General features: G+C 41.1%; 3 protein-coding genes across 7 annotated transcripts; all 3 read right to left on the reverse strand.

Annotated features, from left to right (window-relative positions):
* Window positions 1–2,432: 2,432 nt before the first annotated feature.
* LRIT3 (leucine rich repeat, Ig-like and transmembrane domains 3) lies at window positions 2,433–22,113 on the reverse strand. The gene is made up of 4 exons (XM_036343266.1): window positions 20,895–22,113; window positions 17,221–17,693; window positions 5,723–6,028; window positions 2,433–4,357 (listed from the first exon to the last, which is right to left on the reverse strand). Exons 1-4 carry the CDS (start codon window positions 21,008–21,010, stop codon window positions 3,234–3,236), a joined length of 2,019 nt encoding a protein of 672 aa, XP_036199159.1. The 5' UTR covers window positions 21,011–22,113; the 3' UTR covers window positions 2,433–3,233.
* A 370-nt stretch (window positions 22,114–22,483) lies between these two features.
* RRH (retinal pigment epithelium-derived rhodopsin homolog) lies at window positions 22,484–35,820 on the reverse strand. The gene is made up of 7 exons (XM_036343334.1): window positions 32,884–35,820; window positions 32,137–32,327; window positions 30,525–30,624; window positions 29,901–30,054; window positions 28,591–28,759; window positions 25,072–25,250; window positions 22,484–23,499 (listed from the first exon to the last, which is right to left on the reverse strand). Exons 1-7 carry the CDS (start codon window positions 32,987–32,989, stop codon window positions 23,403–23,405), a joined length of 996 nt encoding a protein of 331 aa, XP_036199227.1. The 5' UTR covers window positions 32,990–35,820; the 3' UTR covers window positions 22,484–23,402.
* A 134-nt stretch (window positions 35,821–35,954) lies between these two features.
* On the reverse strand, window positions 35,955–49,334 carry GAR1 (GAR1 ribonucleoprotein). 5 transcript variants are annotated; one of them, XM_036343281.1, is made up of 7 exons: window positions 49,216–49,334; window positions 48,470–48,698; window positions 46,599–46,753; window positions 45,995–46,054; window positions 43,325–43,466; window positions 36,882–36,956; window positions 35,955–36,263 (listed from the first exon to the last, which is right to left on the reverse strand). In XM_036343281.1, the coding sequence occupies exons 2-7, from the start codon at window positions 48,684–48,686 to the stop codon at window positions 36,250–36,252; spliced, it is 663 nt and encodes a 220-aa protein (XP_036199174.1). In that variant the 5' UTR covers window positions 48,687–48,698; window positions 49,216–49,334; the 3' UTR covers window positions 35,955–36,249. The 5 variants fall into 5 exon arrangements, with proteins under 5 accessions (XP_036199174.1, XP_036199194.1, XP_036199203.1 ...); XM_036343301.1 differs by lacking the exon at window positions 49,216–49,334 and adding an exon at window positions 49,055–49,144; XM_036343310.1 differs by lacking the exon at window positions 49,216–49,334 and adding an exon at window positions 49,028–49,067.
* Between the last annotated feature and the right edge of the window lie 3,709 nt (window positions 49,335–53,043).

The raw sequence follows: 53,043 nt of genomic DNA on the forward strand, positions 1-53,043 counted from the left end.
GCTTTCTGTTATCATCTCTAAGCAGTACACTTATTATTTCCTTCTTTTTGACTAAAAAACAAAACAAACATGCCTTACAGTTCCTTGTCAACTTTATTGTTTTCTTTATCCTCCATTTATTGAGAGGCTTAATTTGACACTTTTATAATAGATTTCTACATTCATCCTTGGTTACTCTCCCTTCTTTGTATTTTTTATACATACATATGAAATTTTAGATTACTAGACAGCCATTCAACTTTCCTGAGCTGCCTCCCATTTCATTTGAATTATTTCTCAATTATTCAACTAGAAGTTTTGTGGTGGTTGTTTTTTAATCTCCCTTTGGTAGCCATAATCCCTTTTTGAGACTCAAGTCATGGGTCAAGAACTGTTTTCCTTGAACTTTTTATAAAACTTTCTCGAGGTCCAAGGCACTAGTCTGACTCTGAAGCCCAGGGTGCACTCCTCCGGCCATCATAAACTATTAGCGTGGGGTTCTCAACAATTTTTTACATCACAGCACTTCACTGATGATAGTCTCCCATGTGACAATCATCACCCTCACATGTATCCCAAGTTTTACAAAACCTCAAGAATATTTTTGCCTAAAAGTAAAATCATATTTAATTGCCACCTATATTGGCTAGTTTTGATTGCTCTCCACAGTCATTTGGTGACATTGATAAACAAGCTGCAGATTATGTAGCATTCCATGCCACTTCTTATACTATACTAGGGGCCAGGTGCACGGAATTCATGCAGGGGGGGTGTCCCTCAGCCTGACCTGCACCCTCTCCTATCTGGGAGCCCTCAGGGGATATCCTACTGATGGCTTAGGCCCGCTCCCATGGTTCTCTGCTCTCTGCAGGGCCTGCCTGCTCCACACCACAGTGACTGCCAAACAAGCCGTGCTGGGTGCTGCCTGCAGGCCACATTTGCCTGCTCCCCGGTCGCCACAGTAATGGCCAAGCCAGCTGTGCTGGAGCTGCCTGCGGGCCACACTTCCCTGCTCCCGGGTTGGTCGCTGCGATGGCCAAGCGGGTGGGGCTGGAAGTTGTCTGTGGGCCATGCTTCCCTGCTCCTGGGTTGCCACGGCAGCGGCCAAGCAGGCCGTGCTAGGAGCTGCCTCCTACCTGCTGTCAGTCTCCATGGAGGCGATGAGCTTAATTTGCATACTCACTCTGATTGGCTGGTGAGTGTAGCAGAGGGACGGTTAATTTACATGTTTCTCTTTTATTATATAGGATAATAAAAGGCTAATATGCAAATGGTCCCCTCAACTGGGAGTTTGACTGGGAGTTTGACCAGGGGGCGGGGCCTGCCGGACCCCACCCGTGCACAAATTCATGCACCGGGCGTCTAGTAAGAACGTAAGAGCCATGATGTCATCAGTATAACCTTGATGCCATTCAAATGTGTATATTTTTTATGATTTATACTCCAAAACCTTCGATGAAAAAGGAATATAACTTTTAGTAAAGGTGATGAACACTTTAAAAAAAAACTAAATTTTATTTTTAAAGCCCTTTTTCTTTCTAGTCATGTAACCCACTCCAATTCAATTTCCCGTATGTTTTTAACATAGAAAGTTTGACCAAATAAATCCACTGAAGCTGCTCTTTCATAATCCTAATACATATTTTATTGGTTCTAAAAAAAAGACTTTCAAAGTTTTTCTTTTATCAAAGAGGTCAAAATATAACATAGCATAATTAAAACAGCTTAGATATAGTCCTTTGACTACCTGAATGTCTCCTGACAAAGCAGAAGGGGCGAAAAGAAGGAGGAGCAGGGAGAGAAGAGGAGAGGGAGGGAAAAAAGAAGAGTAAATATCAAAATACTAAAGAAGTTGTTTTAAAATGAGCTCTTAAAAAGACCCACACAGTCTGCTAGCAAATGTATAAGAATGCAGCAGTAACTATTTTTTTAAATGGCCTTACTAGTTATCATGTCCTCTTTGTAAACATGTATTTGCTAATACCTGTATTTCTAAGGACAAGGGAAATAGTTTCACTTGGGATATGGATACAACCATACAATATAGTAATGCACAATGGTACAAAGAGCTGGAGCCCTCCCTCTCCATTGGGTTGAACTCAGCCTTAGTCAATGCAAAATTCTGTACTATTCCACTCTGGCCCGCTAGGCAATGGCATCAAATGTCCACAGCAAGAGCCACTGGCTGGCTATACTAATCTTTCCTCACTGCCCCCAAATCTATCTTTTAAAAATTCAGACTTTAGTTTTTTGCAACTATTTTTTCATGAAATTATTTTTAACAACTAAAACATTACCCTAAAACCGTGGTCGGCAAACCACGGCTTCCGAGCCACATGCGGCTCTTTGGCCCCTTGAGTGTCGCTCTTCCACAAAATACCACGTGCGGGCACACCCGTACAGTGCAGTTGAAACTTCATGGCCCATGTGCAGAAGTCGGTATTGTGGAAGAGCCGGTATTTTGTGGGCGAGCCACACTCAAGGGGCCAAAGAGCCGCGTGTGGCTCACGAGCTGCGGTTTGCCGAGCCGCAGTTTGCCGACCACTGCCCTAAAACATATGTCTAACTTAACACATTACGGACTAGTAATTTTATTGCTTGCTTTACCCAGTGGTCCCATAAGTTTCTATTGAACAAGTACAAAAAACGTTTCACATAAATGTTAAAGGCACTCTAAAATTAAATACCCATTGCATTTTGAAGTTATTTATTATATGTTCTTACAAGATAATATCTTTTTAAAGTGTGATTGACCACAAGCCTTAGAACAGAAAACACAAGAATTCTCGTGATCCGTCTGCAATGTGTTAATACGCACTGTTCCAAAGATTATTTCCATGTACACCTTTCATACAAAAAAAATCAAGATTGTCTGCTCATTGTATGCATATATACATAACTCATGGACACAGACAAAAGGGTGGTGAAGGTCTGAGGTGGGGGGTGGGGGGTACAGGCTAGAAGGGGTCAATGGGGGGAAAAGGGGAACATAAGTAATACTTTCAACAATAAAGATTTGATTGAAAAAACAAAAAGAATAAAAAGCTTGTTCAGTTCAGAGGTCTGATGGTAGTTTTTTAAAACACAAAATCACTCCATTTGTGATTTTTATGGAAGATGTGAACGTCTGTCTAAAAGTCATCCAAACAAAGAGGCAAATACACCCTCAAATTCTTCTTTTTTTTTTTTTTTGGAAGATATTTTGTGCGTTTTTGTGTGCCTGAGCTATATAATCTTAGCAATAATAATCTGGTCTAGATCTCTTCAGTTTTAAAAGTCATCTGAGATTCCACACTTGACCCAGAACAAAGCAGCAATTTTTCGGGATCATCTCTGTGCCTTCGTGTCCAAAGTTCCCCTATACTTTGAGACCTTGTGGACAGGGTTTCAAATTGGATGTAAGTCTCTTTCTCCAAATCTTCTTCCCAGAAGGATTCTGACTTACATTGCAGTTTGCAAACTTTATACAACAGGAAAAAAATCAATGGCAAGACAACCACACAGGCAGCGCCGCTCACCGCAATAAGGAAGGGCTCCTGAGAATGACCTTCTCCAACACTGTCAGTAGAAAAGGTGATACATTGGTCTTTCTGGGGCGGCGCTCCTTTTGGACAGACACATGCTATGTACTGCCTTCCAGGCTCCAGGCCATCTATGGCTACTTGGTTCTTGCTGAAGTCTGCATTCAGCAGCATCAGGTCCTCTTCCCCATGCTTGGAATACAACACGGTCACCTCAGAGCTATGCGTGGTGTTGATGGTGTTCCACATCAAGGTCACACTCTCTTTGGTCTTGCTGACTGCCCTGAGGTTTTGTACTGTGGTTCGATCCAATAATGCCAGCTCTTCTTTTCTACTTGCACTAGCTGGGGGACGCTTACTTCCACCCATCTCCACCTTTAAATTTCTTTCCCCATCTGGATGGAGCTGGAGTGACTGTCGGCTGGCCATGGGGGTGCTTGTTGAAATTTTAGTGCTTGGAGTTGTGGTGGGAGAAACAACGGAGGAGAAGAAAGGGTATAAGGAGAAGGAAGCAGCAGAAGCAGGAAATGAAGTAGAAGTAGAAAGAAAAGTGGAAGAAGAGGGAGAGAAAGGAGAGGAGGAAGAAGGCCAGGGAGATGGCGATGAACCAGGTATGGATATAGATCTTCTAGGTCCTGGCTGGACTTCTAGCCCAGGGTGATCTCCATTCCTTCTTTCAGAACTGTCTGGTGCTATGGTGGTCGTGACAACACCAACCACTGTCACAGTAACCAAGGCTTCTGACATCCCAGCCAAATTTTTGGCCTTACACTTGTAATCCCCAGCATCCTTGTAAGAAATGTCTGTCAAGCTGATTACCGACCATCTAACTCCTTCCCCTGGAGATTCCTGAATTACTGGAAGAAAAAACATATATGTACTTCTGTGAGGAGGGAAAAGGCAACATGCCCACTGAAAAAGAAGCAACTATTTGGTTCTACATGCGTCCCTTTTCCATACGCCAAGAGGGAAGTGGCATACAGTAAGTCCCTAAGGGAATGATGGTTCAATAAATTGCCTACATGAAGGCCTAGGTCATGCCAGGTGCCATGAGTCTATACAGAAAATAGTATTTTTAAGAGACATGGGACTGTGAATTGGGAGACTTGATTTTAGTAAACTTTTGTCCACAAAGTAGTATGTAATTTCAGACTTGTCAATTAGCGTCTTTAGGCCTCTGTTTCTGTATTTTTAAAATAAGGGGATAAGACAAAGTGATCTCAAAAATCCCTTCTAATTTTAATTCACTATTGTCCTATAAAATGTTTATCACAAGGCCTTAATTTAATATTTCCACAAATATTTCTTCATTGAAATAAAATGCTATCTATCTACAGAGGGCACAGCAGATCATTTTCTGGCATGAAGGGGTCATAATTTGTATTCTCAATCTTTTATTTTATATTTAGTTTACATAAACTAGTAAACCACGGGTTCTTTTATTTGCAGAATAATATATAGTTTTCGAAAAATTGGAATTTTACTTTCCTAAACACTTAAATCTGACACATTTCCATTCTGTCTTGATTTTTGAAGCTTTCTGAAAACTAATACACTAAGCAGTATCCCAAGAGCCCCAAATTTAACTCACACCTCAAGGTATGGACCATTTACTATCTATATGTAAGGATAGTAAGCCTTGACTTTTTTTTTATCAGGTTTCATTATTTGAACCTTGATTTAATTTAACTTTCAGGAATTTTAAGAACAGATTGCTTTAGTCATCAGAATATCACTATAGAAACTAAGGCCAAAGCATTGGCTTAGACATAGTAGGATCTGAAAAGTCTATGAAAACAATATCTCCAAAAATTATACTTTTTGATTCACAATAATGTTTGCATGTAATTACTTAAATCATCATTTAAAATGAGAAACTGATATTAAAATACTTTCTGAGGAAATTGTAATCATTATATATTTTAAAGTGAGTCATACCCAAGATGACATAGCAAGACAAAGGCCTTCTCTGTAGTCATTCATGCACTGGATCATGTTTTCTAAGAAAAAAATCAGATTTTCTAATTTCATCCATGTAGTTAGTCAGATACCAACTGAGGAAAATATTAACTAAGAAAATGAACTTTCAAATCCCTTTTACCTAACACTCTTGGCATATTTTATTAGAATTAATGAGCAAATTGCAACTATTCCCCAAACCTGAGATTAAATACAGATCTTTGAAAACTTTGTTTCAACATAGGCCCAAATTTAAAAAATACCTGTGTAATTAACAGGTGAGCTGTCAGATCTGGCCCATGTGAGTTGCGGGGTGGGGTAGCCAGTGGCATCACACCGTAGCAGGACATTACTGCCCAGAGCAGACGTGATTCGGGTGGCCGAGATCATCACCGATGGCTTCAGACACTGATCCAGCTCAGCCCGCTGAAATAAAATCCCTGTCAGGTGCTCGGGCTCCCTGCAGACCATCAGTGGATCAACAAGTACTATGGCAGGATCAGCAACTTTGGATATCTCGATCATTTGGTAAATGTGACAGTCACAGAACCACGGGTTGTCCTGCAGACCTAAACCAGAAGGAGGAAACGGCTGATAAAGGTCATTCTGATGGCTTTAGTTTACATCACAGCCTCTTGGAGAAGCAGGTGTCTGCACTGTCTCCCTAAAAACAGAAGTACACTTCTGATGAAATGGAGTCAACTTTCTATCAGTTTTTCCCTAGATCCAGTCACATGAATGAACAAAGCCTCTCAGTTCAGATCATTAAGGTTCATAGTTAATAGTCATTGAGCACTTACTCTGTACTTTGTTCTAAGCACTTACTAGTATTTTCTCATTTAATCCCAACAATCTCATTTATAAAGGAGAGTATTGTTATTCCCCCTGTAAAGATGAAAAAGCTAAGACACAGAGAAACCAAATAATTTGACCAAGGTCACATAGATAATTAGTGTCAGAGGCAAGATTTGAATCCTAGTAACACAGAATGTCATAAACAAAGTGATAGAGATATTTCTAGGGTGCTATAAAAGTATTTATATTATTACTAGAGGCCCAATGCATGAAAATTCAAACACTCTGGAGGTGGAGGGAGGTCCCTCAGCCCGGCCTGTGCCCTCTCGCAGTCTGGGACCCCTCAGGGGATGTCCACCTGCCAGCTTAGGCCCACTCCCCGTGGCAGTCAGACATCCTTACCGCTACAGAAAAGGCAGGAGAGGCTCCCGCCACCACTGCTGCACTTGCAGCTGTCAGCCCGACTTGTGGCTGAGTGTAGCTCCCCTGTGGGAGTGCACTGACCACCAGGGGGCAGTTCCTGCACTGAGCATCTGCCCCTGGTGGTCAGTGCACGTCATAGCGACCAGTCATTCCCAGTCATTCTGCTGTTAGGGTCAATTTGCATATTACCCTTTTATTATACAGACAGTCCTTGGGTTATGTCATTTTGTGGTTACGTTTCCATCTCCCATTTATTTATAGAAAAAAAAGTTTCATCATTTCGATATATGTACATATGTGCTTTATGTTTTTTATTTATTTACCACAAGTAAAGGTCAGGAATTGTTATCTTTCTTTTAAATTTTTTTTACTGTTTCACTTCATTACTGCTGTGTATGTGCTCCATGTGAGTGACGTAGGTGCTTACATAGGTGGGTTCCGACTTATGGCAAAAATCGCGTTATGTCATGCCATAGGAACAGATCTCTGATATAACCCGAGGACCTACTGTATAGGATAAGTATTATAGGATGCTGAGAGGCACCTAACTCAGCCTGCACTGCGTCATGATTGTGTGTGATCTGCAGACATATTGAGGTAGTGCAACTTCTGTGCAGCAAAAGCATTGATTGAGATGCAGACAGTGTCAGGAGATAAGACTGGAAAGATTGGTAGAGGTTAGAACATGGCTTGGCATGAATTTCATATGTGGTAGTCATAAAGATATATTGCCCAAATTCCCCTTCAGGAGAGAACCAGCAGCCAGGAACACAGTTGGTTGACAACCTCCTATCCTGTTGCAAGTGCCTTCAGGATCTGCCTCAGCTATCAGAGTTATTAGCCAAAATGTGTTGGAATTCAAGGAGGCTGTCAGTGTGAGCTTAAAGGAAAGTGAGGAAAATGCTACTAGAAACTAGAGGGAAGGGGACCCTTGTTGTGGAGTGACAAAAAGTTTAGCAACACTGTCACCTGTGGTTAACAGGAAAAGTAGGAAACATATTCAATAAATAAATGTTCTAGCTAAGGATATTTCCACACAGAGATACTGCCTAGTATCTTCTTGCCGCTCATAATAAAATGTAAAGAGACATCAGCTAAAAGAAGATATGAAGTATAAATATAAAATATTTTTATATATAAAAGCTAATATAAATATATAAGAACCAAACCCTGTTGGGTCCAATAATAAAACTGTTTCAGTATGGAGGTTCCTCAAAAAATTAAAAATAGAACTGCCTTATGACCCAGGGATTCCACTTCTGGGTATATATCTGAATTAACCTAAAACACTAATTGAAAAGAATATATGCACCCCATTATTTACAATAGCCAAGGTAAGGAAGCAACCCAAGTGTCCATCAATAGACCATTGGATAAAAAGGCTGTGGTATCTTTATACATTAGAATATTACCCAACAATAAAAAGAATGAAATCTAATATATGCGACAGCATGGATGGACCTAGAGGGTACTATGCAAGTGACATAAGTCGGACAGAGAAAAACAAATACCATATGATTTCACTTATATGTGAGATCTAAAGAGCAAAATAAACAAAATAAAAGCAGACTCGTAGATACAGAGATCAGACTGACAGCTGCCAGATTGGAAGGGAATTGGGGGGCTGGGTGAAGACTGTGAAGGCATTACGAAGTACAAATTAGTAGTTACAGAATAGTTATGGGTATGTAAAGTACAGCATAGGGAATATAGTCAATAATATAATAACTACATATGGTGCCAGGTGGGTACTTGAAATATTGGGGGATTACGTTGTAAAGTATAGAATTGTCTAAGCCTTATGCTGTACACCTGAATCTAATACAAAATAATATTGAATGGAAACTATAATTGAAAAATAAAAAATAATAAAACTGTTTTTTCATACTGAGCCTCTCCAAAATTTTCAAATTAAGAAAGAGCTTCAGAGTGAAAATTAATCCAGTGTGGGTGAGATTACAATAGCATTTGCTAAGATCTCAGAGGGATCTAAGATGGTGCTTCAGAGACTGCAGTCAGACAAAGTCTCTCTAAGGATCTTAAGGGTGATGTCCCGTAGCGGCCTCCAAGCCCAAGGTTGAAAGGATTTACCTCAGGAAGATTTGTGGTTGTGACTTTTTACTAATGGAGTGGATTATACAATGATTCCTAAGGAGAAACGACAGAATTGCAATTTTAAAAAATTCTAACCATGGTGGAAGATTTAACTGTTCACTATAAATTCTAGATTTCTATTTATGCCTATCTATAATAATAAAAGCATAATATTCTAATTAGACTGGACATCCTTCTGGATGACCTTCTGGACTAAGCCGGGGCTGCGAGGGAAGCCCAGGTCTCAGGTGCCAGGGGGAAGCCAGTGCTGGCAGCCGGGGGAAGGAAGGCCTACTCTTGCATGAATTTCATGCATCAGGCCTCTAGTTTTTATTATAATAGCACTTCATGACTGATTGATATTTTCTGCCAGTATTGGTAAGCGTTTACTGTGTGTGTGTTTTCAGCTATCCTAGAAATTCCTTTTTTCTCATGGTCAATTACCTTAGACTTCTTCTTCTTATAATTAGTCCTGTGAATCTATGACCAGTTCCCTAATATTGATTTGAATTCTATTCAACCTGCCAACAAACATCAAATTCATCCTATCATGTAATAATTAATATGTGTAGAATACTTTATACTTTCAAAACACCTGCTATCCAAGATTTTTTCTTTATAAGATAACAATACAAGTTGACAGTGATTGATTGCCTCCTATGTTGCAAAGACTGTATTTGTCAAGAATTGTAAAAGGTCTGAGTTTTACCCTACTCAAGAGTTACCAACTCATCCCAGTTCACCAATTTCTTAGATGTTGGAAGAAGGCACAAGACTCCTGGTCAGAGATGAAGGACAGTTTATTACTCACAGCTCTGAAGGGAGAGATTATCTTTATTGCACTGGGCAGTAACCATGCCTACCCTTTGCTCTGGAGGGGGGCATCCTCTACTTTTCAAAGCAGCTCTCTACACAAATATTCTTGAAAAGATCGTTCAGAACAAAAGGCAGCCAGTGCCTGCCTCTGCTCAGCAGACATGCAGAGATGTGAGGGACAATGGGACACTGTCTCCCAACAGTGCTCAGCATGCCCAAGGATCTGTCTGACAACAGCATGAGGTGGATGATAATAGTATGATCCTCACTTTAAGGAGGAGAAAACCGATGCTCTGGAGGGTTAAGGGGTCTGCCCAACTGGAATGCAGTCAGGATTTGAACCTCACGATCCTGATCTTCAAGCTCTCATTCTCCACCACCGTGTATATGTCTTACAGGGACCTCAGGAAGCTAGTATGATTTTTCCAATTTCACACCAAAGGACATTAAAGCACCAAGATCACTTTCATGGTTTCTTAAGTAGTCCTAATCCTACATGCTGTAGCCTCCTAATCTAATACTCCTTCTACCATAACTCATTTCTTCATCACCTAAAAACAGCTAAAGCCACAGGTGGCCGTTAGAAGTGCTGTTATCTACAAATTACTAATGTCAAAGCAGTGATATCTGGAGTACTAACGTCTACATAGGGAAAGATCAAAGAGCTGTAACTTTAGCAGTTTCATTCGAGCTTTGAAACTGTTATAAAAATGTGTTAACAATGAAATAAAATTCTTTTAAAAATTAATCCAACTTGCTATATCTAAAAGTTATGTAAACCAGGGAAATATCTTCAAATCCCTTAAGAACAAAACGTACATTTATTCCAGCTCTGGAATATCTAAGGTCAAAGGTACAACTTTAAAAACCTGAATAACAGCCATCTAAGTGCTGAACACATTCATCAAGTGTTTTTTCTTCTGGGGACAAAGGTACAAGAGCCCTCTGAAGTTAAAGTGTTACTTGTACTGCATTCCTTCAAAGCAACGTGCCAACCGCAGTCACAGTAATTTGCATTAATTAATTTATTTTATATTGCTATTCTTGGCCAGGGCCAGATGGACTTTGCCTTACCTTTTTTCTAAAGGGGTAATGCTTTCCATGCATCACAGTAATTGGATTAAATGGGCTAACAAAAAAATAAAAAATAAAAACAGACTGATAGTTACAGAGAACAGACTGACAGCCGACAGAGTGGAGAGGAGTTGGAGAGCTGGGTGAAAAAGGTGAAAGGATTAAGCAAAGAACAAAAAACACCTCACAGACACAGACAATAGTATGGTGCTTACCAGGGGAAAAGGGAGGTGGGAAAAGGTAGCAGAGGGTAAAGAGGAGATAAATGGAATGGAAGAAGAGTTGGCTTAGGGTGGTGAACACACAATACAATACACAGATGATGTATTATAGAATTGTATACTTGAAACCTATATAATTCTATTAAAAAATGTCACTCCAATAAATTCAACAAAAAGTAAAAACAAACAAATAAATAATAAATAAATAAATAAATAAAAGTTTAAAGAATAAAAAAAGATATCTCAGGAGAGGGACTGTGATTAGAAGCTTGACTCCACCTTTTTGTCAGCTGGTAAAGAGGATGGTGTTGATTACCGACCCAACTCATGTGGTTTTTCCAAAAGCTAAGGTACCCCTGGAGTCCTCAGAAGGGCACCTGGCAAGGGGTAAGCCTTAGCCATGTGGAACTTGCTAGCAAAGGAGAGGCACACCACAGGGATTGAGGAGTGTTTGCTGAATTAAGTAAATGCCATTCCGAAAATTCTGTGGAAGTACTGGGGTCGCCACAGCCCTTCAGGTGAACTCCATTCTGATTACAGAAAAGCCCGTGTTTACAGTGTAGCAATTTGGGTACCAGGGAAAAACACCCAAAAAGGCATTGTATGACCTCTCCTACTGCAGGCTTTTTCCTCCAAGATAAACAGTGTAAGACCTATGGAGCCTGCCTATATAAATATTTGCTTATTCCTGAGAAAGAAGCCATGGAAATTTACCTGTCCTGCAAATCAAAAATCTAATCTAGTTTCATAGTTATTTAAATGCTTACTTGCAGGACACTAGTTTATGTTTTATGGATACACTAAAGGACAGTTTTATTAAGTTGGTATTTTTACTCATGTGGAAGAGAGAGGGAGTAATGGAAACGCCTCTGCCTAAATTTTCATTAACTAAATACAGGATATAAAGAGCTCAGTAAAGTAATGCATTTGGGAGGAACGTGAATCTGGTACTATTACACACCATTCCCCAAATTACAAAGGAGTGAGGAAGAGCAGGGGTTCAGGTGCCAAACAGATTGCACTCATAACCCAGCTCCACTGCTACGTGGTGAGTGAATTTGGTCAAGTGGCTTACCTTGCACCTCATTTCCTCATCTATAAAATGGGGATGAAATGGTACTTACTACAGGGTTACTATGAGACTAGAAGAAGATATACCTGTAAAATATAAGAACTAGGCATGGCCCTGAGTAAGCACTCCATCAATGTTCACCATTTCTATTTTTATTACAATTAGAACCTCCATCTGCTGACAGTAATAAACACCGGACAATAAAAATGAAATAGAAGCAGACTGCATCCCACTCTAATAGTACACAAGTAAATTCTCCAGGGCGCCTAGAAAGATATAACTGCTACAGTTAAACACTGAGTTCTAGAAAATCTAGGATTGGTTCTCATCACCTTAGTTTAATGGTGAAATTTGAAGACTCAAATATAATTAGGCTAACAAACAAGCCAAAGTAGAGAGGCCTTTCTGTATAAGACGCTGCCATCTTGGTCCCAGCTGCTGAGGTTTATTGTTGATCTAAAATCGTAACCTCAGAGGCTCTCCACCTCAGCTAACGAACTATCACAGAAAATGTCTCATTATGTGCTCATTACAGTCCTATGAGCAAGACGGGTCAGTCCTCCCCTTCTTTCCCCTTCTGTTCCCTAGACTTTGTGAAGGCCAGCGGCTGCCATGGCTTGACATGTTTCAAAATATATTTTATTATTCATTATCATGATATTATCATTATTTTAAAAGTAATGCATGATCATTACAGAACAATTTAAAAATATAAGAAAGTGAAAAAGTGGCCCTTCACCCAAAAAGGACAGTTCACCAACTAGTATATCTTTTCAGTCGTTTTCTTCACCCATTCTAAAAGAGTCACAATGGTGCTTCATGTACAATTACATATCCTGCTTCTGAAACTTAATGTTATATCAAAAGTATTTTCATGTTACTACCTTTAAAGAACCTGCTTTTGAAGAATCTGAACCTTAAAATGTGACGGTAAAATTTCATAACCCTTGATCCCTAAGTTCTCAAGCAGATTTAACTCACAGGTGAAAAATACTGATGTCCTATAAATTACTTCTTCATAGTAATATTAGTAACTAATCCTTAGAGAGCTATTAATAGTAATTTGTTAATTTGTTTTTATTTTCTACTTCATGTCTCCACTGGCTAATTCTATTAGAACCAAGAATTGCTTCCAAAGGAACATAGAAAAACTATAAAGAAATAGAATCAAAATGTTTAAATTAAGACAATTTCTAGCTATTAGCCTTACTCATAAGGAGTACAGATTAGTAGCTAAAATAAATACCACAGTATAGGTTTACATGGTGCCTCATAGTATACATAATAAATATTCCAAAGCTATTATTAAATTAATGTCTTTTTTCCTCTAACCCACCCTATGATATTTCTTTTATTCTCTAATAAAAATGATTCAATGACTATATAAACAATGGGCAAAACGTGAAATAGCAATATAAGAAAAGCTTATGTGATTTTTTCATCTTTGTATCTTGTTCTTACCAGAGGCCTGGTGCATGAAATTCATGCATGGGGTGGGGGGGTGTCCCTCAGCCCAGCCTGCACCCTCTCCAATCTGGGATTCCTCTCATAATCCGGGATTGCTGGCTCCCAGCTGCTCGCCTGCCTGCCTGTCTGATTGCCCCTAACTGCTTCTGCCTGCCAGTCTGATCACCCCCTAACCACTCCCCTGCCAGCCTAATAGATGCCTAACTGCTCCCCTGCTGGCCCAATTGCCCCTAACTGTCCTCCCCTGTCAGCCTGGTTGGCCCTAACTGCCCTCCCCTGCCAGCCTGGTTACTCCCAACTGCCCTCCCCTGCAGGCCTGGTTACCCCCAACTGCCCTCCCCTGCAGGCCTGGTCACCCCAAACTGCCCTCCCCTGCAGGCCTGGTATCCCCCAACTGCCTTCCCTTACAGGCCTGGTCGCCCCAACTGCCCTCCCCTGCAGGCCTGGTCCCCCCCAACTGCCTTCCCTTGCAGGCCTGGTCACCCCCAACTGCCCTTCTCTGCCGGCCCAGTCACCCCTAACTGCCCTCCCCTGCTTGCCATCTTGTGGTGGCCATCTTTGATCACATGGGGTCGGCCATCTTGTGTTGGAGTGATGGTCAATTTGCACATTACCTCTTTATTAGATAGGATTACTCATGGTTTTAGTTTCATAAGCACCAAAAAGCATTTACATTTCAAGAAAAGCAATGCTAAATCCATTTATAAGCTGTCACAGCATTTTCTTTTTTATTAAAAAAAATCTCAAATTATCTTTTCTTCATACTTGACTTCAGCCAATATTTGATATGGTCAATAGGGATTCCTGGCACAAATTTAGCCTCTAGTTGCTTCTCACTCCAAAAGGGTTATAAGTCACCTCACTAGCCAAAGGCTCACTAGTTATTTAGAAGTACAGCCTCATCTTCAGCCCTGATGGACACACTTTGTGAACTGACAACACAGCCTTACTGTGAGGGCGTATACATTTTAAGAACCCAAGATAGAAAGACCGGGTCAAGATAGCGGTGTAGGTAGATGCAGTACTCGCATCCTCCAACCACATCAAAATTACAACTAATCCACAGAACAACCATCATTCAGAACTGCCTGAAATCTGGATGAATGGTACTAGAGAATCCTATCTAATAAAAGATAATATGCAAATTGACCATCACTCCAACACACAAGATGGCCGGCACCATGTGGACACAAGATGACTGGCAGGGGAGGGCAGTTGTGGGCAATCAGGCCAGCAGGGGAGGGCAGTTGGCCTGCAGGGGAGGGCAGTTAGGGGGGACCAGGCCTGCAGGGGAGGGCAATTGGGAGGAGAACCAGGCCTGCAGGGGAGGGCAGTTGGCAGAGACCAGGCCTGAAGGGAAGGGCAGTTGGGGGGAACCAGGCCTGCAGGGGAGGGCAGTTAGGGGCAACCAGACTGGCAGGGGAAAGCAGTTTGGGGTGACCAGGCTGTCAGGGGAGGGAAGTTGGGGGTGACCAAGCCTGCAGAGGAGGGCAGTTAGGGGCAATCAGGCCAGCAGGGGAGCAGTTAGGTGTTGATCAGGTGGCAGGGTAGTGGTTACGGGCAATCAGGCAGGCAAGCAGGCAAGAAGTTGGGAGCCAGCAGTCCTGGATTGTGAGATGGATGTCCGACTGCCCGTTTAGGCCAAATCCCACCAGGATCAGGCCTAAACGGGCAGTCGGACATCCTTCAAGGGGTCCCAGATTGGAGAGGGTGCAGGCTTTGCTGAGGGACACAAACCCCCGGTGCACAAATTTTGTCCACTGGGCCTCTAGTTAAAGAATAAAGCACATTGAGTCTGGTAAGAGGAGCAGAGGCATGTAAAAGTCTGGTCCCACACCCAAGCGTGGCTTTTTTTTTTTAATCGAGAGGGCTATTTTGGCTGTGGAGATGTCTCATGAGAAGCAAAGGGTCCCAGCCTCACACCAGACCCCTCAGCCCAGGGTTTCAATGCCAGGAAGAGAAGTCCCCATAACTTTGGGCTATAAAAACCAGCAGGAATTGTGGCTGAGTGACAGAGGCTGCTGGAGAACCAAGCATTCCTCTTAAAGGGCCAGAGCACAGATTTACTTGGACTCACTCCCTCTGAGCCCCATCAGCTCTTAAAGGATCCAGGGACATATAGGGAGGAACTAATTTGTCTGGCATCAGGTCAAAAACTAGGGGGCAGCTTTCTCCCAGACAAAGGTGCTAGAAGAAGTCATTGTTCCTTTGCTGAGACTTCCCCACCACAGTGCTGACAGGCTGTCACCATATCTGAGTCTCTGGCCCACACTGTTCACCCAGACATGGTGATTCCCTGAGACCCCACCTCACCCAAGCTGTTTGCAGTGGTTTTTCCTTATGAATGGCCTGTCCTTGCTCAGGCTTCAGACTTTCCTAAAATCTCTCAAACAAGCAGCAGCTGGCATCAGCATGTCCCATACCTCTTAATAAGTGGCCCCAGGCCCAGCACTAGCAGCAGAGCACTAGCAGCAACCTGCCTTGGTTCATAGCTTGGCCTCTCTGGGGCACCTCCAAGCCCGACACAAGTAGTAACTATCTGCAGATCACTCTGTAGCTCATGCCAGGTGGCCCCATGCAGACCACAAGCAATAGCTGATTTTGTATCTCCCGAAAGGCCCCAGAGCCAGTACACCCAGTGGTCAGCTTCAGACTATGCCAGATTACAACCCTACCACATCCACGTATGACCCACTCAAGGGGCAGACTTGGAGAGCACCAAAGCTCCACTGAAGCAAATCCTGTTCCATAGCGGTGTCTCCTGCACAGCAGCTCTTGCACTATAATCATAGCTGGTCCTCATAGATAATTGGCCTGGGGGTCAATCCCTCCCAGTGACCAAACAGCAATCAAGGTTCAACTACAACACAACAGTGCACACAGCCACACATGGGTGCACCTAGATGGCCCAGCTCAGGTGACTAGGAAGGCTGAGCCACTGGGCTCTATAGGATGCCTACTACATAAGGCCATTCTACCAATTCCAGGATACATAGCAGCTCTACCTAATATATAGAAACAAACATGGAAGCAACCAGAATGCAGAGACAAAGAAACATGTCACAAATTAAAAAAAAAAAATGGAAGCAAGCAAAATACTGGATACAGAGTTCAAAACAAGGTTATAAGGTTACTCAAGGATCTTAATGAGAGCTTCAAGGGACTTAGTGAGACTTTCAAGGATCTTGGTGAGAATTTCAAAGGCAAGAAAGGACCAGTCAGAAATTAAGCATAAACTAACTGAAATAAAGAATAATTTACAGGGATTCAATAGGGGATTCTGAGAACGAAATCAATGATTTGGAAATATAGGAAGCATTAAAAAACCCCACTCAGAAGAGCAAAAAGAAAGAAGAATCCAAAAATATGAAGATAGTGTAAGGAGAGTCTGGGGCAACTTCAAGTATATCAACATCCACATCATGAGGGTACCAGAAAGAGAAGAGAGGGAGCAAGAAATTGAAAATCTACTTGAAAAAATAATAAGAGAAAACTTCCCTTACCTGATGAATGAAATAGACATACAAGGCCAGGAAGCACAGAGTCCTAAAAAAGAGGAATCCAAAGAGGCTCATACCAAGACATGTCATAATTAAAATGCCAAAGGTTAAAGACAAAGAGAGAATCTTAAAAGCAGCAAGAGAAAAGCAGTTAGTTATCAACTGATGCAGTGCTATTCCATGCAAAGTGCAAGTACAGAGTAAGAAACCAAACTCAAAAACATGAAAAGATTGCACAACTGAGCAATATGCTGAGCAAATTATCTGGACCTGAGAGGAGCAGAGGCTTGTGAGCTTACCAAGAATAATTCTTGTTGTTGAAAGCTTCCGGCTTCTGGACGGTGTTGTAAGTACATGGGACCAGCTCTCCAGGAATTCTGGTGGCAGTGTGGTTAGTCTGTTGCTTGATAAATCCAAGTAGGTGAGGTTCTTCAGGTACCTGGCTGCCCCGTTTGGCACACTCGTTATTTGGTTGTTGTGCAAATCCAGGATCCTTAGATGGGGCATGTACAGCAGAGATGCCCAAGGGAAGGCAGCTAGAGAATTCCCATCCAAGCGCAACTCATGCAGCCGCCCCAGGTTGTAAAAGCTGCTGGCCTCAAGGCTGGAGACAGAATTGTAAGTCACCCAGAGGTACTGGAGCTCCACCAGGTAGTAGAAGGCATCGGCGGGGATCGTGTGGATGACTGTCTTCTCAATGCGAAGCTTCACAGTGTCCACGGGGAAGTTCAGGGGGAGCTCATTCATATCCTGGTCATTACACAGCACCGACCTAGTGTCACAACAAGAGCAGTGGGAGGAAACCTGCGTTCCGAGACTCATTTGAAAAAACAATGCTTATTTGAAACATGCATCATTTGAAAATTCCTTAATGGTTTTCACAAAATATTTGTGGAGCCTGGCTGACCTGTTCATTAATAATTTGTCATCATTATCTTCTTCTATGTTAAACCATATGAAATGGCCATTTCTATAGGTTAAAAATGATCAAATATAAGAATTTTCATATGGTTCACCTAATATTGATGAAGTTCTTTATAAGTCAAGCTGTCAAACACACACCATATTCATGACCTTATTTAGTTGTCGGACAGCCCTATGAGGCAGATGCTGGGGAAGAGGTAAAGGCACCAGCTCTGGAGTTGGTCTAATCTTGGCTCAGATCTAAGCTCATGCCATTCTTTTTTGGCAAAGCCCATCCTCACCAATTGCCCCACTTCATTTTCCCATGTAGCTTCGTTAGGGTGGTTCATTGAAATGCATGTGAAGTTTTATACCTTCCCGACACGTAATAGGCATTCGGTGGGTGTCTGCTATTTTTACCATCAATCTTCTTTTTACAGTAAAATAACTGAGGCCTATCCACGTTAGGTAACTTTCCAAGGTTACATAGCTAGTGGGCCACACAGCCACCTTCCAACCCACATTGGTCCAACTCTAAAGTGCACACTTAACCTCTTTACAAAATGGCCCATTTTTAAAGAATCCCCTGTTGAAGTTATAAATTGATCTCTTTTAAGGAAGGAAGGAGCAAGTGTTCACACTGGATGCTTAAAGCTGAGCTCTATTTCAACAACGTGACTTGTGCATTGCTTCCATCCCAAGGAATAAACCAGAAACTGCAAGTTTATTCCGTTCACCATTCACTAACGTAAGTGACCTTGAGCAGGTCACATTGGGACCTTGCTTAGTGGTACATGTAAAATAGGCATAGAAAAACAAGCCTGCCCCATGTGTGAGTGTAAAGTATGAAGAATCAGAGAATTTAGATGCATTGTAACTTGAAAAAAGATTTATCTCCCATTGTACACTCATTTCCACTGGATTGCTGAAATGAACAATGAAACATAAATTATAATGCATTATACATGTAGTCAACAAATCAGCCATTCAGTGAAATACATCACATTAAGTGGGTGAACTTTAAAAGCAGCCCACAAGGCAAAGAGGGGTAAATGCAGCATAAAGCTGCGATGTCCTGCTAGCTAGCATCTCCTGTTTGTAATAGCATCTCCTGTCTGTAACTTCAGGGGAAGACCATACAGAAGCATTGGAATTCTATAAGGACACTTCCCATTCTTTTTAAAAAAAAATACATTTTATTGATTTTTTTACAGAGAGGAAGGGAGCAAGATAGAGTTAGAAACATCCATGAGAGAGAAACATTGATCAGCTGCCTCCTGCACACTCCCCATGTGCCTTTATATAAAGTCCAATCATCCATCCACTCAACCAACATTAGGCCAGACACTGTGCAAGACACTGGAGATATTGAAATGGCTTTATGAATTCACCATCCTTTAGGAACAGATCAATCTGTAGATGTCAAACAGCAATGCGAAAAGTGCTAGTGGAGGTAGATAAACAGGGACGAGGGGGCCAAGGAAGGCCTTGTCAATGAGCAGGGGTTTTTTGTTTTTTAAAAATATATATATTTTATTGATTTTTTAGAGAGTAAGGGAGAGGGATAGAGAGTCAGAAACATCGATCAGCTGCCTCCTGCACACTCTCCACTGGGGATGTGCCCGCAACCAAGGTACATGCCCTTGACCGGAATCGAACCTGGGACCCTTCAGTCCGCAGGCCAACGCTCTATCCACTGAGCCAAACCGGTTAGGGCGACACTTCCTATTCTTCATCTCTACTCTCTATCACAAATTTCAGTGCTACTTTAGATCAGAATGATCCAATTTCTACTCATTAAGTTAACAGTCCAGTGTAATGGAGAAAAGCCTGCATTGGAAGCTGAAAGACCGAGTGTCTTTATCAACCAGTCACTGTATCAACTCCGTGCTGTGACCTTGCACAAGTCCTTTAGCCTCTGTGTGGCTTCGTTTCTTCATTTACAAAATAACAGCAGAACTAAATTCTTTCTAGAGCTCTTGCCAAGAATAATACACTATGGTTTTCATAAAATCCATCAATAATGGGGCCACCAGGGGGAAGGAAACACTTCTGTGTTGTTTCTCAAGTACCCTGGCGTGAGTTGTTAACTGCTACCTAGCTTTTGCCAAGTAGGGCTTTTTAATTTGTTATGTTCTTCTCACTGTCTTACATCACCTAGTAAATCTTTCAAAAAAATACCAAGTTACTTAAGTAAAGTTTATAGAATAACAAGACAAATTACTCAATAATATGTTTTAATTTTTATTAATTTGTTTAAAGGTGTAGAACATAACTTGAGTGACTCTTAACAAATTACTTTAAGAGGCTCACTATTCAAATAACCTCAAAAGTCCATCAACCAAGTCACACAAAAAATCTGATTTTGTCATTAAATATCCTTTTAGAAAAATCATGGTCTACCATGGTTAGCTAACAAAAGTTCCTTTTTGCATTTAACTTCTATCTCAAAGGACTCATGTATATTATGAGTATGCAATTATTTTTACTTCACAGGTAGATGTGAAAGCAACCCAGAGGTTAAATAACTTCTACAGTGACGGCAACTGACAGAGTTGATCCATATCTTTCAAACCGCTTTTCTTTGTAAATTCCAATATCTTAAAATAAAAAATTCTAATTATGAACGTCTGTAATTTCACTCTTATGAGAGTCATTTCTGCTTTCTAAGGTCTATCCAATTGGCATGAACAACCCTCGAAATGAAATGGAAAACTTGGGAAGCAAATGATCTGGGAATGTTAACACCTCCTGATCGGCCCTGCTTTCTGTAATCAGGCTGAGTGGGACACACACATTTCAGCTTGACCTCCTGAAATGAACATTTTCTGAACACAGTGCAATGAACATTTCTGTATGTGTTTGAAGGTCTCAAATAAAAATGAGGGGTTTTTAAGAGCTAAACTGCTCAAGATAAAAGCATAGCATTAGCAACCAGTATTAACACAACTAAGTTAAAGCTTATGTAAATTAAACCTTCTCTCCTCTGATTTCTGATCAACAGTTTGCTTTCAAATAAGGCTGATGGGGGCCCCTTTCCTCAGAATCATTAGAACACTTAGTAGCATACCTTGATCCCGTGCCATCATTTCTGCCGTGATAATCGCAGGTGCACTGTGATGGACATAAACAACTCACTCCTTCCAAAAAGCTAAGCACAACGCCCAGGCATGCTAAGAGACGCATTGCTCCTTTTAGAGGTTATTGGAACAACAGGTAAAAACCAAATCCTAAGCATTCAGAGACTGGTGTGCCTGGAACGCAAACAGCCATTTAGTAAGAGCAGATTACACAGGATTAGCTGAGATCTGTAGTTACTTAACCTTCAAGTGTATTTTGCAGGGGTTCAATCTTCCTAGCCTTTGAATGTGGTTTCAGCAAAGTAACACATTATAAAAAAAGTGAAAATCAAACACATGTCAAGAAAATTTCAGTAGTTGCTCGTATCTAGATTTGCAAGGAAATGCCTATTAAATTCCTTTCCTATGGATGTAATTGCTAATATATCTTGCAGCTACACGCAATGTTAAAAACAATTCAATGTCTTAGCAGATACTAGAACATTTAGCAGATGATTTACATTATAACATTATAAATTTTATTTTGTGCATTTTCTTTTTATCAGCATGCATAACAATCAGTTTTACAAAATTTAGCTTTAAAGATAGAAGCACATGATGTAAAATTGATTTAGAATAGAGTTATCAATATTGCCAAGTATTGGCTATCTCCAAAAACAAAGTAGACAAAGTCTGGAACCTAGTGGGGTTTTTTGGTTTGTTTGTTTTTAGACTAAATGCTTCAATTCACCACTGAAATGTGGACCTAGGGCTCCAGTGAGTGTGTCCTGTGGCTCTGCAGGGCATCTCAGCACAGTGTAAGGCTCCTCCCAGCTCTTATTTCTACTCAAAGCTACTATCTCTCTTTAAGAATATGTTTTATTTTAAGCTCGTTTCCCAAATTATGGGCATCAAACCATAGCTAAAGATGAACTGGTATGTCTTTTAGCAAAGTTAAGCTCTATCAAAAAATAAAAAGTAAATCGAATAGTTAAAAAATAACCTGAACATTCATGAGGTGGGGAGAATCCACAGGCACAATCAAGGGTTTAGGTAACATATATCACAAATATATATGGCATTTAATCTTCCTATTAGGTGGTTCTATCCATCATCTTTAAACAAAAAACTCTTTTAAAAGAATCAATTTTATAAAAGTAAGAATACTATGGGAAATATTATTTAAAACTAACAGGATGGCCCTAGCCAGTTTGGTTCAGTGGACAGAGTGTTGGCCTGCGGACTGAAGGGTCCCAGGTTCGATTCCGGCCAAGGGCACATACCCAGGTTGCAGGCTCGATCCCCAGTGTGGGGCGTGCAGGAGGCAGCCAATCAATGATTCTCTCTCATCATTGATGTTTCTATCTCTCTCTCCCTCTCCCTTCCTCTCTGAAATCAATAAAAATATATTTTTTAAAAATAAAAAATAATAATTAAAAAAATAAAAATAATAGGATGCATATAGAAACAACAGTCAGAAGAATTTGCTCAATTAAAACAAAATACAATAGATTTTAAATGTTCACTATTTAAATAATCGTGTATTATCCTGCTATGCTTAATAGTTATTTAAAGTGACAATTATGTGACTACAAATGTATTCAACATTCAACAAATATTTATTGAGTGCCTACTATGTGCCAGGCAAAACGGGTGTGCATGCTCAGGACACATCAAAGAACAAACATACGGCTAATCAACAGGCATAAAGTTTCAGTTAAGCAAGATGAGTAAGTTCTAGAGATCTGTTGTGCACTGTTGTACTTATACTGTATTATACACTTAAACATTTGTTGAGGGGGTAGATCTCATGTTATGTTCTTACCACAATAAAATAAATTTCAAACAAAAAAGAGGGGGGAAAAAAACAACATACAAAAACCCCCACTCTGATTAAACTTAATTCTAGTGGCAAATATATAGAAATGAATATATAGAAAAATGATAATTAAAAAGCAGACTATATAATAACATGCACAGAGATTATGTTGCTGTATAAAATATATATGCAATAACTGGCATGTGACTTAATAGTCCTCTGATCACTTTTGTTAAATAGTATGTTAATAATTACATTAAGATTTTAAAATTGTGAAATGCTAACAACTCATTTCAGTAATTATTAATTAATTATTATTTATTTATTAACTTTTTTTTTTTTTAACATTAACATAGCAACTACTTCTGGTCTAATGGAGGGCCCAGGCAAGATACCAGGCCATCGGTACAGAGTATCACATGCCAAGATAGGGAAAAAGAGAATTATGTACCGGGATTCATCAAAAGAGATGAGCAATAAGATTACATATAAAGAAATAAAGAAGCATTCTCTACAATAGCCAATGCACAAACAGAACTATAAACTACATTTAAGGAATTCAGTCTATTAGGATAATAATTTATGTCTGCATTTGATCTAACTGGCTTCATATTTTAAGTAAAATTAAAATATTGCAAAAAAAAGTAAACAAATATATTGATAACTTGTGCTTTCCTTTTATTTCAGATTCTTCCAGAAGTCAATGGGTTTGAGGTACATCCATTGGTAAAAAGCTCATCGTGGTCATAGTTTGATGAGTCTGACATTTGAACATGGCAAACATTGCCCTCCGAAACCTACAATATAAAGGGGGAAAGCTGGTATTATCCTATAATGGCTTAGAATCCAATATAATAAAAGACTAATATGCACATCGACCGAACGGCGGAATGACCGTTTGCTATGACACACACTGACTTCCAGGGGGCAGATGCTCAACGCAGGAGCTGCCCCCTGGTGGTCAGTGCGCTCCCACAGGGGGAGCACCACTCAGCCAGAAGCCAGGCTCATGGCTGGTAAGTGGAGTGGCAGTAGTGGGAACCTCTCCCGCCTCCACAGCAGCGCTAAGGATGTCCCAACTGATGGCTTAGGCCCGCTCTCCAGAGGGAGCGGGCCTAAGCCGTCAGTCGGACATCACCCAAGGGCTCCTGGACTGCAAGGGGGTGCAGGCTGGATTTCGTGCACCGGGTCTCTAGTTTTAAAATACTTTCAAATATGGCTAAGATGCCACTACTGCCAATTGACATCTCCAACTTTAACATCTCCTGTTGCAAACCTTTATAAATGTAGAAAGTATATGGACAGTTAAAGACCAATTTTGTGACATTGATTATAAACATTGAAGGTATTTAGTAAAAATCAGTAATTATGTGTTTAAATGATGTTTCTAATATCAATTACAATAATGTATCTATTTGAACTAAGGATATGCATTTCATGCATCTGTTCTGAGCAAGGTCAGTTGAAATTAAAGGGAGTTTGAGAATGACCAATCTTTCCAAAAGAACTACCAATAAGTTCTGAATTTAAAATGTGTTCTTTATTTTTCTTATATGATCTGAATGGTCTTAAAAGTTTTCCCATTTTTCACATACCTGTAACTAAAGCTGCTCTCCTAAACATGAGCATAAATGCGTAGGTTTAATAGAAGCAGCATTGGCATTCCAGCATCAAATTACTTGAACTCTACTAAGATTTTTCTGGTCAAATATTTAAGCACAGTAGATTGGTTCATTCCATCTTTTAGCAGCAACAGAAAACAAAATAACCAAAGCTTCAGGGAGGACGCAGGAAAGAGATCCTTACTGAGAACCCTAACAAAGGGAGTAGGGTTCTTCCTCTGTTATCCTGAATGACTGTACTCTCCAGAAGCCCTTCATGTTAGCACTGGATTTTCATCTTGCATTTGCATCTAGTATATCTACTAGAAAGAAGACATATCACTTAGGGAGCCCAACATTGCCTTACCTTGTCCATGTTCTAGTAACAGAATCACTCTTTTCTTTGAAATACCAATTGCACGTATTTTGGGAGGGATAACCACGAGAACTCGCTGAGCCTACCTTCCAGCAGCTTTTCTGCCAAGGAGCATGAGAGGTGAAACTCGAATTTGGAGCTGCTTAGCTGGTAGAACTTGGGTTTTGGGTTGCTTGTGACCATCTTGCCTCCATGTGGGAAGAACCTGTCACAGAACTGGAGCTCTGGGCATTTGAAGTTTCCAGTTGCAAGAGTCAAATAACTTTTATACTAGTTCAGAAGTGAGTTTCTGTCACTCACCTTCCCAGAAGTCTTACAATATTATCTACTGCCTTTTTAACATCCTTTCTGTATCTATTATTTTGTTCAGAATCATTTTAGACATTACTTACTTTTTGTTGGCAACCACATAAATACAGGGGTTGTAGAATGTAGAAGATTTTGCAAACAGTGGAGCAATGATAGCCATGGAGGGGGGAATCTTCTTTGGGTCCCCAAAAGAAGCCCATAAGCACACAATCGAATAAGGGGACCACGCCACCAGGAACATGAATATCATTATCACAGACATCTGTAAAAGAAATCAGCATTTGCCAAACCGAATATTTAATTAGCTAATATATCTAAAATAGCATAAAATTATCTATATTAGAATTTGAATAAGTTTATGTTATTGATGACATAAAGGAAAAACTGAACCCTCCCCCCACCCCCGCCCCACACTGCTCTTTGCTCATGTGCAAATAAAGAAGTCACCTATGATAGCAAGAGCTTGTGAGGATACAATGTGAACAAATGTAAAGAAGGCCTCCTTTCTTTTGGTGTGCTAGGGGAGGACACAAAAGCTGGCTTTGATGAAAAGCAGATCTATACCCACTCCTGACCCATTTCTAGTAGCTGTGCTATGGACTCCTGGTATATACCAGTATAGACTAATACATTGTTCAGAACTCAGAAAGTCTCAGGAACTGGTGGTGACAGCTAGCTATGAAGGTAGGGCTGCCCATGGAATTTAAAACAGCTCACTGAAATATGCAAAAAGCAGCACCTAGACTTTCAAATTCCCTCTGCACTCAGGCCTGTCCTCTCCCAAAAGCACCCAGAAGTGTAGGAGGGGGAAAGCAGGGGAACTCAGGACTGAGGACACTGGGCTCAGCTGAGAGCCAGAGTGCTGTACTGAAAAGAGGGGTGCTGCATGCTGCCCCTTCATGCTCTGAGCCACAGCATACAGGTAGACAGACTTGTATGTTCCACCTAGGAACGTAAAAGAATCTTCTCCTTGGAAAGTGACCAGCCCAGGAGAAAATGCCTAGAGAATCAGATTGTCAGAAAGCCCCCAAAGAAGCATCCCAACAAAAGAGCCCATGCAGAGCCTACAGTCAGCTTTCTAGTGCATCACTTTCAACACGCAAGGACAATCACTGGCCACCAGACACTGAGGAAACACGCAAACTCACAGGCAGAGTTCAAAACGGTTCAGAAAATCAGGAGAAACAAAAAATATGTGAACGGACGGAAAATGGAAATATATGCATAATAACATCACAGAAGTGAGAGAAGATATAAAACAAGAAGAGGCTAGTAAAAAGAGTGTAAAGTATAAAATAATTCTTTTATCTATAACAATGGTTTTTACCCTATATATAAAAGAGAGCAGAATTGTTTAAATGCAATAGGAAGGGTAAGATCAATGAGTTGAGTCATGCAAGTGCAGGGACAGATCCTATCTTTATTTAAAATTTGATATTATGTTCAATATGCATTATCTTCAATGCAAAGTTAAGCTTTGCATTAACTCTGATCTTTTTAGTACTGCATTAACTACTTTTCTTATTACTGAGCTTTTGGGGGCCTACTTAAATTTTACACCCAAGGCTTGAGCCTCACTCTCCTCACCCAATCCCAGACCTGGACAAGATTGAGGAAACCTCTCAGAAAGTAGAAACAAAAACAAACAAACAAAACAAGCAAACAAATAAACCCAAAACAGGGACAGCATAGGAGAGAAAAGTTTTAGTAATTAGAAGATAAACCCAGGAGACTAAATATCCAGATAAAAGAAGTTCCAGGAAAAGAGAACAGAGAATGCAAAGCAGGTGGGAGATCACCAGAGAAATGATACAAGAACCCCCTAAAGGCAGGACCTGGTTCTTCACTTGCCAAGCACTTACCCAGCACCAGCACATGGCTGAAAAAAGAGCTACTCCAAGCACATCAGCATGAAGTTCCAGAAAACCGGAGACACAGATGCTCCTACAGCTTCCAGAGATCACACACAGATTGCTACAAAGGCTCAGGCAGCAGAATGCTGTCAGCCATTGTTATCAATAGCAACACAGAAGTTAGGAGACTACACAGCATGCCTTCAAAATTCTTTGAAAATCATTTCTCGACTTAAACTTGTATACCATCAAACAATCAGTCCAATATGATAGAATTTTAAGACATTTTCAAGCAGGCAAAATCCTTTGAAATTTACCTCCTGATAACCTTCTCGGGAATCTTCTTGGGAATATGCTCCACCAAATGAGAGGGAGTAACCAAGGAAAAGGAAGACAGGCAACCCAGACACAGGCGATCCAAAGGCACTCCCAGCTGGTGATGAAGGAGACCTGAGGTGCCAGCTTTCAGGGCTGTGGTTTTAGAGAACTGCCCATGCAGAGCAGACCAAGAGGCCCAGAAGTGCCAGGAAGCAAAATTCCAAGAAAAGGAGAAAGTCCCTGATGCACTTAAATATACGGAGAGTAAATTGACGCTGCTGGTGGAGAGATTAGAGATGAATTAGTGACAGGTACACAGAACAGGAAGCAAACAAAACTGCAAAGAGAGGGGGAGGGAGGGAGAGGACAAGAAAGGGAGAGAGTTGAAGGAGGGAGAAAGAGAAAGAAAGAAAAAAAAATTATTAACTCCATGGGGAAAAAGTTTGTGTGTGTGTGTTTAAGAATTTTTTATTGATTTTTAGAGAGAGAGCAAAGGAAAGGGAGAGAGAGAGAGAGAGAGAGAGAGAGAGAGAGAGAGAAGCAGAGAAACATCTATGTGAGAAGGAAACATTAATCGGCTGCCTCCTGCTTGCCCCCTACTGGGGATCAAGCCTGAAACCTGTTACCTAACCGAGAATCAAACCAGCAACCTTTTCAGTGCATGGGACAATACACAACCAACTAAGCAACACTGGCCAGGGCAAGAAAAATGTTTTATAAAAAAATGAATCATCGCCGAAACCGGTTTGGCTCAGTGGATAGAGCGTCGGCCTGCGGACTGAAGGGTCCCGGGTTCGATTCCGGTCAAGGGCATGTACCTGGGTTGCGGGCACATCCCTAGTAGGAGGTGTGCAGGAGGCGGCTGGTCGATGTTTCTCTCTCATCGATGTTTCTAACTCTCTATCTCTCTCTCCCTTCCTCTCTGTAAAAAATCAATAAAATATATTTAAAAAAAAAAATGAATCATAAGTTATATAAATGTCTAATCTCTGGGTTGGACACCTGAAACTAATACAATGTTGTACATCAATTATAAGTGAATAATATTGTTTTCAAATGAAATACAAATCATTGACTCCTACAGAGATCTGCAATAAATAAAATGTAGAGAATCACAATAATGTAAAATTGACTCTTCATCTAACCAAAGAAGATGAGGAGAGAGAAAAATGGGTGGGGGAATAGAAAAGATTGGTGGTGTAAGAGAAATAAATTCTTATTGTCCATAGTAGGAAATCAAGAGGTAATGGTAAACAAAAATATCCAAAACAACAGATGAGCACATTGTTCAACACTGTGGAGACAAACACCAGACAAAAGAGCCAGGGAGTAAGAATCATGGGGGTGAGGAGAGGTAACTGCAGGGGCCAGGGGACCACATATGTATAAAAGCTTGACTGCAAAAATATCTTAAGGATTTTAATGTCTTACCTTTGTTACATCTACCTGATCTGCCCAATCTCTGTTGAGGTACTCAGTGCAGTTACTGGTAGCATGACATTTAATGGATCGAGTGACATGGTAATAGCAGTAAAACATCACAGTCAAGGGCACAATAAAATTTATCGCAATAACTGTCATCGTGAAAGATACAAAAGATCTGAAAATAAAAAAAGGGAATCTAAATCACTACTTATTTAATTGGGGAAGGGAAACAGCATAATTATTTGAAACTAGAGGCCCAGTGCATGAATTCATGCATGGGTGTGGTCCCTCAGCCTGGCCAGCGATTGGGGCCGATCGGGGCCGATCGGGGGCTATCTAGGCCAGTCCTGATCGGGGTCGATCGAGGTCAGCTGGCTGGGGGGAGGGACCTCAGGAGGTTGGCTGGTTGTGGTACATTGGCTGTGGGAGCACACTGACCACCAGCTCCTGCATTGAGCGTCTGCCCCCTGGTGGTCAGTGCACATCATAGTGACAGGTCGACATGTCGTAACGGTCGCTTAGGCTTTTATACATATAGATAATACTGGCACCATCCAGCAGTCACTATATCATTATACGGCTTAGAATGTATACTTGACTTTTAGCCCATTTAGACTAGGGGTTGGGACCACATTCATTTAGATACTGTCTATGACTGCTTCATAGGCAGAGTGGAATGGTTGTAACAGAGACAATATCACCCTAAAGCCTCAAAATATTCACTTGTCAACCCTGTACAGAAAGAGATTTAGAGTTAGATTTAGTTTGAGAGTTAGAAATTTTATATTTGTTTTTCTGAGTGATCTTTCACTTTGTTTAAGAAGCTAAATTATCCTCTTTTCCCTAGTAAATAGAGAAGAGCATCACCAAGTAGCAAGCAAATCCTTGCAGTGATGGTGTTTTGCTGCCTGAATCTCTGAAGATACTTTATCACCACGTCAGTTTGAAAAGATAGGAAGGAGCCAGCCTCCGTGAAAGCCCGAGCTACATGCTGTCTAGTGATATTGACACTCCCTTATCCCTCCCAGATTCTCCCTCCAATGTGCAAATATCAGAAGGGTGTTCTGTATCCCCTTTTCCACCAGAGAAGAGAGAAGAAAGGACAGGGTAGGAGTGGGGCGCAAAGGAAGGGAAAAGGGGAGCTGGATGGCATTTACTTGCAAACAAGCGTAATTCAAAGCTTGGAATCACATCACCACCCACAAGGAAGCCTGTCGGCCACTCCGTATGGAAAACATTTGATCTGAGCTTAAAAAAGGGTGAGAAAATGTCTACATTAGAAGCACTTCGTTATAAAGTGTGAAAGTGTCTCTTACACATCATTTTTCCGCCAGTTTATGGTACAGGTGGCCCCAGTAGGGTCTGGGGCATAACTAGCCCACCCTATGATAGGCATCAAAGCCCAAAAGAGGCCATTGATCCAGGCCCCCAGAATCATGCTGATGTAGGTGTGGGTGGTCATTCTTCTTCCTATGAACAAACATATGAAATATTAGCCTCATTTTCCCATAATGAAATTCATATCTCCACTTTGTTATAACTGATTATTCAAAGTTGTTCTCAAGTAGATTGTTTATAGAACATTTCAGCTCACTCAAAGCCTATCCAACAGATAAAAGGATCATTGGGAAGATACGCAGAGAGAAGTGTTTTCCAGACCTGAGGAAGCAGCATCTGCAAAGACCCCAGAGTGGGAAAGGGAGTGGCCAGGACCCCAAAATGAGAGGGCCCAAGCCAAAGCTAGAAGGGTAGCAGGGCCTTGGAGGCAGTTGTGATATTTGGATGTTATTCTAAGTATAATAGGAAATCATTTAAACTTTTGAACAATGATTGTTAGAGAAATAAAACTGATCATGACTGCAACCCATTTACATTCTAAAGTGAATGTGTGTCAAGTGGTACTTAGGCAAGATAGGAATTCATTGAGAAAAATGCTGTACCCGCATCAGGATGGCAAATGGTCAGGTATCGATCCATGGCCACAACTGTGAGTAATCCAATACTTGCCATTCCAAAGAAGATATTCAATCCAGCATAAATCTGAAAATCAAAATTGTAAAGAACCCACTGTTCTACACCTCCCAAGAGACAGTTACATTTTTATCTCAGTGCTAGAATATAAATACATTAAACGTTCTAGTATTATACTAATTTTAAAATATATCTTCCATTGTCAAAGTGTAACTGGTTTAATGAAAATTGTTTTGAGACTTCATTAATTAAAATAAAATTTTAAGACTTAAAGTAAAGCTTCTAACCAGGATACTCGATAAACAGGGGGAAAAAACTCTAAAAACAAAAAAAATAGGCTATTCATGAAAGAGGAAACTGAATGTTTGTGACATTAAAAAATGTATACCACATTATGTATTCAAAGAAGTGAAAACTACAGCCACCATTTTACCCCCATCAAAATGGTAAAAATTTAAAAGTTTGACAATCCCAAGTGTTGGGGAAAATGTGGAGTAACAGAAGTGCTTGTAAGTGACACAACCATTTTGGAGAGCAATTTGGCCGCATCTGATAAAGTTGAAGATGAACATTCTCTACAACCCAACCAACCTCTCCTAAGCAATGTATCTAAAGAAATATGGGTAAGAACATTCATTGAAGCCTTTTTTTATGACAGAAAAGCATTGGGAATAAATGTTCAATAATAGAAAAATAAATATGCTGGCACGTGTTTATAAAATGGCTAACTTAAAAATATTGACTAATGAAAGTTGCATAATGCAAACAATATGTTGATACAAAATTTAAAGCATTAAGTATTTAGTTTATGTACACATAAATATGTAGTAAGATTAAGAAAACATTCATGGGAGAGAATGGAATAAACCATTGGGATGGTTTGCAATGACCTTCAACTACATCTGTACAGTTTTTTATCTTTAGAAAGAAAAACAACCTGAAGTACATATTGAAAAACATTGGGGGGGAGGAGGGGAAGATGACAAATGTAATACTGTCAACAATAAAGATTTTTTTAAAAAAGGAAAACATTAAGACTTGACAAAACTGTTTCATGTATGCATGGATATTTATTATTCTGTTAGACTTATTTTGCTCTTTATGATTTTATAGCTTAAAATGGTAAACTTAAAAAATCAGGCAAAAAGTCTTATTTGCCTACTATCTTAACATAAATTAATACTAATTTATTTTCTTGTAATATTAATTTACCTATCAATGTGATAGCTTAACTACATTACTTAGATATATCTTTAATATTTATTTCAAATGAAAGCAGGATATTTCTTTTTGAACTTGAATTTGAATATGCAAGTTTTCACTGTTCTTCTCTAGTTGAATGTTGTTAGTTTGGTTTTTTCTTTTAGGTTGAAAAAAATTTTAAATATAATTATGGCTAGTAATTCATTTCTCTGGTTAAAGAATATGTTTTCCAGTACTCGTGAAACTGTTCTCAAAAAGAGCACTATACCTATTATCTATGATCTTATTTGATTAAAGCCCATGGGACTTTTTTAGACATTTAAATTTATATCCCTTTAATCTACTTTACTTAACTTTAATTCCGAAGATCTCCAATACCTGGCATCCTGCATACCCAAATTTCCAACTTCCATGCAGATCTGAAGCAGCAGACATGGGATAGCCAATGCTACTGACCCCTATGTCAGTAACAGCCAGGTTCATGATAATTGCATTTGTGGGTGTCCGGAGTTCCTTGTACGTAATGAAGATGCCCAGAACTATTATGTTGCTGAGAATACTTATCGTACCTGAGAACATAATAATCAAATGTATGGATTATAAAATAATTATTCATTTTATAGAAAACTTTTCTCAGCCCCATGTCACTTCTCTCACATGGTGTTTCAAGATTCAAAGTTGCCCTGGCAAGGTAGCTCAGTTGGTTAGAGCATCATCCCAATATGTCAAGGTTGTGGGTTTGATCCCTAGTCAGGGCACACAGAATCAACCTTTGAATGCATAAATAAGTACAACAACAACTCTATGTTTCTCTCTCTCCCTTTTTTACTTCTCTCTAAAATCAACCAATAAATAAACATCCAAAGTAACTTATGATACTAACCACCATTAGCAATGCTTTCACTTATCCTCACTGACATTGTTATTGGATCTTTACAGCCATCACCCTCATTTACTTGACCACCCCAACTCAGAAAGCAAAAGTGATTTCGGGAGGTTGGCTAACCATATGACACTTGAATCATCTCTAAACCTATGCTTTTTCTACTGCCTTATGCTGAAATCCTCTGCTTTTCTTCACCCACTTAAAAGTAAAAGTACTATTAAGGGAGTAAACATCCATACCTGCCATAATCAAGTAAGTTGCAACAATATTGTGTTCAGTCTGTGAAAAGACAGAGCCATCTTCATTTTTAAAGTCTGAACTGTTGCTTAAATTATTCTTTAGCATTCTGGAGGGAAGATATGAGTCAGCCTTCAATAATTATAAAATGCTGTAAATGCCACTGAGGAAGGAATTTTCAGAACTAATCATTTCCACTTCAAGGTCTCAAAGAATAGCCTTTTCATAGAGGCCCTCCCTTAACAAATGTGATTGGGCTAAAGAGAAAAGGATTTTAATCCCCAGAGCAAGGGAAAACCTTATTAACAAAATAAAGAGAAATACCAGGCCAAACATTTTAACCAATTTGGGCATCAGCCTTATGTCTAGAGATTATCAAACATCCCATTTAAACAATAAACAAACTCAGAAAATCAGTGCAGGAGCTGACTTAACTGTTCTCTGCTGGAAATCAGTTCTGAAATTAAGAGCCAGGCTTAGTCCTAAAACCATTGAGATTAAAGTCCCTGTTTTCAGTTGATCCTTTAAAGTATTTCCATTTCAGATACTTTTTTGGTTTTTTTCCATAACAATTTCATAGAGACAAAGAAGTAATCTTCCACATCCTTCCAAATGTCACACCCGTAAAGGTAGCATTGTTTGGTTTATACCCTTTTTGCTTTCCTTTGCTTATACAAACATATTTATAAAAGGCTTTGAGGTGTCTCCCACTTTCTTAAAAGCAAAAATAGGGAGCTATATTTATATAAAATCATTCTGCAACTTGTTTTCCCCTAAATTCCGGGTCTATAAATCTAATTTATTAATAGTTATATATTTCATAGCATGGATAGGTATCGCATGATCTACTTCACAATCCACCTCAGTTAATTTACCCTATACTTTAATATGTACAAGTAATTATCTGATCATAACCACAGCACATATCAGCCAAGAACCTGGATTCATTCATCTTGTACCAGGCAATTCTAATATTCTGAACCACCTTGTTGTAACTCAAAAAACAGGTTGCATAAGTGGATTACAATCTAACATACATTTATTGGTAGACTAAGATAACCCTAACACATTTTCCCCCATACTTTTGTCATGTAATATTACTGGATTCTTCTCAACAATGAATTTAAAATCAAACTCTAGAAATGCTACATGCACCGAATAGTGTAAGCAGGACAGAACCACTAGAGGGCTTTATTTCCCCATTTAATTTAACTATATAATCTTAGAATGGCACAGCAAGGGACCTAAGATAATTGTTTTGCCTCAATTCTCTCAATTCTCTCAGTATATAAACTGAAGCAATTGAACCAGGCCGGGTGACCTATCCCAGATCTTATAGCTATCAAAACTCAAAATTTTAATAAATGTAAATACTGCAGAGTATCAATGCCAGTGAAGTGAATTTCAACAGTATTTCAGTAACAAAATACTTTTAAATAACCCCAAGGCAATGAACAGAATACCTAAGTGAAATTCTCCTTTTTAAAACCCTTGTTGGGTGTTTTTTTTTCATTCAGTATGCAGAATTAAAAAAAGTTGAGTATGTCTTGGTTCATAGTCCCTTCCCTTCCTGTGATTGACTATACCTAGCTCTAGCAGCCACTTAAATTCCCCAGAAATAATTTTTTATAAAAACTAAATAATAATTCTAAAGATGGCCACCTACCTGCTATAGATAAATGTATTCAAAGTACTTTTTTATGCGTCCTTCATGAGTGATACAGAAAACCTATATTGGGATGAGGCTTAAAATACTAAGAAATATAATTATTTATCAAAATGTTCACATAGTTCACAATTTTAATTTCATAAACTTCAGTTGCCTAAAATCAATCTGCTTTTCCTAACTCTTCCCAACTTTTCAGGAAAATGGGCAAATATTGCTTATATTCCATTAAACTGCTTAATTACTATGGCAACAAATGCATTTTAATATGATGCAGGCAATCAGAATGTTATTCAGTAAACTCAAAAGACTTAACATGTTTGAATAAGCATGAAAATACCTTTCACAATGGAACTCAGTGATACCTCAGTACTATATTCATTCGTGTTAGGCTCCCTAAATATGTGAAATTGACTCCAAACTAAATGCCCCAACGGAAACCCAGAATGAACTACATTAAGCAAAAAACAGGAAAAATAAAAGATTCAAGATGGCCAATGACCAAAAGATTTACTCAAGTAAAAGGTGAAAGAAATCTCCATGTTTTAAAAGCACAACTGCTTACTGGCAAACAGTAATTTTCAACATATTTGTTCATCATATATATTTATGGCCTACATATTTACTAATCCTGCCACAATTCCATCAAAAGAGTAGTAAACCCACGATACTGACACAGGCAATACTATATGCTACTCAAATGAGCATTAGGTTGGAAAAATTTAGGAAAAGGTATGGCAATATCATTCCTAAAAAAAGGGGGAAAAATCAATGCAGAGCAAATGGTCCCATATCACAGTACTCTAACTTGCTATCATGGCTACTGCATGATACTACAACAGCAATAGGGATCAACACCAATTTCATTTGTACTATCTCTACCCAGGAATCTGAACATGTAGCAGGAAATCAAATATTTGCTTATGGTGAATAACATCTTAAACCTTTGGATCCCCTTTAAAAATGTAAAATAAGAATAATCAGTAAAACTTTCAACATTCAATCTATATTGAATGTTGAAAAATTAAATATTTCTTCAGAAATTTCTTGAACTTTAGTTCTCTTTGAACAGAGCTGTCCCAACTTTAAAAGGGTCGTAATCAATAGTAAAATTTTGTAAGCAATTAATCATTACAATTAAAGAAACTGCTTTACTAACACACAAAAGGAAAATACAATAAAGGGTGCTAATGTCCTCATATATAAAAGGCAAACATTTGGAAAGAGGTGTTGGTTTATAAATAATGTTAATGTTAAAGTATTCCTTCAGTAGCATTATGTTTTTAAAGATGAGTTATATATGTAAACAGATCATTCTCTCTACATGAAAACCACTGGACTTAAGCTTTAGTTGTTCATTTTAACTTCAAAAATAGCTCTGGTTTAATAAACACAGCTCTAAGTAACTTAAAGAAATAAAACATTTTATTGTAAAAATTCAAATATGCTTCATGTGAAAATTGTCCATTTATTAAGCAATCACAGTTCCGAGCATTATATAAAACATTAAAACACTTGTCCAAACTCCATAAGTGCCTATTCTGTTGCACTCTGTTTGTGTGACATTGACATCTGAGTGCCATGTCATGTAGTAACTGGTTCTTCAAGACTTGCTCAAGAAACAAATTTCTGATCCACAGAAGTAGACCACGCAGGTTAACACAGAAATCAGTTGGTGAAGTTCCTCTGTCAACTGTTACACTTAATGTCCTCTCCCTGATTAAGAGAAAATGAAAGTATTAATGGTATGGAAATTAATAATACTATTACCCAAATCTTAAGTTTAAAATCAGCATTAGTTCTTGTAATGTTTAGCAAACCTACTTTACTAAATTTAACTGTCATTCATATTACACCTTTTTTTCTAATTAAAAATACAGTAAAATAAACTGGAAGTAGGTGATAAAACTCAAAGGGAAAAGCAGGGAAGAGTGATATAAAATGAAGCTAGAAATTAGGCTAAAACAAAGAACACCACGATGTTCTACAGGCTTGCTGGCAAACAAATATAAAATTAAATAACAATTTTAAAATGGCAGATATGCCGTAACTAGTTTGGCTCAGTGGATAGAGCGTTGGCCTGTGGACTGAAAGGTCCCAGGTTCGATTCCAGTCAAGGGCATGTACCTTGGTTGCGGGTACATCTCCAGTAGGGAGTGTGCAGGAGGCAGCTGATTGATGTTTCTCTCTCATCGATGTTTCTAACTCTCTATCTCTCTCCCTTCCTCTCTCTAAAAAGTCAATAAAAAATATTTAAAAATAAATAAATAAAATGGCAGATAATACCAATTCTAGAATTTCAGTCATTTAAAGGTGTGTTTTTTTCATACTTACCTCTGAAACCACCCCCTCCTCTTCCTCCTCTGAAGCCTCCACCTCTACCTCCTCCTCTTCCACCTCTAAAACCACCTAAAAATAAAGGAAACATTTATTAAGTAACTGTTGCCTATCCTATTCTGGTAGGCCTACAAATATCAATACAATTTCTACAGTTATAACATAAATTTCACAAATGTATATTGCACAATTTTTTAAAAGATAAAAATGGAAAAACTGCAGAAGTTTCCCAATTGAGTAGAAAGCTAAAACCCTAGACTACCATTTTTTAACAAGTATTCTGTTTTAATGAATTAGAAAAGCTTATTACTTTAAAGTTTGATTTTGCCCTCTTGCTAAATGTACGAACATCTTAACTTTTGATTACACGAAATACTTTTTTTTTTCCACTAAATATTTTTTGATTGAACAAAGGCTGTTTACCCTAAGAACAAGGGGACACAGATATGGGTGACTTTCATCTAAGAAATCTACCATAAACACATCCTTTAAACTTAACTACGCTGCCTATGCACTATCACTGATACATGCTGATTAGCCTTGAAATTTTTAATTTTTTAAGCATTTTTCTATTATCCAACATATAATGGCTTCCTATTTCAGTCTCTTTTTTTTTAACTTATTTTGGGGGGCTTACTTTGTAAGAAATACTGAATTATAAAAAGAGAAATTACAGTAAGTCCTAGCCAAGAAAAAGAAATAAAAGGCATTCAAATTGCAAAGGAAGTAAAACTCACTATTTGCAGATGACATTATATAGAGAGAACCCTAAAAAATCCACCAAAAATCCATTAGAACTGATAAGTGAATTCAGTAAAGTAGTAGGATCCAAAATTAAAACTCAGAAATCAGTTGCATTTTTACGTACCAATAATGAACTATAAAAAAAAGAAATTAAGAGAACAATCCCATTTATAATTGCATTGAAAAATATACCTAGGAATAAATTTAACCATGGAGGTAAAAGACTTGTGCTTGGTAAATTATAAGACATTGAAGAAATCGAAGAAGATGCAAATAAATGGAAGCACATAACTGTGGCTCATGGATAGGAAGAATTAGCATTGTTAAAATGTCCATACTACCCAAAGCAATCCACAGATTTAATGCAATCCCTGTCAAAATGCCAATAGCATTTTTCACAAAACTAGAACACATAACCCTAAATTTTTTTAACAATATATCTTTATTGATTTTTAAAAAGAGAGGAAGGGAGAGGGAGAGAAGGTAGAAACATCAATGATGAGAAAGAATCATTGATCAGCTGCCTCCTGTGATAGAGTTCACAACCCAGGAATCGAACCAATGAGACCTCTTGGTTCATGGGTGGACACTCAACCACTGAACCATACCGGCCAGGCAATCCTAAAATTTATATGGAACCACAAAAGACGCCGAAGAGCCACAGCAATCTTGGGAAAGAACAAAGCTGGACGTATCACACTACATGATATCAAACTATACTACAAGGCTACCGTAGTCAAAAACAGCATGGTACTGGCATAAACACACATACATAGATCAATGGAGAATACAGAATAGAGTCTAAAAACAAATCCAAACCTATATGGTCAATTAATCTATGACAAAGGAGGCAAAAGTATACAATGCAGTAAAAATAATCTCTTCAATAAATGGCGTTGGGAAAGCTGGACAGATACATGGCAAAAAATGAAACTAGGCCACCTTCTTACACTGTATACAAGAATAAACTCAAAATGGACTAAGGACTTAAATGTACGACCTGAAACCGTAAAACTTCTAAAAAACATAGGCAGTAAGCTCTCGGACACTGCTTTTATTAATATTTTTTCTGATATATCTTCTCAGGCAAGATAAACAATAGAAGAAATAAATATTATAAGCAAATGGAATTACATCAAAATAAAAAGTTTCTGCACAGCAAATGAAACCATCAATACAATGAAAGACAACCTAGAGCAGTGGTCGGCAAACTGCGGCTCGCGAGCCACATGCGACTCTTTGGCCCCTCGAGTGTGGCTCTTCCACAAAATACCGACTTCTGCGCATGGGCCACGAAATTTCAATCGCACTGTACGTGCGCACCCAGCACGTAGTATTTTATAGTATTTTGTGAAAGAGACACACTCAAGGGGATAAAGAGCCGCATGTGGCTTGTGAGCCGGTCTGCCAACCACAGACCTAGAGAATGGAGAATGGGAGACTATATTTACCAATGATACACCTGATAAGAGGTTAATACCCAAAATTTATAAAGAGCTCATATAACTCCACACCAAATAAAAAAACAAACATTCTAAAAAATGGGCAGAGGACCTGAACAGACATTTCTCCAAAAAGGACATACATATGGCTAATTGACATATAAAAAAATGCCCAATGTCACTAATCATCAGAGAAATACAAATTAAAACCACAATGAGATATCACCTCACACTTGTCAGAATGGCTATCATAAATAAACCAACAACTACATGTGCTGGTGAAGATGTGGAGAAAAGAGAACACTTGTGCATTGTTGGTGGGATTGTAAATTGGTGCAGCCACTACGGAAAATCAGCCAATATGAAGGTGCCTCAAAAAACTAAAAGTAAACTACCTTAGGACCCAGCAATTCCACTTCTGGGTATTAAACTGAAGAAATCCAAAACACTAATTAGGAAAGATATATGCACCCCTATGTTCACTGCAGCATTACTTACAATAGCCAAGATATGAAAGCAACCTCAGTGTCGCTTGATGGACAATTGAATAAATAAAATGTGGGACATATAAACAATGGAATATGACTCGGCCAAAAAAATGAAATCTTAGCATTTGTGACAACATGGTCGGACCGAGGGTATTATGCTAAGTGACGTGAGTCAGACAGAAAGACAAATACTGCAGGATTTCATTTATATGTGGAATCTAAAGAACAAAATAAACAATAGAAACAGACTCAGATACAGAGAACATTTTGATGGTTGCCGGATGGGAGGGGGTTGGGAGGTTGCGGGGGGAAAAGGTGAAGAGATTAAGTACAAATAAGTAGTTACAAAACAGTCACAGGAAGTACAGCATAGGGAATATAGTCAATACTGCAATAACTATGTCAGGTGGGTACTAGACTTATTGGAGAGTCATTTAGAAATTATATAAATGTCTAACCACTATGCTTTAGACCTGAAACTAAGATAAAATAATATTGAATGTCAACTGTAACTGACAAAAAAATTTTTAAGAGAAAAGACAAATACATACTTCCAAATACTGGTGTAAAAATATAAAGGGTTTGCCCCGGTCAGTATGGCACAGTTGGTTGGAGAGTTGTCCCATATACCAAGAGGTCGCTGGTTCTATTCCCAGAGTATATACCCAGGTTGCAGGCTGTATCTCCAGTGGGGACACATACGGAAGGGAGCCAATCGATGTTCTCTTCTCTCTCTCTCTCTCTCTCTCTCTCTCTCTCTCTCTCTCTCTCTCAAATCAATAAACATACCCTCAGATGAGGATTAAAAAGTATATATATATGTAGAGGTTTTAAAAAAATAGACTGGAGTTGTGATTTTTCTTAATATTATATATGAGACTAAACACAGAATAAGTATGAGAGGATCTCCCTTCATCAAATACCCAAAGGGGTACTCCCAAAGTATTTAAGAAAGAAATATGTTTGATCTCAAATTATCTCTAGCGAGCATTGGTGGTTCAGTGGTAGAATTCTCAAATTATCTCCAAGCTATCTAGACCCAAAAAGTACATTTGCAGAGTGAAATGATAATTAAGTTGAGAGAGGCAAATATGAAAAGAATTCTGTCTCTTTTCTGATCCAGTAACAGAAGCTTTCCAACCCCATTTTCAGCATCTCTTCCTCACCACTTTGGCTCTGCCCATCCTCCCATCATCCGTCCGCCACACCATTCACAGGCCTAACCCCATCTCATCACCAACCCTGCTCATCATCTAGATGCCCATAACAATTAATGTACCAAAGCTTTGAGGAAATACTTGTCAAAATACTGAACTAAAAAGTTAATCTATAAATATAAAAGCCTAAGCAACTGTTATGATTGAATGACCAGTTGACCAGTCACTATGATGCTCAGTGACCACCCGGGGACAGACGCTTAATGCAGTTGCCCCCGGGTGGTCAGAGTGTTCCCTCTGTGTTCCCACAGGGGAAGCACCAGCTCAGCCAAAAGCCGGGCTCACAACTGGTGAGCACCAGCAGTGGTGGTGGGAGCCTCTCCCACCTCAATGGCGCACTATGGATGTCCCCTGAGGGCTCCCAGACAGCAAGAGGGCACAGGCCAGCCTGAGGGACCACCACCCCCCTCAAGTGCACAAATTTCATGCACCAGGCCTCTAGTTTATTGGTAACTAAAGGCCCAGTGCACAAATTCATGCACCAGTGGGGTCCGGCCGGCCCACCCCAATGGGGGCCCATCAAGCTGGGCCAGCGGGTGGGAGGGGCTGCGGGCAATCAGCTGGCTGGCACCGCACCCGATCAGGGTGATGGGGGCCGACAGGGACCAGGCTGGCCGAGGGGAGGGGCCACAGGCGGTTGGCAGCCAGCCCCGCCCTTGATTAGGGTGTTGGGGGCCAATTGGGGGCCGGGCCAGCCAGGGGGACAGGGTAATCGGGGCCTGGATCAGGCTGGTTGGCTGCCGCAGTGCAAGGCATAGCCACCGCTCATTCTGTTCCAGTTGCTATTTTATATATATAGACTAGAAGCCCGGGGGGGGGGGGGGGGCCCTCAGCCCAGCCTGTGCCCTCTTGCAGTCTGGGATTGCTCAGGGGATGTCCGACTGATGGCTTAGGTCCACTCTCCAGGGGATCAGGCCTAAACTGGCAGTCAGACATCCCTCTGGCAGCCTGGGAGCCCTCAGGAGATGTCCGACTAATGAGTGGGCCTAAGCCGTTAGTCAGACATCCTTAGCACTGCCGCAGAGGCGGGAGACTCCCACCACTGCCGCTGCGCTGGCCAGCCATGAGCCAGCTTCTGGCTGAGTGGCACTCCCCTGTGGAAGAACACTGACCACCAGGGGGCAGCTCCTGAATTGAGCATCTGCCCCCTGGTGGTCAGTGCATGTCATAGGGACTGGTCATTCCACCATTAGGGTCAATTTGCATATTACCCTTTTATTATATACTAGCAGCCCTGCGCACGAATCTGTGCACCAGTAGCTCTCTGCCCGCTGCCCTGCCCTTCTATAGCTCCCTCCGTACCCCCCATCATAGCTTGCTGCCCTGCCCCCTCCTGTAGCTCTGTCACTGGCTTGTAGCTCGCTGCCCCACCCTCGGGCTGATCCGTGATCCGGTTGTTACGTGGTTGGTCGTTATGTAATGACCATTTGCATATTACATCTTTATTATATAGGACTAGAGGCCTGGTGCACAAAATTCGTGCAGGGAGGTGGAGAGGTGTTCCTCAGCCTGGCCTGTGCCCTCTTGCAATCCGGGACCCTCGGGATAGGGTACCTAGGCCTGGCTGGTGATCAGGACCTATCGGGCTTTCCTTTCCCCGGCTGCCGGCAGCTGGCCCCGTCCTGCTGCTGTCACTGCTTGCAATCTATGTGGCGCTGCCCCCCTTACCCCACCACCGGTTGCCTCCCTCTGTGGGTGACAGGTGTGGGGTATGATCACTTGGCTGGCCTGTGCCGCCCTCTGTGGGGTGATCGTTAGTTGGCCCACACACCTGCTGCAGAGCCATCAGCCGGGTGGCCTGGGCTTCCCTCTTTGGGACAGTTGCGGAGTCCTCCCCATCCCCAATGGATTGCCCCGCTGGCCGCTGGCCTGGTACTCCCTCTGCGGGGCAATTGATTGAGGAGGCCCCCCCCACCTCCCCTCGATCACCCTGTAGAGGATGGCCTGGGCCTCCCTCTGTGGGGTGATCATGGGGCAATGGCAGGGCCCCCTTACCAAATGGATCGCACCCAACTTAGCTGGCCTGGCGCCAGTGTGTGTCATAGTGTGGTTGTCCAGAAGGTCATTCCGTGTTCGGTCATTTGGTCAATTTGCATATTACGCTTTTATTATTATTGATAGATGGTCTTTGACATGACATTGGAAGATATAGATTTTATTTCTGGGCTGCCAATTGGGATGTCTGACTGCCAGCTTAGGTCTATTCCCCCGGCGAGCGGACCGAAGCAGGCAGGTGGAAATCCCCCAAGGGCTCCCGGGTTCCCAGAGGGATGTCTGACTGCCAGCTTAGGCCGGATCCCCCCCAGGGAGCGGGCCTAAACCATCAGTCAGACATCCCCTGAGGGGTCCCGGACTGTGAGAGGGTGCAGGCCGGGCTGAGCAACCTCCCTCCCTGCCCCACCACCCAGTGCAAGGATTTTCATGCACAGGCCCTCTAGTAAATAAATAAACATTTGGGAGATTTGCCTATATGCAAAATTTAATTCTACTATTTGAATTGGCTGAAACTTTGAAATCTCATTAGAAATTTTCTCCCACAAGTAACTTACCACCTCTACCACCTCTGCCACCTCCACCTCCTCTTCCTCCTCCTCGACCGCCCCTGCCACCACCTCTTGGAGGTCCCTTTTCACCTGGAGGTCTAGGTAAAAACCTCTGCAGTGGCAACAGCTTATATGGGTCTATATAAAACTGGAAGTAAAATAGAAACAATTAGTGTGATGACTTGGGTAGTATAGTATTAAGATTATATAATTATAATTATACCTAGACTCAAGACTACCTGGGTTCAAATCCCAACTCTACTACATACTACTGTGTAGCCCTAGGCAAAAACTTAGTTTTCTGATCTGTAAAATCAACATAATAAAGTACCTACCTCACATAGTCCTTGTGCAGATCAAAAAAATAATGTACATAAAGCACATAAACTTTGGCACCTAACAAGACCAATTCAATCTCCTTAGAAACAGATAATGCCTTCCAAAAATTAACTACATTTTAACTTAACAGAATTGCCTGCCATAAGAAAAAGGAAACTATTAAAAATTTAGCATTAAAATAAAAAATAAAACATTGACATATAGCTAATGGACGATTTGCAGAAACTAAACCCATCCTATATTTAGAACTAAGAAATATTTTTTTCACAATAATGAAACATAATTAGGTACAGTTCACAATTTTACACAAAACAGATATGAGGGCTTCAAAACTATAATATACATATATATGTGTATATACACACAGACACACACACGTATATATATCTATATATCTATATCTATATATCTATATATCTATGGCTAATATGCTAAGTATCCATCTAACTGGTCGCTGAGATGAGCACTGACCTCCAGGGGGCAGAGGATCAATGCAGGAGCTTCCGTGACGCGCACTGGCCATTTACAGAGAAATGGCACCACGGACCTGGCGCCCACAAAGCAACACTCGGCTTCCCCCAAGTGGGACACAGGCCCCGCCACCACCCCGAGCAACAGCCCACCAAATCGCAGGTCACCAAATTGAGAAGCCTGGCTCTCAGGCCCATCCAAAGAAGTGCAATTTCCCAGTGGGTACTTGTCAGGGTTTCTACAACCAGGTGCCATATCCTAGCAACAAGGCATGCTCCCCATCTCATCTCCTATCCCAAGCTGACTTCTGGGCCCACCACTCCTTTAGCTCCATGATCTGTTGACCTTTATGTTGCTAAATCCAATGAATTCTTTGCAACAGCATTTGCTAAGTACTTCTTCTTGGAAACATTCTCTCTCTTGACTTTTGTGATATCACTTTTAAAACTCTGCTGGTTTGCCTTCTTTCTTGGCAGTTACTTCTGAATCTCCACTAATAGATACATAAATTTGGGAGGTACCCCAAAGCTCTTTTCCTCTCATTCTTTCTTCCTAGACTATATCATATACTGTCTGTACAGTGACAACTTCCCAATTCTACCTTTAGTCCACTCTTCCTTTCAGTGCCTAAGTGAATATCTCACAAGTGCTTCAAACTCATTATGTCCAAAACTGTCCTTTCTCCTCCCCCAATTCCCTTCTTCTGCAGTGTTGCCCATTTCAGTGAATGGTGACACTATCCACAAAGATGCTGAAATCAAGACATCTGAAAGACGGTGGCATTTTTTACTTTAATTTCAACAGCTCATCAATTATCAAGACCTGTCAATTCTACTTCCTCTCTCTCTCATAAATTCATCTATTTTTCTCCATTTCCACTGCCCCAGTCCAAAATCTCTCTTCCAACCTGGCCCCTTCACATAGAGCACTGAACCCTTCCCAGGGAGTTCATTTTTCCAGTACTTTTAGGTATAAATTTAACCATATTTTCCCTAATATTTAAAAACTAAACTAAAACTAAAGTCTGAACTCTTTCTTGTGACCTGAGGGCCTTAAGTAATCTAGCTCCTGCCTACCTCTAGCCATAATTCACAGCTTTCTCACTCTAAATGTTCTCTGTCCAAGCTACACCTCTGCCTTTTCTGGATCCTTAAGTGGCTCACTTTCTCAGACTTGCACACACTGTTTTCTCTACTTATAATGCACGTCCTCCTCCTCACTGACTAGTGCACTGGCTCCCAAGCGCTGGCCTCACCACATCAGTCATCCAGGAGCCTTCCTTTCTGCACTGAGTCTGGTCCCCACCTAAGACATGCTGGGTCAAATTTCTTGGGAGTGCAACCCAGACATACATCTCCTTAAAAGCACCCCCAGATAATTCTGATGTGAAGCCAGGGTTGGGAATAACTGCTAGTCAACTTTCAAGTCTCAGCTTCAAGCTCACTTCCTCAGAAAGCCAATACACTAAATTTGGTCCCACTATTAAATTAACATTTTCATAGCTACCTCTTGCACATATTTAATATCTGACTTTTTCCAAATAATTCAAGTTTTAAAATTTAATGATTTGCTTAGAATTTTGGTCATGCAAGGATTTTTAATAAGACGGTTTTACATCAACTAAAAAACAGACTCTAGCAGTTACAGAATTTGCTCATATGAGCAAGGAATACTTTCTGAAAGCCTGTATTAAATAAGTTAGTCTTAAAGATAAGTAAGTTCAATGTTTGAGGTACAGAATATCTCAACTTAAGAGCTTCACTGGTAATATATTGAGGGAGTCTCAAGTGCCCTAAGCAGGGCTGCTCTGAGGTAGGTCATTCACTTATAAAACCAAGGATCCTAGGTATCATGAGCTTGACTCACCTTCTGTAGCTTTTTAAAGGAAGATGCCTTCATGTTTTCTGACAATTTAACTGAAAAATACTATTAATTTTATTAAGGAAAAGCAATTAAGATTTTAAAAAGGTAACCTTCTGAATTCAAGTGTAATTTTAAAAACAAGGGTTAGAATACATGGAAATGTCTAGGCAAAGTAAGACAGGCGTTTCCAAGAGGAAATTAATATTTTCCTTTAAAACCTCGAATTCCACCGGACCATTCCAGTGGCACAATCATAGCCAAAGCAAAGTACCTCGATCCTGCAGCACTTATCCAAATGGCAATCATTTCTAAAACCTTCCCAAAAGGACCTATCTTTACAACACAGGGCTGGGCAAAGTAGATTTACAGTTGTGAGTATGCAAACCACAGAGTTTACTCTTGTATTATTATTTGTTATTGTATTTTCCATACGAGCTGCAAACTGTACTTCTGTCCATCCCTGTATATATGGAAATACATTTCTCCCTCTCTTGTTCCTCCGTTATAGTCTGAAGCAACAAGTTTAATTTAATTAATACTTAGCTCCATAAAAAGCAAACAGTAACCTTTCAATGAGATCACTACATCTTCCAATTAAAAAGGATACAAAATCTCTAAGTTGTCCAAATATTTCATCCACTTTTCCAATCTGTTCTTTGTTTTCTAAATAAACTGGAGCATTAAAATAAGGCACCTTATTTTCATCTGTGGTACATTTACAAACTATGTCATCTTCACAGGGATGCAGGAACTCTCCTAATACTGAAACAGGACAAGAAAACATTAAAATATAAAACAATTTCAAAGTATACTGACCAACCTCTTCTGGAAGCGTTGTTTACCTGGGATTTCGCCGTATCTGTTCTTCTGGGACACAAAAGCCTCCCTGAGTTGGTGTATCAATCCACAACATACGACCTATGTGACCTGGGGGAAGGGTCTCACCTTCTCTCTGCCTCAGGGTCCTCACCTTTAACATACGGCTAACAACAGTTCCAACGCCTAACATACAGATTGTGCGTAGTAAATGCAATATTAAATAACTGCTCGGAAAAGTGCCTGGCACACTGAGGCTCCTCAACCTAGAACAGTGGTTTTATTACAATAACTACTATTATTTGATTAAACACGATGTTGCATTTTACTGTCTATTCTTCCTTCTCCCCAACCCTTAACTGCAAAACCAGTCTTGGCTGTTCTCCTGTCTTTTCTTCCTCCCCTTTTATACCTTCCCACTACCACCTCTTCACCAGTTACTTCGATCTTTTCCAGAAAAGTGTGGAACCTCAAAATAACTACCTTTATTTCTAATTGACTATTGTCACCCCACACTAAAATACTCATTGCACCGCTGCAAAACCAACTCTCCATCCCTATCACCCAGGCTCAAAACCTGGAAGCTTTTAACAGTTCCCAAGATGAGCCAAGTTCTACTGAGTTTGTTGCCACTGGAATCTCTCTCCCAATCGAACCCTTCCCTTTTCTTCTCACTCCCACCATGCTCTCAATGCTTCCTTCGTGCATGGACTGTTGAAATGGCTCTGGGCTGGGACCTCGGACTCTCACCCATTACCCTCTTCAAACCATCTTGCATACTGACCCAACCTATTCTTTATATTAGACCGTAGCATCCTTCCTCCTCTCTGACAGGCTTCTACCGTCAATCTCTGTCTCACTTTCTATGACTTCCATCCTACCTCATTGATAATTACTCCAAAACTGCGCTAATTAGGTCTTTTCCTTGACTTCCTCCCTGTCGTTTCCTTTCCAAGCAAAATTCCGACTTCTCTTACTGAAGAGTAAGATAAAGTCTGGGCTTTGGAGTCTCAAAACTTGCCTTGGGCCTCCAATATATCACTCACTGATGATCACTTCTTCCTAACTATGACCCTAGCAGAGAAACTTAGCTGAATCAGTCTCCTTTTCCGTAAAACGGGGACCACAGCGGTAAGCATAAAATACTACCTAGTTAATACCTTCCTTCCAGCCCAAGCTCAAGTTCCACCTCCGCGGTGCAGTCTAAGCGTCCTTCGGCTTTCTTACTCTCCCCCTTGCACGCCAGGGCATCACTGTCAGTCAGTTTACAGCATCTCCAGGGGTCTGCCTCACCAACCCGGCAGTAACCTCTGCACGTCAGTTGCTGGATCTGTATTTTACATCACCCGACTCCCAAACTTCCTAAAAACACAAACCCGGCCCTAGCCGGTTTGGCTCAGCGGATAGAGCGTCAGCCTGCGGACTGAAGGGTCCCAGGTTCGATTCCGGCCAAGGGCACGTACCTTGGTTACGGGCACATCCCCAGTGGGGGGAGTGCAGGAGGCGGCTGATCGATGTTTCTAACTCTCTACCCCTCTCCCTTCCTCTCTGTAAAAAAATCAATATATTATTTTAAAAAATAAAAACACAAGCCCACAACCTCAACCTCACCCCTGCTCCGCCCCCCACCCCCAAGTAGGCTGAGCTTGGAAACCGACATACAAACGACTTGTTCTGGGGGTCCTTGGTCCTGGCCTTTGTTAAAGCCGCCGCGGCCACCCCCTCGTCCGAATCCGCCTCTGCCGCCGCCGCCGCGGAAACTGCCGCCGCCGCCGCGGAAACTGCCGCCCCCTCCGCCTCGGAAGTGGTTGTTGCTGCCGCCGCGACCGAAGCCACCACCTCGGTTAAAGCCTCCACGACCTCCGCCGCGGAAAGACATGCTCGCTCCCACCTGGCGAGAAACACAAGGCGTGCCGCCCTTCGGTCACTGTGGCCGCCGGGCACAGCCCCAACCTTCCCGCACCTCGGGCACAACACCGTAAAGGGGGCGGTATCACCGACAGCCACGCCGCCCCCCACCCCACTGCCCAGCCGCCAGCGACGAACCCGAAGGGTGAGCAGTGTGGCTTCCCCACAGTCCTGTGAGCGCCAACCGACCCTCAGCAGCCATGTCGCCTCGGTGAGCACCTCCTCCCCCTGCGGGCAGCATGGTCCTCACGCCGCCGTCCCGGCCTCCCCGCCTCCCGCCCTCCCCAGCGGGGTTCGGCGCCCAGCCGTCACCGCTGCTCCAGCTCCCGCGCCGCTCACCGGCTCCACGTGCACCGCTGGCCCGGCTGCGCGCGCACGCCCACCCGCCCGGTACTTCCGACGCACGTTGGGCCTCCTCGGCCACCGTCCCGGCACCAAGCGAAGGGAGAAAATGACCAGAAGCTCAAATAACTAGTTTATTTTTTTAAAAAAATACTCACCGGCAGAAACAACGAGGCTGTCAACTTCCCAAAACAGCCTTCAGCGCGGGAAGAACAGCTATCATACCCAACTTCAACCACTTGTTTACGACAGTTTACGACAGTCGGGCCAACGTGCCTTCCGATAAGCCAAGGAAGTGGCGTAAAATAGGCGCGTCCGTCGTATCCTGACGTTCCAGGAAGTGTCACCGCGGTTTTGTCCCCGGATATCCCTGGGGGTGGAGACCGGCCATCTCCCGACCTCCCGTCGGTCTCGGGGGGTGTCGGCTGGCCTCTCGCGGTCCTCTTGTCAGGCTGCGCGGTGGTCGTTGCGGGCTCCCGCCGCAGCTCTGAGCAGCTCCGAGCCGCGCTCCGCCCAGGCGGGGGTCTGCTCGCGTCGGAACCGGGAGGAGGGCTTGTCTGCGTTCTTTCGAGTTGTTTTTTCCTTCCGTATCTTTTATTTTTCCCCATCACTGTTTATCCACCCTGTACCCTCTTCCACCTCCAGAGTCAGCACACCGTTGTCCTTGTCTGCACGATTATGGGCCGAACGGTGCCTATACTTTTGTCCTCTGGTTTCACTAGAAGAGATGCCCGATGTACTGTGTGTGTGTATATATATATATGTATATATATACAATCTTTTGATTTCAGAGAGGAAGGGAGAGGAAGAAAGAGATAGAGATAGAAACATCAATGGTGAGAAGGAATTATTGATCGGCTGCTTCCTGCACGCCTCCCACGGGATCAAGCCCGCGACCTGAGCTCGTGCCCTTGACCAGGATCGAACCCGGGACTCTTCAGTCTGCAGGCCGTCGCTCTATCCACTGAGCCTAATCGGCCCGGGCCGATGTACTTTTAAAGAACTGTGTTACCTGATAGGAAACCAAGCCATATCTTTATCTTCTGTATCAGGTAGTTTATTCATGTGTCAAGTACGTTTGAGCACCGCCAGGCGGGCACCGGCTCTCCTCCATTCCTCTCGCCCCTTCTTGATACCTGACTTCAGCTTCCGCTAAAATTTCTCCCCCAAAGAAAGCTAGTGACTTCCTGTTGATTAAATTTGCTTTGTCTCTTTTGCCCCCGAATCTTCTGAGACCTTACCTTGACATTTGAACCCTGACTGGGGGTCGTCGGGGACCCCAAAAGGTTGCTGGTTCCTCTCCCCCTCCGGGGGCGGGAGCCCAGGCTGTGGGCTGATCCCTGGTCGGGGGCGCAGGAGGCAGCCCACGGATGTTCCTCGGCGCTGTTTCTCTCTCTCCCTCTCCCTTCCTCTCTCTGAAATAAGTAAATAACATGTTTTTAAAAGAAATACATTTGACACAATCAGCCTCCTCTGAAAGAGGGTTGGGGGTTGGTACATATTACATAGGGTTTTTATTTTGAAAGAACGTTGTAAACTTCACTATGGAAATATTAGGAATCACAACGTGCCTTCTACACGAAAGTATAAGCTGCTTTAGAAAGCACTTAACAGCCCTACATATAAAAGGAATTTGATAAATTTACTTTGAATTCCATACCGCATACAGAGGAGGAATTATTCACAACTCACCTGCTCTAGTTTGCGTTGTGTCATTTAATATGTATTTACGTTGTGTTTCTCCATTTGGTGTTGCCCTTACCTCCAAGTCAGTGTGATGAAACCATTGAACTTTTATGGTACCTTCAAGATTACCGTGTTCCCTTTTATTTTACACGTAAGGAACTGACATTCAGAGAAGTGCGCTAACTTCCCCAGCTCATTAGAGGGGCAGCCTAGAACTGGATTCTCATGGTCCTCAGTCCTTTTCTGGCCCCCTCCTCTTACACTTCCAAATTGTCCATCATTCCAGTGCTCCGTTTGTCCTCGTGGTGGCATCATTCTCTGGGTTTCGGAATCTTTTCACTCAGACAGTTGAGCACTCTCCTTTTCTATCATTATCAACATCCCTACCCCAGCCTTGTTTGCAGTCTCTTTTATCCAAAGCTATCGATTTCTATTACTTCCTTCAATGGTAGATTTTTGCATTGTTATTATAGGCCTCCTGTTGTCACTACTGAAGTGGGATTTTTGGACTGGAACACATGGTGTTCCCCTGGGCAGACTGGTTCCCGGGTTCTTTGTCTGTGGGAATCGAAGAATGAATCCACGGATGGAAGGTGATATAGCAAAGGTGGAAATTTATTGAAGAACAAGTAAAGACTCCCACGTGGGGAAGAGGAAAGAATCTCATAGTACAGACTCCCATGTGGGGAGGGGGAAAGGGTCCCACTGAGTTCCTTTTCCCCAGGTTTATAAAGGCTGCAGATCTTTGTGCCTTGATATCCCCTCTGATTGGTCACTATTCCCTTGACTGGTTACTATGGTAACTCCTGAGCTCAAAGGTCAACCTCACATGGGACTTATGAGGTTTTCCTCCCCTTCTTCCTTATTGTTTTCCCTTTAATCTTTCTTCTTTTGGATGAGGGGCTTCCTTCCCTTTATTTTGTAAATATAGACCTGCTGTTCCCAGCTCCCACATTCTATGGAAATATACCGGTTGCAGCTTTTCAGCTTCCCTAGTCTATGGAGATATACCTTCTGCTGCTCTACAGCCCTGTGCTTCTTCCATGGTCCCCTTAATTTCTAAAATTTCCTAAACCTGTCTTTTTCACCCCTAAAAATTCCTGTTTCACTAGCACACTTTCTTGTGTTATTCCTATCCTAAATCACCCAAGATAATCTACAAGAATTCAAAAGTACTGAAATAATAGGAGTGAACTACCTCTTACATTCTGAGCGTCTTTGTTGCCTCAGAATAAAAACTTCCAAGCTTTACTTTTCTTCCTCCCATCTGTACTTCACCTGATGACATACTGACCTTATTAAAACAGTTTCCTTATCCCACAGCCATCCTCAGGACCTCAAAAGCTCCCCGTTCCCTTTAGCAGCATCTCTAAAGTAAAATCTATAATTACTGCACAGCTTTCCTCTGCCCCATTGTTATATTGTAAATCAGTGAACAGAACATAGGACGCCTTAATGAGCCAATTAACTTTGAGTCTTTATTATGCCAGCGGGCTCAGAGCAGAATATCTCAAATTCTGAGCCCCGACATGGAGAAAGTCTTCCCTTTTTATACTTTTTCCAGCTCTTTGTCTTCTAAATTTGCAGTGAGATTTCCAGACCTCCTGAGAAAGAAGCCCTGTGTGCTGGGAAGGGGCCATGAGACCACATCTTAAGCCTGGCCTGGCGCCAGCACTGACAACTGTCTGGGGCATAGTTTACGGCCTCTCTGGAGTGGGAGTAGTCTTCTTTTCCTTATTATTTAAGCAAGCAGGCGTTTACAGAAGCCAAAATAGCAGGTTTAAAATTTCAAACAGCAGTTTTTATATAAGATGGAGGTTACAATGCTTCACCATTAGGCCAACATTATTGCCTTGTTTCTCTTTCTCTGCCATTGTTGAACACTTCCTGCTTGGAAAAGCTCCATTTCCCACTCACTAGACTAGCTTTTTCTATCTTTTTACCCTGGAGCAGCTCTTGAAATAATTTTCAGGTCTCAAACCTCTGCATAAGTATATATATAAATATATATATATATATGTTTATATATATATATATGTGTGTGTATATATATATATATATATATATATATATATATGATTAGCAAGTTGTAGACATAATGACCCAATAATAATTGTCAATGCTTTTTTCTAATTGATAAAATACAGGTAACAGAAACTTTACTATATTAATCATTTTTAAGTGTATAGTTCAGTGGTTCACATTGTTGTGCAACTCAGTGCTCTTTTGAGTAGAGAATGTTTCTCTGTGAATCTATTTTTGCCCTACTTATTACTGTACTCTGTAGTTTTCTCCTCCTC

Source organism: Myotis myotis, unplaced genomic scaffold, assembly GCF_014108235.1.
Source record: "Myotis myotis isolate mMyoMyo1 unplaced genomic scaffold, mMyoMyo1.p scaffold_m19_p_1, whole genome shotgun sequence".
Lineage (NCBI taxonomy): Eukaryota > Metazoa > Chordata > Mammalia > Chiroptera > Vespertilionidae > Myotis > Myotis myotis.

Bases quoted from the DNA above. Each gene is read 5' to 3' on its own strand.
- GAR1 (XM_036343281.1), bottom strand. From the start codon at position 48,686: ATGTCTTTCCGCGGCGGAGGTCGTGGAGGCTTTAACCGAGGTGGTGGC. The intron at 46,055-46,598 runs GTATCCTTTTTA...TAAAATTAATAG, and splicing joins TTGGACAACTTAGAGATTTT to TATTTTTCAGTTAAATTGTC. The intron at 43,467-45,994 runs GTGAGTCAAGCT...TTTTACTTCCAG, and splicing joins CCTTTAAAAAGCTACAGAAG to TTTTATATAGACCCATATAA.
- RRH (XM_036343334.1), bottom strand. From the start codon at position 32,989: ATGCTAAAGAATAATTTAAGCAACAGTTCAGACTTTAAAAATGAAGAT. The intron at 28,760-29,900 runs GTAAGAGACACT...TTTTATTTTCAG, and splicing joins AACTGGCGGAAAAATGATGT to ATCTTTTGTATCTTTCACGA. The intron at 25,251-28,590 runs GTAAGACATTAA...TTTCTTTTACAG, and splicing joins ATCAGGTAGATGTAACAAAG to ATGTCTGTGATAATGATATT.
- LRIT3 (XM_036343266.1), bottom strand. From the start codon at position 21,010: ATGCGTCTCTTAGCATGCCTGGGCGTTGTGCTTAGCTTTTTGGAAGGA. The intron at 6,029-17,220 runs GTAAGCTCACAA...CTTCTGGTTTAG, and splicing joins AACAACAAGAATTATTCTTG to GTCTGCAGGACAACCCGTGG. The intron at 4,358-5,722 runs GTATTTTTTAAA...TTTTTCTTCCAG, and splicing joins CTCACCTGTTAATTACACAG to TAATTCAGGAATCTCCAGGG.